Below are 72,089 nucleotides of genomic sequence, written 5' to 3'. Positions count from 1 at the left end.
CGAGCAACCACTGGAGAATGAAATGCTTGCAGTCTGACTCTCAGAGGATGTCCCCAGACCAGGCACCTGCTGAGCCCCATGCAGAAGGCAGGATTCTGTCCTCAGCCATAACTGAGATGGTCAACCTGCTGAGAGAAGTAGGGAATATCATGCAATGTAGCTGCAGACCTTCGACAGACTGGAGTAAAGATGGAGGAGTCTATCCATCTTCTTTCTGCTTTGGTGATTTTGACATTCGACCACTCAGCTCTCTCCGTGGATATGCATGTCCAGTTGACTGCTCAGTGTCTTTTGCATGTACATATAGACCTGCACTTCAACATTCCAAACATGAGCATTCATCATCACTGTCAAGGTGAAAGGGGATTGAGGAACTGGACCTCATTCCATGTGCCCCTTCTTCTCACAGAGATGGGATAGTGCCAGTCAGTAGAGAGCAGATGCGACAGGTAGGCTGCCTGGAAGCCTTCTCCTGCCCTTTCCTGAGGTGTCCTGCTGGTCTACCTCCCCTGTGCCACCTCCCCTCTGCCTGTGGCTCCATTATCAGCTGCTGAGCAGCCTGGAGAGGGACTGTTATCTGAGCAGGAGACTCACACCATCCTGAGCACTGTACACTCTGCATCCACAGAGGATACCTGCCAATGTCTTCACAGCCTGGGCTGCCAGAACATGCAATGCCTGTGATGGCTGTCTTTCAGGGCAGCATCTACATTGCGTCAGCCTTCCTTACTGCATTCCTGAGAGCTCATGAGGTGGAAGTCAGGCATGACTGTACTTTGGATCCATCGATTCATGAGATCTTGCTGGAAACTGGTTATTTGAGCACTGTCAATATATATTTTTAAACAGCCTGCTCATGACATATTATGACAAAACTCAAGGGCAGCTGGGATCTGAACCCAGATCTGCTGCTCCAAAGGAAGGGACACTACACCTGCACCAAGCTCCTCAGTGAGTACTAACTGATATGCTGGCAGTGTGAACATTGATAGCAGCTGAACTTGAATGTGTATCCATTGGACTCCTGTTTAATAGGGAAGTCCACCTCCAATGTTGGCCATTGCCACTTCTGTTTCAAAAGAATGTTACAGTTAGTTTGATACCTTTTCAGTTGAGATTCATTGGGCTGCTTGAGTACCGATTATGCCTGTTCCAGCCTCACCGGTTTGTCGCCCTTGGGATCTTTCATCCATCAATCGTGCCAGCAATCATTGTGACCATTTCTCCCTAACCGTTCCTTATGGTCCTTCAGTACTGAGGACTCACACCTCCCACTTAGCCTTATTACCCCACCTCCAAATAAAACCATCTGCACCCTGACATATGTTCAATCCTCGCTGCAACAAGACTTAAAATCTCCTGACCTGATCTTCCAAATCCCCACCTACAACATTTAAACTGTTTCCCCCCCCAACCATTCCTGAGACCCTTCCTTCTGCTTCACTAGCCCTCCACATGAGTTGGCCTCAGGACGGACAAGACCTTTGAAAGACATTTCAGCAGCTGGACTGACTGAAGGTCAACAAGACCCAAGTACATCAGAGTCCTGCCCCAAACTACCACAGCACACCCTTCACCAAGTTATCATTTCTCTCCCTAACTCCTTCTGTGGCTCCATGCAGATCAGCCAGAAGTAGCTATTGTCATGTGTGCCGAAGTCTGATATTCAGCCATAATCTTCATCTGCTGACCCCTTTCAATCCTGTGCCAGTTGGAATTGGAGGTGACCCATGCAGACAGCCTGCCTGCGTTCACTTGACTTGTACTTGGAAACGTAACAGTGCATGTGACACTGAGCATCATCTCAAGCTGTATCACTTCAAGGAGAAAGAAACAAGTTATTCCCACGAGGTGGATGAAGCAGTGCAACTCACCAGGTACCCTCCTGCATTTTGGTGTTGGATTTCTGAAAGGAAGAGTTTCTCAGTTGGGTGGAAATTAACTGGAAAGGCAAAGTTAATTCCGGCAAGTTGTGGCATTAAGGAGATAGAATTCCCATCTTCTGCTGGTGACATAACACAATGCAGCATCTGAATGAGGATTTGGAAGTGTCAGTGTTGGACTGGGGTGTACAAAGTTAAAAATCACACAACAACAGGTTATAGTCCAACAGGTTTATTTGGAAACATTAACTTTCGGAGCGTCACTCATTCATCAGGTGATAGACAACCACCTGATGAAGGAGTATCGCTCCGAAAGCTATTGCTTCCAAATAAACCTATTGGACTATAACCTGGTGTTGTGTGATTTTTAACTCTGAATGAGGAGACATTAATTGCTGAAGTTTATCTTGACGGCAAGAGTCTAACTGTTTGCCTCTTAGCTGATCAAGTTCATGTACCACCATTCTCTTCACCATGACACAGCCTGGAAAATCCCACCTATTCTCGCCTGTTTCATATTACCAGAATCTGTCTACAGTCACTTCAAGCAGGAATCACAAGACCAGTTAGGAGTTAAGACTCCAAGACAGTTTGTTTCTGCCTTCCCTGTATAACCCAGATGGTGGTTCTGTCAACTCCCACCTGATGTCTGACATCATCACACATGAGATCTTTATGGATCCAAATGACATCAGGAGCTGAATTTAGTAACTGTGCTATTTAGGTTCCCACAATAACAATGTTAGGGCATTGTTAGGAGTATGCAGCCCATGTAATTACATGGGGCCCTGAGTTAGTCAGAGATTAAACAGATTTAGACAGAAGTAACCAACCTAAACTTTTGCTTAGGGCAATACCTGTGATAATAGCATTTTAAAATAGCAGGGGCATTTAGGAGCAATGCTTAGAAAATTAAAATATGTTGTAGCCTAGTATGAAACTTTCCAGAAATTGATTGTATGATAGATGCTGAAGCATTCTAGTAGATTAATGACCCTATTGGTTTGCAATTCATCCTCAGCACAGTTCAGTTTCTAAATAATGACTATTGGTCCATGAATACCTGAAATGTGAGGTAATGATTTCAACTTTAAGCTAGCTCTCCACTTAATAGAAAATAACTTATCTCACACGGAAGTCACAGTGAAAACGCAGATGGTGCAGAATGAGATGTGAATGCACATTTTCTTAGTAACATTATGCAGGGAATTTCTGACAAGTTAAAATCCTAAAGTTACTATCAAAATGATTTTGCTACTCCAGTCTCTAAAACCTCCCACCCTGCCAATTGCTTCACATTGAAGGGCATTCGAATAAGAATTTTTTTATGAGCATGTTTTTCTTTTTGTTTGTTCAAATAGGTTACCTTGAAAAGAATTTATGACAGTGCCCTGCTATCACAGCCAAAGTGTGACAGAATGTATGTGTAAAATGCATTTCCTCAGGTTGAAGCATTTAAAGTTTTGCTGAGCCATGTTTTTGTCACAACCAGTGACCTCTCACCTCATAATAAAGCTTCGGAAATGTAAATCTAACATGCAGCCTAGGATATCACAATTAAACAGCTTAACACAAAATAGCATACGTTGGTGCATTGATTAATTTATAGTTCGCTGGGTGTCATAGGACCTCCTTGGTTGCAGGATGAAGAATATCACAGTCCAGATGTCAAAGAGTTTGTCGCAGGAGAGGAACAAGCCAAAGTTGTGGTCTATGTTGGAACCAACATTTAAGGAAGGAAAAATTTCCACATCAGCATTTCAGGAGCTAGGGAGGAAGTTAAAGAGCAGGACCTCAAAGGTAGTAATCTCTGGATTACTCGGCACTACCATGTGCTAGCAAGTATTGATCAGCAAGATAAGGTAGATAAATGTGTGGCTGGAGTGATGGGATGGGGAGGAGAGTTTCAGATTCCCCAGGCACTGAGTCAGCTCTGAGGCAGAAGTAACCTGTTCAAAAGATGAGGACCCAGAACTGATCCCTTGCCACGCTCCACTGGTTACAGCCCAATGCTTATCTCCCTGGCGGAATTAAAATGAAAGAGAAAAAGGTTTGTGATTATAATTCAGCAGAAAAGATCAAATTGAATCCAAAACAAGGAAGTGATTTAAAAAAAAGAAATGGCTGACATAGAGAATGTAGGAGAATAGACTAGCAGCCAACATAGATGCTATTTTACAAAAAAAAATTAACATGAGAAACAAAAACAGAAATTGCTGGAAAAGCTCAGCAGGTGTGACTAGAGAAGGGGTTGCTGTTGTCATAGCAGGTGGGAGGCAGTACAGTGTACAGAAACCAAATTGGGGTAAAAAAAACTTGAAGAGAACTTGCTGGAAGAATTGGCAGGATTCAAAGCAGAAAAGCACCTTGGATCAGAAGGCGTGCTTAGTTGCTGAGGAAAGTAGGAATGCAGGTAGGGGAGGCCTATGGCCATAGCCTTCCAAATCCTCTTCATACTGCAGTTATGCCAACACACAAGAGGATCGCAAAAATAGGAATCCTGTTCAAAAAAGGGGATGATGCTGAACTAAGCATTATAGGCTATTATAATCATCAGTGAGGGATCACTGGGAGTTTGACCCCAACAAGAGATGAAAAAGAACAGATGGCCTGGTCAGAATACTGTTTCCATCATATTGCAGCTCCTGTCCTTCAAATTAGTAAAAGTTTCAGGATTCTCGTGTACCATGTTGCACCTTAGAATCAAATTACTCGTGAGCTATGGTAACTATCATGTAGCAAAAACAAGATTTCATAAACAGAAATAACACAAACGCATTTTTAATCTATTTGTGATCAAGAGAAGCTCAGAATTCTGCTTTTTCTCTCTGTCATGCTAAGTGACCTTTACCAGGGCCTCAGTTTAAAATTTAATGCAGAAGGGAATATCTCTCACAACACAGCACTCTGACAGTGCTGAGATACCAACCTCAATGATGTTCTTGGTTTCAATAGCTCCCCCTTCTCTGCTAACTGCAAGGCCCCTCTACAAATTGAGTTTGTTTGGATTATAATTAATGTGAGTTCACAGGTCGTACTGCACCAAGATTTCTGCTAAATTCGATCGCACGTGCAGGATGTGGAAAGAAATCAGACCAGGGCTGAAAGCTCACACTTTTTCTCATTATGATGAATGCAAAAAAAAAATCATTTACTAGGGCACAAGGTAAATTTCTTCAAAAGAAAACAGCGTGCTGATGTTAAAAAGTGCTACTTTAGAAATCTTGCTTTCATTAAAATGATGTTTTAAACTGACAATCATGGGAGTGGGTAGAATAGTTTTCAGTCGAATCAGAAAGACAGAAAGGAAACTGGGGTCCACTTAGCCCTGCCCTAGCCACTTTGCCTCAGTTCAACAAATCTAGCACTGGGTAACAAATTAGCTGCTGGGAGGGCAGGCAACCAGTAGATGCCAAGGCAGGGCTCTGCACCCAATCAGGAGCCTAGGCCAGGACATCATGTGACAGAGAGGTGAGGTCATTAACAGGAAGTTGGTCACAGCTACAAACTTAAAGGCCCCTTGCTCTCTCTCAATCTCTTTTTCGTATGACAGGCTTAAAAGAGCGACACAGTGGCTCAGTGGTTAGCACTGCTGCCTCGCGGCACCAGGGACCCGGGTTCGATTCCAGCCTCGAGCGACTGTCTGCGTGGAGTTTGCACATTCTCCCCGTGTTTGCATGGGTTTCCTCCCACAATCCAAAGACGTGCGGGTTAGGTGGATTAGCCCAAGTTAAATTGTCCATAGTGGTCGGGGAATGGGTCTGGGTGGGTTACTCTTCGGAGAGTCAGTGTGGACTTGTTGGGCCGAAGGGCCTGTTTCTGCACTGTAGGGAATCTAATCTAATCTCAAGAAATGAAGTCCAAGGCACTGACACCTTCAGCAACAAAATCTGCTGCTCCTTATTGCCATGGTTCCAAAGGCAATCCTTTTCCTCCACTAGTACCAACTCATGAAAATAGCCGTAAAGCACTCCCAAAGTCTTTCCCATCTCATCCTCGAACAATGCAGAATGAAATGGAAAACTCTGTATGATTGGCTCTTTAACAAGCTGAATTACTGGACAACTGGTCATTTCAAAATGGCGGGTAGGTATTGATTTACACGGCCACCCATTTGGCAAAATATCCGAGACTAGTGTACTGACGTCAAACTGCCGAGCAAACATTGTCCCACCATACATTCAAATTCGCGTGGTGGTGTGATCCACCTGATTTCCAACCCCATCACTCACACATAAAAGTAGTTCATAATCCTACCTTCATGATCCTTTCATAAGCCATGTTGTCAGGAAAGAGTTTAAGATTCCAACAGCTGTCAATTTGATATCCTCACTTGTGAGTTTAAGGGGTTGTTGCTATCTGAGGATTAAACATTACAGTCTCATTTAGCAACCATTTCTGATCTCTTCAAAGCATCAGTGCCAAATGGATATCGGTAAGTTATGTGGTATGCCTGCTTGATTAGTTAAGGAACCGACGACATTTTCAACTTTGCATGCGAAAACCCACTTGTGATTGTACCATTTACTGAGGGAGCTTTGGCTTCAAAAAGTGTCAGACTGACGCCAAGTGGGAGATTGAAGCTTTAAAGATGGGAATTGTGATGGAAATCTGCCTTCACAGTACCTTCTCCAGTTTTAACAGAGGTGGGAAGATAGTCAGGTAGCAATCTGCCCCAAGGAAGCTGTTGACACTATTAATATTGGAATGAAGTTGCAAACATCATTGTTACTAAATATTTAATTATTGATGGTGGGAGTATCTGTCAGTTAAGCCCAGGCAAGGACAGCTAGATCGAAGAGATGAAATAAATAAAGGCATCACTACTGGATCCAATGTGCCTATGTGAGTAACTACACCTCACCCTGCCAGTGCAAGGGTGTTTAAGAGTAGCTATTCCCAAAGCCATGAACTGCCTAACACTCTTATTCACACACACTGGGATGTTCAGCTAATAACACGCACAAACTAGTTTGCAGTCAGTTTTTAACACTTCTTTTAGTGCATTCCTGAGGTTAAAACAAACATGATGGCAAGAAATGGCTTTCTGCTGTAGAGGGGAGGGGTTAGTCAGCCCCTTCATCATCTCTTCCTGTTAAGTTCCTTCCCTGATTCTGTGACATTCCATTGGCTTCACATAGGACTTTGCCAGTCGGTCATTGAATTTACATCCACCGTTATACTTTTTTTCTGCAGCAGTTACAGAACACGGAAACAGACCCTTCAGTCCAACCAGTCCATGGTGACCATAATCTCAAACTAAACTAGTCCCATCTGCCTGCACAAGACCTTTTAACAAATGCAAGTTAAAAAAACATTAAAGTTCTGATCATCATCTTAATAGGGCATACATCAGAGTTAAAACTTCCTGCACCTTATCGCACTCCACTTCATCTCCTGGTGCAGGGAACTAAGCTAAAATCCAGCCAATTGGACATCGCATTTGGGACATTGCTTCACCCTCATTCGCACCAGTATTATCAAGCTTGCTTGTAACCTGGAACAGCTGCAGCAACTAGTTGCCTCAAGTAGTTCAATGTATTATGAAAGTAAATGCCAGAGGTACATTTTAAAAGTGAACTCCAGCAGCTTCCCTGAAAAGGCTGTTAATCTTTGTTGCTGATTTATCAGGTCTTAAAGTCACCTGTTTGCCATCATATTTGTGAGTTGATAACAGGTTTATTAGTGCTATAATATGCAGGTGGAAGTATAAAGGTCTCATTTCTGAGAACATAAATCCTTCATATGGTTTCGGTTGTTTGGAACATAGTGCTTGGTTTGATTTTTACAACAAAAGAGAAGCCTCGTAAGGTTAACCCTTTCTCCATGAAGAAAGGTGAAGTGCACTCATTTCTCATTATTTACTGAGCTTGGATTTTAACATTAAAGTTTAAGCTAAGTGCCAGTCACAGTGGCTAACTGGGACAGTCCGAAGTGAAAATGTATTCCACAGAAATTGAAAATTTTGTAGTTTTATTTCATCACGCCCTTTTCTGTTTTGTTTTGTTGAAGCTTTAATGATTGCTCTGTTGTCAGTGAGACCATGTTCTTCACAACATCCAAAATTCCTGGTATAAAATTACAAATCTTTAGGGATACAGAGATGTGCACCGGATGCTGACTTGGACGTAAGTAATGACATTGACTCTGAAGGAGGAATTGTGACAGAGTAAACTGGATGTAAAATGAACAGGAGCCTTATTAATTAAAAACAAAATTTTATATTACATTTATAACATGTCAAACATGAGAAACTGGGAATTTTTACATGCTAAGTTTTTTGTTGTTGCTAGTCAGTTGAATTTACATGAGAAAATGTCCGATTTCTTGGGCCAGATTCTATTAACATTCAGTATTACACATGACTTTTCACAAACAGGTCAAAGCAGAAAGCTGCCTTGTGCCATGAATAGGGTTGACTGCAGACTCTGTATTTCTCTTTCGATGTTTTCAATACATCTTGAAGAATCTCCCATTCATTCATCACGAGTAGTTTTTGCTTTCAGCTGTGCTATTTGATATGTTATCTGCTTCAGGTCTTTAGAGAATGGTAGGTTGCACACAGCTGAGATAAAATTGACCAGAATGGACTCTGGTGATTCTTCTTTGTTCTAAAATATCTCGATGGCACTTTCACACATGATGGCCCAGCAGAGCCGTTCATTCATGGTTGGTCCATCTCGGACCTTTATACGTCATTTATAACATTAAACAGAACAGTTTGATGTTTCCACTTTGAGAGAGTTGTGTACCTGCTGCATCCCCAACATTTGAACCTTAAAGATCGACTCAGGTAGCAGACTACACGCTGCCAAGGAGTTTAGAGACCTTTGCAGTTCCCTGTCCTCATCTCCAACATCAGAAAGACCCACTCATGTTCAAAGACCAAGAAGCAAGTGCCAGCATGGTGGCTCAGGGATTAGCACTGCTGTCTCACAGCGACAGGGACCCATGTTCAATTCCCTCGCTCTACAGTCTGTATGGAGTTTGCACGTTCTCTCTGTGCCTGCGTAGGTTTCCTCTGATTGCAACAATTTCCTCCTACAATCCAAAGATGATGCGGGTTAGGTGGATTGGCCATGCTAAATTGCCCATGGTGTGCATGCAAGGTGGGTTAGCCATGGGAAATGCAGGGTTACAGAGATAGCATAGGGAGGTGGGTCTGGGTGGAATCCTCTTTGGCGACTTGATATGGATTTGGTGGGCCGAATGGCCTCCTTCAACACTGTAGAGATTCTATGATTCTAAGCAAGTCTCCAGACGTAAGGATGTGCTGCACACCACCCCTCCAAGCAGAGAGAGGAGAAACAATACAAAACCAGTAATATTTGGAAACAAATATTACTTAAAGTGGACCTCTATTTTGAAGTGTAATAAATAAGTTAGATCAGTATGTCTCATTCAGCAGTTTTACTGGCTTTTCCTTCTAGGATGAGCTGTTCAAACAAGAAACATAGACAGAACTGCATTTTTTGAAAAATGCTGTTTGATATGAAATAACAGGCAAAAGTGATGAACATATAATCAAATGTTTATCACCTTTGAAATTTCCCAGAATTTGAATTTTCTAACTCTAGTGCCAAAACTCAAACATAGAAACTAATCAGTCCGTATTTAATTTTTAACAATCCTCTTCCGGGCTTATTTTATGATAGGTTTGACAAGCGCATCCACTTATATTCATGTTATAAGTACCGGTGTGTTTCTCTCAAGTAGAAAATCTGACCTAATAATTCAGCTAAATGTGCATTGTAGTGATTTTTCATGGTTTTTATTTCAACAGCTTTCTCTCAGTAAAACACTATTTCTGTGAACTAGGACAAAATGGTGAACTACTGGAGGGGTAACAATCATCACTTATACCATCAATTTCAAGACCTCTGGCCTTAAATCCCTCCATGGCCTTGTTCCACTCTACCTGCAAAAGATTCCTCAACTCTATCCTCTCACATGCCTCCTCTCTTAATTTGATTGGTCATTACCTATTCTCTGTTCCTGTTACCCTGCCATGGGAGACTGACCCTTCATTCATTGTATTCCAACTGTTGTCATGATGACAGAGGATTTCTAAAAGAACTTACAAATATGCTAAGCCTTTAACAACATCATGTGTTAAAACAGCATACAGCCAAAAAATGACTACTAATGTAAATTCAATGGCTGTGTGACACCTGATCATGTGTTAAGGAATCTTCAAGGGTGTGGATTTAAGAGAGGGGATGCACCGCACATAGAACTGCAATTGCCTCAGAGTTATCGCAGACTGTGAACATGTTGAGATAAAAAGATAGCAATCTAAACAGAAGACCTTTTCTCATCGGTCCCTTACACGAACAAGGGTTAAAAGTCAGTTCAACTTCGGTCTGTGTGCAATAGTGGAAGAAGGTGTGCTAGTGAACGGAGGTGTTTGTGAGTGCCAATGGGCTGAGGGGTTTTTGTGCACCAGGCTGGGTTCGATCACTGGTATGCCATGAAGTTCACAGTCAGAGATCCCCAACTCGTCAGCCATGCATTACAGGTAAAAAGATTCTGCCGCTCTGAGTGCTAGAAGCTAATTGGACAGCAAACCAGAAAACAGAACAAAGTAAGAGTTCTCCTGTTCTTAGTGCTGTCAGCCAACCATGTAAAATTAACATGGAAATGCCAAGAATCCCAAAATCAACTGTTTAACTGTCACTTTTTTACTATCTAATCTTCCCAAATTATCCATCAAGTTTGATTTGCATATATTTTAACTTCTATTATGCTTTTCTTTAAACTCACTTCTTATTCCTAATCTGTTTGTTTGTGTGTTGTATTCCACTCAAGAGAGCCCGGTTAAATTTGGTTCCCTTTGAAACATAAATCCATTTGGGTTGGGAGAAAGATATCCACAAGTAAGAGGATTCATGGCTAAGTTACTTCATCGTGACCAAACAATGCAACAAGTGGACAAAATAAAATGGAGCCAGTTCGTCCATCCTCACCCAGCAACTTGACAAATTTACATATCCAATCTGAAACTAAAATAATTTGGAGAATTTCACCTGGTTTCTAGTCATAACATTGACCCTTAAGAAAGCTCCTAATAGCTTTTGAATTCTGCCTTTGTCTGACACCCTGAGAGTTTTTGATCCCTGCTTTGTGAAATATGCCCTGACATTCAATTGGATGAAAAGTGCCATTGATTGAGGTGCTCTGTATGCAACTTATTTAAAATATAGCCCAAAGACCCCATCCCTAAACTATAACAATTAGAATATTCTATCTGGTTTTGGGCAGTTAAGGGGATAATTGCAAACACAATTGGAGAGGTTGCAGCAGCAATGCATCCAGATTATACTCAAAATGCCAGTTATAATGAAAGACTAAAAAAACTGGGACTCTGCATCAAGATTCAGATCTGATAGAAAGTTCAAAATGATGAGAAATAAGGGAAATAGGGAAAAACAATTTTAACTGGTTAATGAGTTAGTCTCAAGGACATTCAGATGAAACCCACAACAAAATTGCAGGAGGTAGAAACCATTTTCAATCCATTAAATTTTTAGGTTACAGGATGCACCAGCTTAAATTAATGGCAATATAAGAGTATGATACTTCTAGTAGAACCCATTAAAACAATAAAAAAGGGAAAGGAAAAGAAGAGTACGAAAAATTGGTACCTCTTCCAGAGCACTGACATATAATTGATGATCTCTACTTGCATCATAAAACCCTACATTCTACTACATGAGATCTGCCAGAATCTAATACTCCTGATCAATAGCAGACTTCACACAAAATAATAAACTTAATAGGATGCAGCGTACTCTAGTTAATCTAGTATGGCAAATTTGCTTGTTCTTTTATAGAAATTGATTAAAATTAATAATTAGAAAACTGAATAGGAACTTCTTTCATGACAAAGCAGATTTAATGAGGTATGAAATGCTTCAGTGGCCTGGTTAACTGTAAAAATAAACTACCATTGATATTGTAAAGTTTAAAATCTATGGAAAATAAGATGTACTCTAGAAGTGAGTTAGAAGAGTGTTGAACTCTTCACTGTGCAACAGAACATCATATGATTATCATCACTACAACGCTCTTAAAGAAAGGCTGACTTCACAATTTTGGACAGTTGGCACAAAGTCTTCCGATCAGCAATTATATCATATAAACATAATATGATATTCAACGTAATTTTATTTCACAGCACTAGATCACCTTGGGTTTTTGACTCATTCACTTTAATGGCCAAATAGAGTAGTGCTTCTCTTTTGTACACACAGATATACAGATATAGGAACTGTTAAAACTGTTTCTAATGATAGTCTCTTTAAAATGTCTAGCTGTTTCCTATTATTGATACAAACATTCGTACTGAGGAATGGCACCATGAATTTATGGAGCATTGTCATGACAATGGATCAGAATCAGAAAGTACTGTGATCATTGTTAATTTTTAATTCCAGGATGTGTTTTCCTTTTAAAGACTACCAGAGAGAAAAAAAGACTGCAGATATAAACTCAATGTTCTCTGGCAAAGTCCTGGGTGGGACCCATGTGACACCTACAAAGTGTCAAGGAAAGTTCATAATGTGGAGGTGCCAGTGTTGGACTGTTTAAACTCACACAACACCAGGTTATAACCCAACAGGTTTATTTGGAAGCAATAGCTTTCACAGCATCGGTCCTTCATCAGGTAGTTGTGGAACAGGATCATAAGACACAGAATTTATAGCAAAAGATCAGTGTCATGCAACTGAAACAATATATTGAATAAACCCAGATTGTTAAGTCTTTCATCTTTGAGAATGGGTTGCAGGTTTTGATTCATTAATATGTAAATCCCAGAACAATTTATAAGCCACATTCTTGAGATAATTTAAGGTTCCATTTTAAAAAGGTGACATCTAAGCTCATTAATGTATTAAAGGTATGATGTTAGAGTCTGTCGATATCCCAATCTTGAGTCAGACTGATTTTATTTCCAAAGTGGGAATTTACAAAATGTTATATGACTGCCTATGGATTGTATACTTTCTGAGCAAAAATAACATGTATCTGCAAGTACAATTCTGCAAATGCAAATCCATCCCATAGACTTATATGTGGGAGTGTGTGCATATGAGGGAGTGGGAGAGTGAGGATGTGGGTGAGAGTGCAAGTGCGCATGAGTGTGTGTTTGTGTGTATGCATGCTTGGTAAGTGTGTGTGTGCGTGAGTGTGATAGAGTATAAGCCTGTGAGAGGATGTGAGAGTGTGTAGGGTGTATGTGTGTGTCTGAGAGTGAGCTTGTGTATGAGTACAGATCTGTGTCAGTGTAAGAATATTTAAGTGTATGTGTGTGTGTGTGTGTGTGTGTGTGTGTGTGTATTGGGGTCACTTGTAACATGACATGAACCCAAGGTCCTGGTTGAGGCCATCCTCATACATACTCAACTTAGCTATCAGCCTCTGCTCAGCCACTCTGTGTTGTTGCCTGTCCCGAAATCTGCCTTGGAGAATGGTCACCCAAAGATCCAAAGCCGAATGTCCTGACTGCGAAGGGTTCCCCGACTGAGAGAGAGCATCCCTGTATGGTGATTGTTGCCTAGTGTCCATCCATCCATTGTCATAGCATCTGCTCGATCTCGCCAATGTATCTTGGGGCATCCTTGCCTGCAGCGTGTGAGATAGACAATATTGGCCGAGTCAGGAGTACCTGCCACGAACATGGTGGGTGGTGTCCCCATGTGTAACGGTGGTATCTATGTCGACACTCTGGCACATCTTGCAGTGGTTGCCATGACAGGATTATACAGTGTTGTGGTCGATGTTGTCCTGAAAGTTGGGCAGTTTGCTGAGAAAAATGGTCTGTTTAAGATTTGGTGGTTATTTAACGTTGGGAAGTGGAGGTGTAGGGAAGGTCTTGGCGAGGTACTCATCCTCATTGATAATGTGTTGCAGACTGTGAAAAACATGAGTTTCTCTGCTCCCAGGGAGTACTGGGCAATGAAGAGTATCCTATCAGTTGTATCTCGTGTCTGTCTCCTAAGGAGGTTATTACAGTTTCTCGCTGTGGCAATCGATAAGTTGAGCATCGTACCCTGTTCTTATGAGGTTAAAAATCACACAACACCGGGTTATAGTCAACAGGTTTATTTGGAAGCACTAGCTTTCAGAGCAATGCTCCTTCATCAGGAACTAGCTCCAAAAGTTTGTGCTTCCAATTAAACCTGTTGGACTATAACCTGGTGTTGTGTGATTTTTAACTGTACACCCCAGTCCAACAGAGGCACCTCCAAATCATGTTCTTATGTGGGCATCCTTCAGCACCTTCAAGTGTCCATTGCATTCCTTCTCACCTGAACAGATCTGAACAGTACACATAGGGCTTGATGTTGGGGATGGCTTTTTTTATATGTTTAGAGTGGAAGCTGGAGAAGTGCAGCATCGTGAGGAATGCTCAAACAGAGAGATGCAACAGGAAAAGCTAACAAGAGGGTAATTACCTCTCCGCCTGTCAGTGGAAAATAACTTCTTGAAGACATGTTTTAAGCTTTGCCCTTGCAGGAATGTACAATAAAGAGGTTCTGTATGCTAATGGGGGAAGGGGCTCTAATGAAATGTTTTTGTCATACATTTCATCACTCTTTTTGCCAATAATACACTTCTCCTATGTCCATATTTATAAGATGACCTCTCTTGTGCTACCTGGCGTAAGACTGCACCTGAACCTTACATCTCACTGTTACTCTGTCTACCTCACAGAGAAATTTTACACTGTTTCCCAAGTTGACAACATTTCAGCTAACAATTAAAAAATTAAAAATAAACATGTTATACTTAAAAGGTTAGAGCAGAATATTTAATTTTAAAGTGTGAACTGTGGTCATAACATGTCCTGTCAAAATGCCCCTCTAAGTTCTAGTCTTTATTTCCTAACTGCAATTGAACGAAAGTCAACAAAGGTGAAAAATAAATTTCTTGGTGTCACTAAACTAGCACCAGAGTCACCAGCCTACCTTTTACATCATGAATCTGTTCCCAGATTGGACGCTCCATTGCACTGTGATCCTTTACATGTTCACCACCCATGGGACTTTTCCTGTTTCAGCACCTGTCACTGTGTGTGCATTGATAGTAGAAGATTTAGGTAAGAAAACTGCTTTATAGTTGTATAATACGGCACATAATATTACTGACAGAAGAAAATTGGCTTAAGTAATCCATAGGCTTAACTAGTTTGGTACTGCTGAAGATGAGATGTTATGAGCATGGAACCTACTGAGGGTAAAATTGATTACATTTGCTCTCTCTTATCAGTGGGCAACTGATCAATTAAGGCAGGAATGGCAGTGTTACTCCATACTTATAGTTATTTTAATTTTAAAAAGATAGAGTTCATTCTCTTTTCTTTACCTAATGTAAACTTTGAAAATGTTACTACTATGTAAAGGCAAATTATATTATCAGACTGTCATGGGGATCTGACAGGCACAAAAACAACTTACAATTTTACAGGAGGATGTTTTTAGCTTGGTTTTGCTGTATACCACTTGGAGAAAAACAAAAGATTAAAAAGAAAAGATAGACTATGCAGGTTGAGGGAAATGCTGAAAGCCCAGCAGCCCAGTTACAATGTGTGAAGGAGGGAATCAGCAGGTCAACAGTTCGAGTGACGTTCATCAGAAATGAAAACTGAAAAGATAAGAAAGCCCTTAAATACCACTGAACATAAGAAGATAAAATTGGGGCCTTGGAATTACAAAGAGGCTGAATTGCATTGTAAATAAACTGAATCATGGAATTCCTACAGTGTGAAAACTGGCCATTTGGCCCATCAAGTCCACTCCAACCCTTTGAAGACTATCCCATCCAGATCTACCCTATACCTATAACCCTGCACTTCCCATGGCTAATCTACCTAGCTTGCACATCCCTGGACACTATGAGCAATTTAGCATGGCCAATCGACCTAATCTGCACACTTCTGCACAGTGGGAGGAAATCGGAGCACCCAGAGGAAATGCACGCAGACTTGGGGAGGATGTGCAAACTTCATACAGACAACCATCCCAGGGTGCAATCAAACCCAAGTCCCTGGCGCTGTAAGGCAGCCGTGCTAACCACTGAGCCAGGGTGACTATTATAAAAGCAGGAAACTGCTTGGTGACAGATAAGAGCATTTAAGCCAGATATCAAAGGGCCAGGAGGTTCACTCCAACCATCCTGTGGAAATTGAGCACTACTGGACAGACTGCTTTCCATTGATTGTGAAAAATGAATACTATTCCAATTACCATTTCAATTGCACTTGTGGTTTATGAGCCACTTGTTTAACTTGTGTCCTCATCAAAATTCAACTTGTCATTAAAATCATTTTCATTTTGTAAATACCATTTTTCAAAAGATGCAAATCAAATACTGAGGCAGTTTTCAAGGCATGGGAGAAACTCTTATTAAGTGCAAAAGTTAAAACAAAAACTCCAGAAAACCTGAAATTAAAACAGTAAGTGTTTGGAGAAACACAGCAGGCTTGAAAAGAAGCACAGGCTGAAACTCCAGACCCAGGGTAACCTTCACAAGAACAGCACTCCACTGATGTTTGTGAACCCAGACATTACTTGACCTCCGCATCTACATTCCTGGTGGTCCATTCCAAATCTCCTCTACACTGAAATATCCATCCCAACAGCTCCTCAGCGTTCACCCAGATCGAACCAAATCAGTGAGAGTTGTAGGAGTTGGCCGATGCAAGCATCGCATCTGAAGTTGCTTCTGGCCTCAGCCACATGTAGGCTGTTTGTGGGCAGGATGTCAATGAATATTTATGGGGCGTGGAAGCCCTGGCTGCTTTTCCCTTTCTTAGTCCAGGAACACTGCCACTAACTGTACTGTCCTTATCACTGCTGCACCAGTCAAAATAGGAAACCTCCAGGGATGTATCTGACTAAACACACAATGAAGTCCAATCATCAAAGGAGCCATCAAGAAAGTCTCTGCTTTTATTTTGTACACTCTGATATTATTGTGGGATGAGAAATTGCATTTATATACACATTCACCTTTTTATCTGGGTCGAACTTAAAACCTATAACTCAGGAACATAAACACTAACAACATTGTTGTTAAATGTAGATTCAAGTTTTTGCAGCATTTAAAATACTTTTCAAAGTAGCCAAGGGACAACAATCTTGCACAAACACATGACATTTGGAAAAGGCACTGTTGAACACACAGGAGCCAAACAAAGGTAGATGTTTCAGGTGGGAGTCACGACCATTACATCAATAAAATATCATGGTTTTTCTCAGTCAAACACACTTTGCCGTCACAGGTGCCTCTTTTGAGGCCAATATTGGTTTTGTGACACTAGCCAACAGCGATATTGTGTAGAAAATGAAAAGATAACTTTTATCAACACTTGCAGAAAATCCATGTTGGTTCCTCTACAGTAGCACTGCAGATTCTAACACCTTGTTGCACTAGCCAGCTCGAACATGAACGTGTATCAATTTTGTAATTATCAAAGAAAATGTTATCAATGCAAACTGAAAATATTCAGATGTAGCCTAAACCTTCCATCCTATCAGGATTCCTGTCAGGGCTGAGTTTATTTTTAATGCTGCTCAATTTACCTGTGCCTGCCCTTCATCAGCATCTGTAATCTTTCTTAACACAGCTACAAGGCAAAAAAAAAGCTATTGCAGTGAAGAAAATCCTATTAAATTCATTCTAAATGATCACTAAGTATCCTTTGTGTTGGAAATACATTTGGTTCCAGTCTTTGCCTACAGCTAAATTTCACCAAATATTCTCTAATTACGGATGTGGGTCTTCAATGGTGGTCAGTGCCTTAGTCAGGTGATCTCATGATGCTTCCCACTAAATCACCTTAGCCTTGAAGGAATGCAGCTCTTTAAACTGGCTGAGCCGTTTCGAGCATCCAATTCACAAGGACCCAAATGCAGCTCGACAAAGATTCCCTTTGGTGTTGGCCTCTTGTGGATGCTAATTTGAGGCAAACTGAGCTATAGCATAAGTCAGTGATCACACACCAGTCCACCTGTTCACTCCATTAGTTCTCCTTATTGATATAAAATAGATGCTAATGGACACTGTTTCTCTGGCTTTTAGCAGTTTCCTCTAATGACCATGTTCGGATGTTGAATATTAGCTTAGAAGGGTTTTATTTTTGCATTTTGGATGTATTTTCCAGTATTTTCTTGACATTACTTCTTGCCATTTTATTTGTGCTGCTACATTTGTTTTTCTCTAATCTTTTCTACATCCGAAGACTCTGGTCAAAGCATGAGCTTTGTTACATTTATAATCTGCTTCTGCCTGCAGTTGGCATCTGGCAGGCATCTGCTGCCATGGCCTGTTCAGCCAGATGGTCTTCATTACTATTAAAATGAAGGCATCCTGTGAGGCTCTGGGGAAACAGGCATGCTTCTGTGCTGGTACAATGGAAGCTACAGGCCAGAGTGCTGTGAGTCTTTCACATGGATTAGCAAGACCAACTCCATTTTTGAGATCCACAGCTCACCAAATAAGGACAAGAGACAAGAAATAGTTCACCTCATTAGCCTGTAAAGAGTCATATTTTGAATGAAAGCATCTACTCGAAAGGTAGTTGTCTGTACAAGGGGAGAAAATAAGTTTTCACAAAGAACAGCTTGCATTTATACTGCACTTCTCATGACCAAACTCCCAAAGTGCTTTACAGTCAACAAATTACTTTTGAAGTGTTATCTTTTTACAAAGTAAGAAATGTGGCAGGTGATTGGTGCACATTAACTTCCCATAAGCAGCAATATGAGACCAATCAGAGATTCTATTATTTATAATGGTGACGGAGAAATAAGTATGGGCCAGCACAATAAAGATAATTCCCCTGTTTGCTTTGAAATATTGCCACTTGACTTATCAGATCCACCTGAGAGGATAGACAGGCCTCAGTTTAATGAATCATCCAAATGACAACACTTCAGGCAACTTGGCCCATTCTCAATTGTACACTAGAATATCAGCCTTGATTTTAATGTTTAAGTCCTGGAGAGGCACCTCACCCCAAATTCTTCTCAGGACCGCGCCACCAATGGAACCACTTATTTCAGAAGTGTTTTTTAGGCTTATATGGATCAAGTATAGTACACAAAAACAGTTGAACCAGGAAGAGGGAGGAAGAATGGAGGCAGGAAGAGGGTTCTGGGGAAAAGGGACTGAGTAATGCAGAAATCAAACCTCATTTGATAACTGATGGATTGACCTGGAGAAAGGACATTCACTTGAAATTTTAACTCTGCTTCTATCCCCACTGTGTATTTTCATCATTTTCTCTTTTCATGCTGCTAAACATATTAAGTTTTAACAATGATCCTGGTACTTTAGAACATGTTACATGTGTCTCAAGGTTTGACATCCAGAAATTAAAACTGCCTATCCAGAACAGAAAGAGCCCCTTGTCTCTTACCCAGCTGAATAGACTAGCAGACACGCAGGAGGCTGGAAGAACACAGCAAGCCAGGCAGCATCAGGAGGTGGAGAAGTCAACGTTTCGGGTATAACCCTTCTTCAGGACTGGGGTGAGTGTAAGGGGAGCTGCAGAGTAGAGCAGCAGCCCATTCGAAGCGCATCTGCAAGCATCTGGTCTGTAACCTTGCAGATTATAGCACTTCAGGTGCAGATGCAGTTTCCTTTTCAATAAATGGAGGGTTTCTGCCTCTAACAACCAATTGGGCAGTGAATTCCAGATTCAGAGCCAAAAAGTGTGGCACTGGAAAAGCACAGCAGGCCAGGCAGCATCCAAGGAGCAAGAGAGTCAAGATACTCACCACTCACTTAGTGAAGAGATTTGTTCTCATGCCAGCTCTAACCACCCCTAACCCTTCTACAAATCACCTTGTGATTATGGTTGTGCCCAAGTATTGAATTGAATTTATTGTCACGTGTACCAAGGCATAGTGAAAAGCTTTGTCTTGTGAGCAATACAGGCAGATCACAGAGTTAAGTAGCATAGATAGTAAATAATAGGTAAACAGCGGCAAAAACAAAAACACGGGTTCAGGTGAATGTTAAGAGTTTGTGAGCCCATTCAGTATTCTAACAACAGTAAGGTAGAAACTGTTGTGAAACCAGCTGGTGCGTGTTACAGGCTTCTGTATCCTTGGAGAGGGGGCACATGGTGTCCATTAATGCCCTCGATGCCTTTAGAGACACATGGGCACCACAGTGAATACAGTGCTTTATCGCCCCCAATTCCATTTTGATTTTGTGCCTTCCCTCTCTCCTTTGATCGTTTGTATTGACCATAATGGGCTTTGCTTATGAATATCTAATTGGCTACATGGATGATTACTAGTGGTAGTCTGCTCCTAGGCCTGGCCAGGCTGGCAATAAACATGGCCAGGCTGCGAGCTGTGGAGGGGGTTGTCTCTGCCGACTGCCTGTCTCTCTTCCACAGTTATGTTTGTGCTCGGTTGTCACTGGACATGGTGCCCATCAATGCTTTTGATGCCTTGACAGGGAAGTGGGCATCGCAAGGGATTATCTGCCCCAACTCCATTTTGATTTAGTCCTTTCCCTTTCTCCCTAACACTTCACTCTCTGAAGAAGGGTCACTGGACCCAAAACGTCAATTCTGCTTTCCCTCCACAGATGCTGCCAGATCTGCTGAAATTTTCCAGCAAGTTCTGTTTTTGTCCCCACCTCATTTTGATGGCTTGCATGACCCATAACGGGTTTTGCATGTAAACATCCAATTGGCCGCATGCGTGGTTACTGTTGGCAGTTAATAGTAAAAAAAAACTCATTGAATCTGTGGTGAAAAAATAAATTGGTTGTGTGCGATAGCACTTCCGATATAAAAGAAAAGAAGCAAAAATAAAGCTGCCTGAAGTAAGGGATCAGTTACCTTAGTTGGCCAGACAGTTGGTCTCGAATGCAGGGTAATGCTAATAACTGACAGTCTCCAGAACTGTCTGTCCTGAGCTAGGACAAGCATATGTATGCCCCAAGTAGTGGCTCTATTTTGGTGTTCAACAATAAATGATGTTCCTTTCCAATCGGACTTTCCAATTAACCTCGATTAACCGTACTCCTCAATTAAGTCACTGCTCAGATGCCTCTGTTCTAATGAAAATAACAGTAATCCATCCAGTCTCTCCTCATACTTGCAAATTTCAAGCCCAGGTAACTTTCTTGTAAATCTCTTCTGTACATTCTCTGGAGTAAATATGTCCTTCCTGCAACACCATGTCCCAAACTGTAAGTAAATCTTTAGTTGTGGCCTAACCAGTTTCTTATATAGGTTCAGCATTCTTGCCTGCTTTTGTATTCAGTGCCTCCCTCAATGAGAAAAAACATCTCCCAAACCAGCTAATCTACTGGCCCTACCACCTCAGAGACCTGGGGGCATATGTGCTTCAATTTGCCTCACGCCCGCTGCTCCTCTCAATACCTTCCCATTCTCTGTCTTTTTCCTTGGATTGTTTGATGCTCACAGACACATAACCTTGCATTTCTCTGGATTTAAGTGCATTTGACACTTTTCTACCCTCTCAAACGAACCATTGATATCTTCCTGCAGTCAACAGCCATCTTCTTCGCTATCTACCACACAGTAACGAATTTTAGTGTCTGTGGATATTCCAAGCACATTAAGCCTAAATCATTAACAAATTGTTTAAATAGTAAGTGACCCAAACTAAGACCCATACAACACCACTCAAACCACTTTTCATTCACATAAACCATCCATCGAGCAGTAACCTTTGTTTTCCTGTCATTGAGTCAATTTTGGATCCAACTCACCACATTGTGGGTGGCACAGTGGTTAGCACTGCTGCCTCACAGCGCCAGAGACCCGGGTTCAATTCCCACCTCAGGCGACTGACTGTGTGGAGTTTGCACATTCTCCCTGTGTCTGCGTGGGTTTCCTCCGGGTGCACCGGTTTCCTCCGGGTGCACCGGTTTCCTCCCACAGTCCAAAAATGTGCAGGTTAGGTTAACTGGCCATGCTAAATTGCCCATAGTGTTAAATGTAGGGGAAGGGGTATGGGTGGGGGCGGGTCGGTGTGGACTTGTTGGGCCGAAGGACCTGTTTCCACACTGTAAGTAATCTAATCTAATTCCCGTGTGTTCCATGGGCTTTAATTTTTCTGAACAGTATACCATGTGGAACATTGTCAAGTACATTACTAAAATCGATGTCGACAGCATCATTGCATTATCCTTATTGTTCCTCCTTGTTACTTGCTCAAAGCGTCTACTTAAATTGTAGAACACAAGTTCCCCTTTTAAAAATAAATCCTTGCCAACTATACCTGATTTAATTGTCACTAGGTAGCCAGCAATCCTATAATTATTTGACCTATCCTTTGCACCCTTTTTGAAGAATTGAACAATGTTCCTTTCCTTCCAGTCCTTTGGTAACCCACCTATTTCCTGTGAGAATGAGAAAGTCATGCTCATAGCATCTATCATTACTTACCCAGCTTCCTTCAATAATGTAGGCTACTATTTGTCCTTTCCTTTGGATTAATCTATCTTCAAGGTAGTAAGACCTTCCAGTACTTCCCTTCTCATTATAGTTATTTGTTCTACTATTTCAAATATCCCTATTGAATTCAAATGTCTGCATTGAAGTTTTTCACCTTGCACTGGTTAGAAAAAAATGCCAATTTACAACCAATCAGAACAATTTATACAACAGGAGAAAAGGAGTACTGATTGATTGGAAAATCCACCTAATTGGCCATGGTGTTGCTTGGAGAAGGAATTAGAGAATTATAAGCTCTCCAATCTTCTGGATAATTCAAAATAGGTACATGCCTCAAATGAATTCCTTTTGGTCACGGAACATAGTTTCATGCAAGTGAATGCATTTTGCTCTGAATAAGTGTAAATGAGTTGCAGTACAAGCAGGAATGGTTATCATACATTTTAGTCTTAGTGTCAAGATGAACGCACTTAGGATTATTCAGCAGATGTTGCTCAATAACAGAATCGGTAACCTTGCTACTGCCGCAGTGTGACCAACTTCACTCTATAGTACTCAATTTTGATTGATTTTGAATTAGAATATTAACGTGGCATCCTGCCTTGCAATACATCATTAGAGTAACAATGAAATGACATGCAGTGTCATTATTCATGGAGTACTAATACATAGTTCTATCTTAACTTGCCTCATTATGGTTGTCACCCCACTATTGTTTTGCTCTGCTACTGTGATCAAAATTGGCAACTTCCTTGAGGAGTGTAAGCCCTGTAAAACCTGTTACAAGTCATTCAATTGGATTCAAATCCATTAGGTCTGCATAAAATGCCATTGTCAACATCATTGTTGACCCTGACATCATTTTTTTTAATCTTTAATGAATAAACTCAATGTAAGGATTTGCAGTGTGGCATCTGAAAGAAGCAGAGAGATACTCCAGTGGTCAATATGGCAGAGTTTCAACTTTAGTTTCAAAGCAGATTACTTTTGGCTGTTCTAAGAACTCAGTCTGGGCTAAATCCCAAAATGGTGACTTTGGGATTTAAGGGCTCTGAATTTCAGGGCTATTCTGGCCTGCAACCCAAACACAATCTGTATTCAAAAGAGTCTGGCGACAATAACGTTATGAAATATTACCAGTGCCACATTATGCAAGTGTCCAAAAGTTGAAGTTAAAAAAAGGATAAGGTGAAAGGAGAGGAGAGACACTTAAATGCAACTTCTTTCATCTCTTGAATCCCTGGCTATTTTCAGGTAGACAATAAAACTCCTCAGCAGAACACCACTGATAGTTGAACCCTTACCCTGCTGTAAAAACAGGAATTTCATGCTGTTAAGATATGCCAACCTACAAAATTGATAGATATTGATTAACTGTTTCAAAACAAGTTGTCATATCCCCCCAAAAAATGAACTGACCAAAAGGAAAGTTCTAAAAACAAGCCTTTTAACACAGGGAGGTGTATTACACTGAAAGTGCAGCAAAACATTGGCTTGTTGTGAAATAAGCTGTAATGATATTAATGTTCAATCTGTTGTACTGTAGATGAAAAATAAAACCTTAGTTACAAAACTGTTGCTGGCAGTAGTGAAGGATTTATAGCTGAGTGGAAGGAAATGCTCATTCTGACCACATGATATTATGTACCAATGGATCCCAGAGTATTCCTGGGAAATGTTGACCTTGATCTCATTTTTGTTGTGCCTTCTGATATGTTGGTCCCTACTATAATTGTGCATGGCAGGTCTTACACTAAAGGGCAATTTCTGTACCCCAGGGTAAATGCAGTGGGTTTTCACATCATCTTAATAACAATATCTATTATTCCAATGGAACTTGTACGCAATTGTTCTTATGCAATAAATGCATTTTGTTGAAGATAAGACACTGTTCTCATTAGGCTATCCAGTGGTGTTCCTCCATCATATTAGCAGATGCCAGTCTGCCTTACTTCATGGGTCCGCCTGCCTGTTAGCCTTTGACCTGGAGTACCTGCCTCACTGTCTCCTCAAACTGAGACACATATTTGATAGAGGATAAGGAAAATGTAGTTTTTGTGGTGAATTCAACAAAAATTTACAGGGTTCATTAAATCTGCTCTCAGATACAACATCCTCATTTGCAATCTGGAATCTTTCACAAGACGCACATATAGTTATCCCACGCAAATCTACATTTGATGTGTGGAAAACAAAATCACCCACTCATCCAGCTGTCGCTGGCCCTAACCACATGTCAAGCTTGAATCAGGCCTAATATTCAATGTTTTCGGGTCTGTTGGTTTAATCTGTATACAAAAGCAGCATCTAATTTAAAGTGCTTCCAGGAAAGATAGAGTTGATATTATCGAAACAGACCATTGACTCAGGCTCGGATGCAAATTTACATCAAAACATTAAGGGCTTTGATGCAAATCAGCAACATGAGGTCAAACAGTTTTCTGCATTTGAGGCTAGGAATTGCAAGTTGATGATGGAGGAACAGTCATGAGGGAATCAAATAGTCTACTCCTGTTCCTGTTCCTAATTCATACGTTCTATGTTTGTACAGGAATAGTGGATGGATGTTTAGTATACATTTGAGCACAGTGGCTGATATTGTTGCAATAAATAGATTTAAAATGGAAGATCTTATAGATATGTAAATATTCATCAGCTTCATCAGTGTTGCCCCTTCAGGGGTCATTGGTAGTTTTACGTACTCTGGATCTCCAGAAGAAAATGTAACTGGAAATGTCTCTATAGCTCAGATTTGTAATCTGAAGAACTTTCACTGATTGTGAGTTTCACAACATTTTCTGATGTACAATGAGTTCTCTGTTAAAGGTACCTGCCTTATAAATATGTTACCAAACCAAAACCATTGGTTGGGGCCCAACCAGCATGCAACTGAGAGGCCCAAGGATCAATGGAAAATATAGCATTCTCATCCTCAGTGCCTGGCCTTAGTTGTGTTTCCACAGACGGTGTACATAAGCAAATATATCAATAATGTCATGATGGCTGTAGACATCACAAAAACCCAAGAATTAGGGATGGGTGGATAGTCCTAGAGCAGGCCACACACGGGTTGATGAGTTTGGGAGGAATTAGTTGAAGGCAGTAAAGGTCTCGCCTCATCAGAGACCTTCTCTTTCCCTCTTCTCTCTGCCCTTAGTTTCTGGTCCTCATTGTGCTCATCTGTTCCGTTTCTTTCTTTGTGCTCTGTCTTTCTCTTCTCTTCTGTTCTCAATTGTTCTCTGTTCTTCTCTTTTTATTTATTAATGGGCCAGGTTGTCACGTCAGCCAGTGGTCAGTTTGAACTAGGGGCAGGACATATGAGGAGGTCGCTCATTGGTACAGGATCCAATGAGAATGCCAAGTGGTGAAGGGTTCTAATCCATGGCTGTGGGACAGCAGATGGGTGTTGGGTGTTGGGTCAGTGTTGAAAAGGGAACAGGGTGGAAATCTGGCCACAACCATATGCTGGTTTTTAAGTCAAAGCTCCAGAGAAATGACAGACCCAGCTCACAGTCCAGGACTGTGAAGACAGAGTGATAGCGCATTGGGGCAGGGTGGAGCTATTGAGAATTACAACCTTGTATCACATAGCCTCAGGAAGACAGAAAACCAAGTATGACAGGAAGTTGATGTTTATTGGCTCCAATTAAGACCCAGGCATGAAGGACATAGTACAACAGCAACCAAACTGAGCAATAAAACATGAATGTAGCAAATACAAAGTCTCTAATTGTTTAATGTGTCACATGAGCAAATGTGCCAGTGTGCTATGGCTGGTTAAGTGGGGTAAGTATTCAGCATTCAAAGTGACTCTTAGTTTACTGTAAAAATGAGTTCCCTTCACTTCTCACTTGGGAGAACAGAGAGATGTTGCCATGCTGTGTCCTGAACTCATGGTGAATGAAGCTGTAGCTCATGTTTGACTCATTAAATGTTTAGTTAACTATTCATTGTAGGTCAACAATGGGAAACAGAAGCAATTTGACAAGAAGGCCAGAAGAAACAAGCTTTCTTTTTTAATGAGCAAACCCCCCCAGTCCTTCCCTCATTGTTCCCATTTGTCGTAAACCTATTCATCAGCCTTTTTCAGTGAAAAGGATGTACAATTGAGCCAAACTTTCATTTTTAGCTCTGAAACCTCAAGTACAGCATGATGTATGAAGACCTAGAAGAGTAACTACACTGGTGGTTGTAACCACAACCAAGCAAGTGAGGTCACTGGAATTTTTTTTGATTCATCCACCACACAAATACTTTCAGAGAAATTACCACCTGCTTCTTTGTGAAGTGCTGCCCACGCTCAGTGACAGCTGGGCTTGGTGATCTGACAAAGCACAACATGTTCAGGCAAGCGTGGATTTATCGATACCTGTGTTCAGGCCAAAGAGGAAGTCAAACAGAAAGCCAATTACTGAAGAGTTACTAAACAGACACCTGCACAAGTGACTCATCAGGTTGGGACCATTGAAGCAATCAGACTCCTTTCACACAGAGAGCAATTAGTTCACATGGGACGGGAAGGTGTGTTGCTGTTAAACAAATATTTTGTTGACGTCTTGTAACTATCAAGCCCTGTTGTTATCAAAACTGGAATTAAGTGGCACTACTAACACGCATCTTTTCCTTTCCAGAAGCTTCTATCAGCAAGATTGATTGGCAGCTGTATTCTAAGGATCATTCTATGAGTTTAGCTGGCTGACAGTATCGCCAGCTGAGCATGACTGAATTTCAGACCATTTATTTCAGACCAATTGACTGTTTGGAAAACTGAGGACAATAGTTACCTAATGTTTGCTGCTGTCTTTCAGGAGTCCCACTAATGGCAACACCAGAACAGTATCGCTAATGTCTTAACAAGCCATTCAACTCTTAGATGTGTTCATTTTCCTATTCATTTGGAACGTTTCGTTGTCAATGTTCATTTGGTGAGGAAGATGTTCCATTGTAGTCCATCAGCTGTTTTAGTGATGACAGTCTCCACAAACAAATGTATTGTGGTGGCATTTGGTACCCTCCTTCAAACAGCCATTTGTGAAGAAACAAATTTAGCAAAAGAAGCAAAAACAGAAATTGCTAGAAAAGCTCAGTAGGTCTGGCAGCATCTCTGGAGGGAAATCAGAGTTAACATTTCAGGTTAAGTGACCCTTCCTCAGAACGGGATGTTTGCAAATGTCCTAAAGGCTCCGCAGTGAGCATGCAGTTCCTAGCACAGATACTCCCTTGTAGCTGCTCCTGCTGAATCAATATAAATTCATCACGTTTACTAGACCCCTATATAAATAGGATTTCAATGCACCTCTGGCAAGATTATGGCAGGAGATGGGGAACATGGTTGAGGGAATCTCATCTCTCATATCAATAAACTCTGAAAATCAGACACACGCCAACCTCCCCGATTTCTTTCACCTTGCACATTCCACTAGTATGACTCGTATACATAAAACAGACAATACTGGGATTAGTTGCTTTAGTCTTGGGGAGGAGAATGAGTTAATTTAGCTCCTAAGAGATATGTTTGGCAGTTCATTATTTTATCTTGTTTCTCTGCTTTTTGAATATATTTGTCTGTGTTTTTAGTCATGCATCACCTCCTGCCTTTGTCAAGTATCCTTTGTTTAATCTATGCCAGACCGTTTTTCTTCCAACAATCTTTATCCCATGATACTTTTAGACAAATCTGCAATTTCATTTGCTGCAGGGTAATTGCTTAACCTGGCAAATTCTTGGATTTGGAGAAGAATAAGGCTTTTATGGTACAGTAGCAGTATCCCTACTTTTGAGTTGGAAGGTCCAGGTTCAAGTTTCACCTGCTCCAAAGGTGTGTCATTACATGTCTGAACCGGTTGATTAAATATACTGAAGGCATTTGGAGGAAAACAGGTGCAATTCAAGTTGAGACATTTCACTCCTGGTCACCCTGGTCTACTTGCTTTGACCTAGTCACACCTATCTGGATAAACTTATGATTTTTGTCTTCATTATCTTAGCTCCATGAATGAAGTTGCTATTCCAGATGACTTCCATAACAGAAACAACTGTTTTCTGCTATGAATGACATGACCATGCTATTAGCTGTTTCCAAGGCAACAGTAGATCAATCCTGTTTTCAGTGCACCAAGAGTGAGATACAAAATCTACTTTGTCAGGAGGAAACGCTTTCATTGCTTTCCCAGCCAAAAGAGGCAAAACATGGAAGAGGGAAATGCACTTTCACCAAGGGACAGCAGGATTCCCACATATCCAGATTGCTAAACAAGCTTTAAACCACCTAACCCCGTATCTACACACAAAGAAAGGGTTTCCTTTCCAGGTAGTTTCAGTCCACACTGAAGCACACAGGTGAATGAGCAAAATGCGGGCAGCAGATCAAAGCCTCGCACTTTGCACCAAAGCACCACACCACTTTTCAATCAATCACAGAATTGTTTTGGACACCTAAGAGCCCATCCCATCTGCACAGGCTCTCCAACAGGCATTATGACTTAGTGTCGTTCCCTTGTCTGCTCTTTATACCATCATACATTGTTTTTATTCAAATAATCATCTCGTGTCATCTTGAATGCTTCATTTGAATCTGATTCCATCACAATTCCAGGCAGCTCCTTCCAGACTCAAACTACCCTCATGTGAAAAATTACTTTCTTACATCATATTTGCTACATTTGTAAATCACTTTATATCTTGATGCATTTATAAGCAGTAACAGTTTCTCCCTATCTACAGTATACAGCCTCCACATGCTTCTGAAAACTTCAAACAAGATCTTCTCTTAACCTTCGTCTCTCCAAGGAGACCAGCTCCAAACTCTCCAATCTATCCACATTATTGGCATTTCTCATTCCTGGAACCACACTGGTAAATCTCTTCTGCACACTCTCCAATCCTACCTACAGTGTTGTGCCCAGAACTATACACAACATTCTAGCTGAGGTCCAGTGTTCATTCAATATTCTTGCTCATGTTCTGTGCCTCAATTAATAAAGCCCAGAGTACTGTACGCTCTACTAACTGTTCTCTGCATCTCTCCTGCCACATCCAGTGATCAATGTACATACACCTAGGTCCCTCCACTCCTGTACCTCCTTAAGTATGAAACCTCCTATTTCATATCACTGACCATGTTCTTCCTGCTAAAATCCATGACCTCACACATTTTCTGTACTGCAATTCATCTACCACCTACCTGCCCACTCCACCAATTTGATTATATCCTTTTGGAATTCTACATTGTCCTCTTTCCAATTCGTAATGCTTTCAATTTTTATATCATTCCACAAATTTGGAATTGGTTCCTACACACCAAGATCTAGATCATTAATACATAATCAGGAAAAGCAAAGATCCCAGAACTGGCCCCTGAAAATCCACTGTAAGCCTTCTTCCAGTCCATAAAATGTCCACTGACCATTACACTCAGTTAATTTTATATCCATGGTTCTTCTGTCCCTTTTATTCCATGAACTGTAACTTTTCTCACAAGTCTGTTGTATGGCACTGTTTCAAATGCCATTTGAAAATCCATATACACCACATCAACAGTATTGAGCCTCCTGTTACCTGTTTGAAAAACTCCAGTAAATCAGTCAATCACAATTTCTTCCTTAGAGATCTATGCTAGCTTTTTTTTTCTATACAACCTACCTTTTTCCATGTGACTACTAACCCCAAACCAAATAATTGTTTCTCGAAGATCTTCACCACTGACTGGTCTGTGACTGTGAAGATTATTTTTGCAACCTTTCTTGAACAAGTCCCAATTATTTGCAATTCTTCTGCACTCTGTCTTGGGAAGACTGAAAGATTATGGCCAATGCCTCTGCATTTCCACACTCACTGTCTTCAAAATTCTCAGACACATCTCAGCCAGTCAACTTTAAGTATCAACAGTGTACCCCAGGCTTCCTCCTTATTAATTTTCAACTTGTCTAGGGATATAATGTCCTTCACTGTTATCATGACCTGCGCAGTGTCCTTCTTTGAGAAAGGCAGATCAGAGAATTCATCTAAAACCCTCAGGCATGCCTCTTGCCTTCATTTGACAAGTCCCTTCCCTACTTCTCCTTTTACTACACAATTGCTACTGATGTGCTAATAGAGCACTTTTAAGATTCTTCAATGTGAGCTGTTAGGTTTCTCTTATAATCCTCCTTTACCTCTCTAATATATTTTTTTCTCCTCCCCTGCATATTTCTTTTGGTTCTGAACTGTATTTGCTACCTGATACCTGTCATAAACACACTTATTCTTCTTTGTTTTAACTGCTATTTCCTTTTCCATCCAGGCAGTTCTAGATTTACTTACCCTCCTTTGAAAAAATATACCTTGACCGTACCCAAACCATGTCCTCTTTGAAGATGGCCCAGCTACGTTTCTCCTGCCCACTAATCTATCCAGCCCAATTTAATTCTTGCTCCAAGGAAGAACAGGCAGTCTCTACTGGCTACAACTGGAGACCTAAGGAGGTGTGTTGCAGTCTTGATTTCCTGCAGAATCTCCTGATACGATACAGAATGCAAGGACAATCATATTTCCACCCGAGTTATGATGGGGCATTTGGACAGTTCAGGCAGAGATTCTGCTGGTTGGGTAGCAAAGAGGCCCTGTTCACTCATCCTGATAAGGTCTTCAACATTACCTGTGTCTGCTGCACAGTACAAGCCTACTCTTCAGCTATTTGCGAGGAGGAGAAAAGACAAGAAATATTCAAAGAGAGGTTGATTCATTGACAGCACTTTCACCTGAAATCTGTAACTTAACCCCTGCATGAGTGCTATTCATAAAGTTAAAAAAGGATGACCATACGAACAATAAATGGACCATTACAATTATTTGCACCCTAATTACCATATGAACTCATTTCATGTCCCTTAATAATTCCCTTACTTTCCCCCATGTCCCCATGGTAGGGATACAAATATTAGATGTAGTTTCATTAGAAACTATGTTTTGGTTTTCCTTCCCCAGTCAGTCACATTATTGATTGGTGTGATGTGTGATAGATACTCTAAAAGTGGGAGCTGCTTTTAATATTATTGCATCACGTTAAAAAAAATATTTTTTTAATGTATGGGTGACAATTCCAATGGTGGTCTCATAGAATCCCCATTTGGCCTATTCAGTCCACACCGACCCTCCGAAGAGCATCCCACCCAGACCCACCCTGCATTTCCCATGGCCAACCCATGTAGGGGAGGAAACCCACGCAGATACGGGAAGAATGTACAAACTCCACACAGACAGTCACCCGAGGCTGAAATCAAAGCCAGGTCCCTGGTGCTGTGAGGTAGCAGTGCTAACCAGTGAGCCACATGCCACTGGATTCATTTAAATTTGCTGAGGGAGTCGGTGAGAAATTCTCCAGAATATTTCCCATCGTGGCCCTGTTTTCTTTTATTTCTTTGCTTCTCTGAGGCAATTAAACGGAGGTGGGGAGAAAGACCTGCATCATAGCTCTCAGCAAACAAGAGACTGGATCATCTATCCATTTTGACTTCACCCATCTATCCATTTTGACTATCCAAAAATACTAGGGGTGAAACAGCCTTATTTTTTTTAAAAAGTGAGAAACGTCTTGAAACAAATAGAAAGTGACCAGAAAGGAAAAACAATACACAAATATAATATTAAATACAATTAGCCCTCTCACTTGATACAATAAAAATGAATATCATGCTTGAGGTTTTGTTGTCCCAATTAGTTTTCCTTCAAAAGTGCACAGTTTCTTTGCTGATAACGATTAGCGTAAGGTTTGAGGATGCCATGCAAACAAAAGAAACGATCAGACATCCACAAATGAAAACCATAACTAATATTCGAATGATTCATCAGGATGTTTTGATCCAAGTGGACCCTACTACCATCTGTCCCTGTAAAGTGTTTATTTGCTCTTGTGAAAAATATTCCATTCTGTTTTCTATGTATGCAGAAGTTTAAAAATAGGAATTATAGCTGATCACCTGATCCTGGTTTTACAATTAACTTGCAGGGTTTGCCAATAAATCTCCGATCTCAACCATGAAAATTTACCGGAACTATTTCTCAATTATTAAGGCTGGATTGACAGTGCATTGAAAAGAAACTTTTAAGTCGATTCGATCATCCGATTGTAATTACAGTTTGTATTTTTCTTGGCATGTGCCGATTTCAATAACTTTGTGAAGTTTGAAGGACATTTTCATGCTATCACTGTTTACTGCACGGGCTGAGAATTCAGCAGCTTCGGTAGATAGGGGACAGGAAACAGGGTGTTTCACCTGGTTTGTACAGGTTTGCACCAGTCTGACTCCTCTCAGCAAGCACCAAGGTCACAGGCATATTAGAGCATTCACTTGAGGACGTTATTAAAGGCTGTGTCCTTACTAAGCTGGGAATTCTGATGAATAGCAGCCTTGGAGTAAGACAAGCTCTCTGTGCCTTCAAAGCTTTGAGCAATCCCTTTTTCTGCAGCTCTGACAGGCAGTTTTAAATCAACGTAACTAAACCTTGTGGTGTTAATCGGCAGACCGGCTTTGGTGTCATTTTTCTTTTTTTAGAATTGTATTTCCTTGGCTCTTTGTAACTTTTTTGTCCCCTTTGACTGGATCTTTACACCGTTGGCTTTTCTTCACAGTTGAACCTAAGGCTGAGTTACCAACCTTCCATCATTACCCTGGTGTCTCCAAGTGTTAAAGATTAATCTCCAGGACACAGCTGCAAGCAAGCCCAGAAGACAAATTATTGGGTCATTAAACCAAGTCGTGCTTCTTTGAATATGTTCTTCATTTTTGTTACAAACATAATGGAGATTGGGAGGGGGGATTGAATACAAGGTAGTTTCCCTAAGAGTCAAGAATAATCCAACTCGGAAATAAACAGTTCCTTTTCTAATTGGTGTGGGAAGGGAGCTTGGGTCACATTTGGAACATCGTGTGATGAGGGTAAGTGTGGACTTGTTAGGTCGAAGGGTCCGTTTCCGTACTGTAGGGAATCTAATTGAATTTAATCTAATCCCTCCAGGAATGCCCTCAGCTAGCTTGGCATCTTGAATCTGAAGGCAGCACGTTTCTTGACACTTGCTCCAAGTCACCAGGGTTACTTTACAGGGTGGACACCGTAGTCAACACATTCGTGGAATGTGCTTAACTGGTTGGCCCTGGTGAACCCACCCCACTCAAAGGAAGGGCATCATGCCTCAAAATGGTGGAAGCCATGGGCTTCATGTCACACGCAAGGTGGAGTTGAAGAATCCATGATCAGTGAAGGTAACCCACCCCCAACCTCACTGCCTCCCTTCCTCTCTCTCTCTTCCCTACCCGTAACCCCCCAATCACCTGACATTCCTGCTGGGGTCAGGCCCCTGCCTCTGGGTTAAATTCCAGCCCCAGAACACCATCTTCCACCTTGGGACCCTCCGACCACACGGGATCAATGTTGATTTCACCAGTTTCCTCATCTCCCCTCCCCCCATCTTATCCAACCCTCCAACTCGGCACTGCCCTCTTGAACTGTCAATCTTCCTTCCCACCTATCCGCTCCACCCTCCACTCTGACTTATCACCATCACCCCCCACTGCAACTATCTATTGCATTCCCAGCTACCTCCCACCCACCCCCACCCCCTCCCATTTATCTCTCAGCCCCCTTGCCCACCCCACACCCCCAAGGCCTTATACTTGACTCTCCTGCTCCTCAAATGCTGCCTGACTGGCTGTGCTTTTCCAGCACCACACTTTTTGACACTGATCTCCAGCAGGGTGACTCAGTGGTTAGCACTGCAGCCTCACAGTTGCCCACCTCGGGTGACTGTCTGTGTGGAGTTTGCACATTCTCCCCGTGTCTGTGTGGATTTCCTCCGGGTGCTCCGGTTTCCTCCCACAATCCAAAGATGTGCAAGTCAGGTGAGTTGGCCATGCTAAATTGCCCATAGTGTTCGGTGCATTAGTAAATGTAGGGTGGGGAAATGGGTCTGGGTGGGTTACTCTTTGTAGGGTCGGTGTGGATTTGTTGGGCCAAAGGGCCTGTTTCCACACTGTAGGTAATCTAATCTAATCTGCTGCCGTCACTTTCTCCCAGCCAGAACACCAGTTTGATACACTTTTTATTTCTTATGAAGTCTTTCAAGGGTGGAACTGAAGAGGATTAAAGGTAGCCCTCAGACCAATCTGCATGTTCTTTTACTTTTACCTCAACCAGCTCGGTCACTGATTGTACGCCGGGATTACTTCTTCAGTAATTGTCTAATTGAAGGCAAGGCAACCCTATGTTAGAACGGACAGCCTGTACACAGGAGGGACTCGCATTCCATTGGATGAGTTGTGCATGCGAACAGTGGAGTGCCACTCCATCGACTGCAATAATGAAAGGTATATAGCTAAACACCAGCTTCCATCTCAGTTTAGAAAACCTCCCTTCCTCCCTTACATTCCTCCACCCCTCCAGTAGTGCTGATGCTATCCTCAGATTGCTGTCTCCTGTTTCAAGTGAATTGTTTTCGGTGCTAGGAGAATGGAACTTAGGCCTGAACGTTCTCTAGAACTGCTCCTGTTCCACCAGAGTTGCCTCACTTGAAACCTCTCTCACACACACACCTGAATTCTTCCTTTGTGATAGGAAACTGAAAGTGGAACTATTTCCGGTTCCTGAACCTCTCCTGGGTGGGAGCAGTCACTTGTCGGTGTTTAACAGGAGCCCTCTCCTTTAATTGGTCAGTATGCTGATTGTCTGTCCATTTAAGGATGGCAGGTGTACTCAAAGCTACATAGCCAATCCACGGCCTTCCAGCTTCAGAGAGCTGGCTGTGGCTAAGAGTGAGTCATGGAGAAGGTGAACATGGAAATGCTGTCTGACCGGCTTTTTAAGCAATTCACCTGAGAAATAGAGAAACAAATCTATTTGTATTATAATTGTGCAGCTTTTGGGATATAGGAGCAGAACCTGCTTACCTGAACAGGATGTTGAAGGCCTTCCACATCCTACTTTTTCAAGGCTCTGCATCAACTTGCTCAACTCTTCTCTGACTGCAACCTAATAGAAGCAGGGCCTTTTTCTTGCACCCAAAGCATTGTGCTCCCTTGTCTACCTTGTGCATGACGACCTGCAAAGCTCTCTAGCAAAGGCAGCTTTCCTATAATGTTCCTCATGCCCACTATGGATTAGCAGCCCCCTGACTCCACTCAGCAAGATTTAGACAAACTCAAAAGCAGAATTGAACAATTTGCAGTCAAGCAGAAGTGCAGGTGCATTTTAAGGAACTGTACCTGTACGGTTATGTAGTGCTCTGGCCTCAGACTCTCAGAGCTTAATGCAAATGGCAATGGGAGTGTGCAGCCAAATATTTAAATGAGGGATCCGGAAAAAAAAAGTAAGATCCTCTTGGTGTCAGGAACATGAAATATACAACAAAAAAAATCCAGTATGTCCATTGTAAAGCTTCAGGCTGTTTGTAACTCCATGATAAAGAAGTTCAATATATTAATAGATGGTAAGTACATGGTCCATGTAAACTTCTGTACAGCTTGTAATCACCTGAAGAGTTTGAGGCATTTTCCAGGGTGGCTTTCTCTTCCTAGCTCTGGATTTCTCCTGTTTTGTGTTTAACTCTCCCAGGGGATTAAATAGTCTTGGGGAAATGAGGATACCAAAGGCAAAAATTTCCAGTCTTGTTTGGGGTAAGCTGCATAGACCATTTGATCTTTCCCTGCTGATCATTTTAGTACCTTTGCACCTTACACATGAACAAGATGCTGGAGTAGGCTCTTCAGCCCCTCAAGCCCTGCTTCACCATTCAATGCAATTATAGCTGATCTGATTGTAACCTCAAATCCATATTTCCATCTATCCCAATAACCTTTCATCCCCTTCATTAACAAGAATCGATCCACTGCTGCGTTAAAAATATTCAAGGACTCTGCTTTCACCATCTTGGCAGGAAAAGAATGTCAATGAGTTTGAAAGACTCTCAATGCTCAGATAAACATATTTCACCTCATCTGTTTTAAAGGGACGAACTCTACTTTTTAAACAGCTACACCTCGTTCAAACCTTCTCATCAGAAGAAATGTCCTCTCCACACCATCCTGTCAGTACCTCACAGGGTCTTCAATGTTTTCAATCAAACATTAATCACCTCTTATTCAAATAAACGGCAGCAAATACAATCCTTGATTATTAAACCTTTCCTCAGAAGACAAGCTATTCCTTCCCGAATGAGACCTGCTAAGCCTTCTCTGAACTGCTTCCATTGCATTTACATACTGCTTTAAATAAGGTAACTGATACTTCACACAGTACTCGAGATGTAATCTCACCAGCATCCTGTATAACTGAAGTATCACTTTCTTACTTGATTTGGAGATGCCGGTGTTGGACTGGGGTGTACAAAGTTAAAAATCACACAACACCAGGTTATAGTCCAACATGTTTATTTGGAAGCACTAGATTTCTAACTTTCTTACTTAAGTATCCCATTCCCTTCACAATAAATGACATTATTCAATTAATTTTCCTGATTACTTTCTGCACCTGCATAATAATCTTCAATGGCTCATGCTCTCGCATACCCAGATCCTTCTGATTAGGCTAAAATTCAGTTATCATATTCCTCCAAATAAATGAACAGCAAAAGTGCAGGAATTCTGAGCTCTATTGTGGTTTTCCAAAGGAAAGTGTGAAATACCAAATTGATCGTCTTGAGCTCCTACACTGACCAATGAAAGTTTGGTGACCATAATTCCCAAGTAAAAAAAACTTGCATCAATTTCTTCGTGCTGCATTAACTATTGCTGAACCGTGGCTTGCAATAGTTCAAAGAGTGGGAATAGTTTGGGAGAGCAAAAATCAAACAATTTCAAAATCACTGATGTGCTGAAAGCTGGGAAAGGAATGTATTGTTTGCTTCTCATAACTGAGGGCTTTTCTCAATCAGTTGACAAGTGGAGCAGGCATCTTCCAGGTGACCGTGGAGAAAGATTAAGAAGGTGGAGGAATATTTAATGCAACAACCTGGGAGTGTACACCACTGACATTGCTGCTGATGCAACAAGCTGACCATTCTGACTCTGGCTAATCAACACCCCTGACTAATGCAACTAACCTACACATCCCTGAACACTACAGCAATTTAACATGGCCAATTCACCTAACCTGCACATCTTTGGACTGTGGGAGGAAACCAGAGCACCCAGAGGAAACCCATGCAGACACGGGGAGAATGTGCAAACAGCACACAGTCAATCGCCTGAGGCTGGAATCGAACACGGATCCCTGGCGCTGTAAGGCAGCAATGCTAATAGCTCTCATTTAGTGTAAAAGTCAACACCACAACTTGGGTCCAGTGGGCCCACCAGTGCATGCTTACTGCAGTCCAGTGATGGAGGAGGATGGAGACTGGTCATCTCTATGTATTTTTTTTCCCAGTCAGTTTATTCAGGGATGTTATTACAAACTCCCAGAGCATTTGAACCTATGTCTCCACAGCTCAGAGGTAGAGACACCATCACTGTGCCACAAAGGCCCTACTAGTTATCTCCAGATCCTGGCTTGAAACACCAGGTGGGTGAGTAACTGTGTGCTTCATACTGGATTAGTGGTGCTGGAAGAGCACAGCAGTTCAAGCAGCATCCAATGAGCAGCGAAATCGACGTTTCGGGCAAAAGCCCTTCATCAGGAATAAAGGCAGTGAGCCTGAAGCATGGAGAGATAAGTTAGAGGAGGGTGGGGGTGGGGAGGGAGTAGCATAGAGTCAGAGCAGAGGAAATGACCTGGGAGTTGCAGTGGGAAAGGGACTCCCTGAGATTCTTGTAGAGAGAGGAGGAAAACTTTTACCTCAACTGTGTGCTTCAGTCAATTGTAGACCAGTTTGTCCTGAGGGAAGTTTTGTGTCACACTCAAATCATGGAAGGGATTGAATGTGGTAATTTGAGAGAGCTCCAGTCAGCCTTGTACGGGGAATTTGTGCTGTGGGTGTGTGTAAAATTCCAGACAAGTCTTAGAAGGATTTGTACCAGGGTGGAATTTTCAGAGTTCTATGAACAAACAAATTTGAGATTAAGCCATATTCTCTGTTGGATGCATTTTGCTCTTATAATTTCTGAAGTTCAAAACTGTTGTGGAGGGTGGGAGGGGGGAGGTGGTGGTGGGGATGGGAGCAGAACACCTCCACATTCATATACCTTACACCAGACTCCATTCCCAAAGCTATCATGTAGTTTAAACTTAATTGTGGCAAATTACTCCCAGGAGGGCAATTGAAATACTTCAAGGTGTCCTCAAAACATCCTACTAACATCAAATATTCTCAAGGAGTCAAGACATGTGATTAGCAAAAAGAGAGAAGATTTGATTTGAGAGATGTGAAACACATCAGAACACATCTTTGGGGACACACTTGAGGTAAAGTCACAGAGTTAGAGAGAGGCACAACATTGCATTGACCTGACCCTCTAAGCAAAAATTATCTCTCCTCACTTCCCCGCCCCGGTGTCATAGAATCCCCACAATGTGGGAACAGGTCCTTCGGCCCAACAGGTGAACACTGACCCTCCAAAGAGTAGCCCACCCTCACTCATACTAGCCTTTATTTACCCCTGACTAATGCAACTAACCTACACATCCTGAAACACAATGGGCAATTTAACATGGCCAATTCACCCAACCTGCACATGTTTGGACTGTGGGAGGAAACCAGAGCTAACCCACGCAGACACGGGGATAATGTGCAAAGTTCACACAGACAGTTGACCGAGACTGGAATTGAACCCAGGTCTCTGGCGCTGTGAGGCAGCAGTGCTAACCACTGAGCTGCCATCCCACTTGATATGATAGGCTTAATCCTCATTCAGACCCTTCTTCCTTCTGTCCTATCTGCTGCACTACATTGTACAAGATACAGGACAATGCTTTCATTCTCATTACCCAAGGGTTTAGATAAAGATCTAATAAATATTGAAGGGAATAGGAAAAGGATGGGAGTGGAGGAATTGTACTGAAGCAATTAGATCCAAAGTAGCCTCAACACAGGCAAGATATACTGAACAGATTTAGCTCTAGTCATTCTAATATTGAAAGTCGCTATTCTGCCGATCAAGCCAGTGACCAGTTAACTATCTCCTTGTTATTTAGTGTTGAAATGATACAGGAGAATCAAGTACAATCCAAGTGCATATGTTTAATGTGAAGAGGTGACTGTCATTCATTAGCTTGAGGCGATTCAGTGATCATAACTCCAACTGTTTGTGATTGATAATGTAAGATAGCCAGTCTAAGTCAGCAACTCCAATGTGTCAGAAAACCTACCTAGAAATCAGTATTGATGCCGAAAACCAGGGATAAAAGAAAGCGACAGTGGATTGTTTTTTATGTGAAAAATTTACGCATCACTCTCATCTGAGACATGAGATATTAAAATATACAGAACAGATGTTTTTGTTATTTTGTGCTCAAATTCTGAGGCTTATACGCTGTGTTGGCACCTGGGGAGGGGGATGGTAATGGAAGGCAGGAGGCTGATCACTGTGTGTAGGCAAGAGAGAAACTGATCACTATGTCTTAGCGAGCGAGAAGCTGATTACCGTACGAAGATGTGAGAGAGCCTGACTACCATGTAAGAAGGAAAGAGCAGAGGGTGTGTGTGTGCGCAAGTCTCAATTACATTGTGTATGTCAACATGAAAAGAAACTTTCCCTGCACTGAATCTTCTGTCACTGCGGAATATGGAAACGTTGGCTGAAATCTATAGAAACTAATAGCACTTTTGCAAAGTTCTTTGAAAACATATCTTCATATTTACGTGATGTATTATAGACCTGAATTGAACAAGGGTCACATTGAACATAGAACAGTACAGCACAGTATAAGCCCTTTTGGCCCACGATGGTGTGCCGAGCATTTATCTTGGTCTAAGATCAACCTCACTGACACAGCCTTCAATTTATTGTCCATGTGGTTGTCCAGCAATTGCTTAAATGTCCCTATTATCGCTGACTGTACTACCACTGCTGACAATGCATTCTATGCACCCACCACTCTCAGGATAAAGAACCTCTCACTGACATCTCCCCTATAGCTTCCTCCAATCACCTTAAAATTATGACCCCACGTGACATGGTTGGCATGATGGCTCAGTGGTTGGCACTGCTGCCTCACAGTACCAGGGTCCCAGGTTCAATTCCAGCCTTGGGCGACTGTCTGTGTGGAGATTGTATATTCTCCCTGTGTCTGTGTGGGTTTACTCCAGGTGCTCTGGTTTCCTTGTGCAGGCCAGGTGAATTGTTAGGTGCATCATTCAGAGGGAAATGGATGTGGGTGGGTTACTCTTCAGAGGGTTGGTGTGGACTGGTTGGGCTGAAGGGCCTGTTTCCACACTGTAGGAAATCTAATCTAATCATACACAGGCACTGCTGTGACAGCCATTTCTACCCTGGGGAAAGGTCTCTAGCTACCTACTCTATCTGTGCCTCTCATTACCTTGTACACCTCTATCAAGCCACCTCTCTTCCTTCTCTCCAGTGTGAAAAGCCCTAGCTCACTCAACCTCTCTTCATCAGACAAACCCTCCAATTCAGACAGCATCTTGGTAAATCTCCTCTGCACCCTCTCTAAAGCGTCCAGACCCAAACATTTTTAACTCTGCTTTCTCTCCACAGAAGTTTGCCAGACCTGTTGAATTTTTTCAGCAACTTCTGCCTTTTTTTCTATTATAAGCACCCACTGTTCAAACTAATACAAGCAGTAGTTAGAATCCAACATTACTGAAGTCAAATGTTGAAGCCAGAGGCAGTACCCTATGGAAAGGCAGGTTGTTGGTCCTTGAGATTTGGGTGAGGCTGATATTGTATCACTCAAAGATATTTTGTGATTTTTCTGTGAGATGTACTAAGGTGTGGTATAAACATAAGTCTCAGTTTTCCCTTCTCTTTTGCAAAATGATTAAATTTTGTAATTTTTTTGCTACTTTTTTTCATACTTTCCTGTACAGTTGATTCTGCACCTGATAATGCCTGCATGAGGGACATAAACAGTCAACTTACCATCTGCTGCTCGATTCCTCTCCAATTTCATCAATTCCAATTCCAAGTATATGCTGATGAACCTGTTTGAAGCATGCCTCAGGTATGTGAAAAATACAAAATATTGTTGGCAATCGGTCCCGTGGAGGAAACTTAGTAGTTTTATTTCTTCAATGGCAAGCTGAGACTCGATGGGGAAAGGTTGCTGACAAAGGAATAACTTCTTTGAGAATGTATACTCTCTCGTGATGGCCTGTCAAAACTAATGATGTAAATGGTAACATTATATACTGCTAATTCAGTTACAGACTCATAGAGATATACAGCATGGAAACAGACCCTTCGGTCCAAATCATCCATGCTGACCAGATATCCCAACGCAATCTAGTCCCACCTGCCAGCACCCGGTCCATATTCCTCCAAACCTTTCCTATTCAGATATTCATCCAAATTCCTTTTAAATGTAGAAATTGTACTAGCCTCCACCCCCTTCCTCTGACAGCCCAATCCACACACTCACCACCCTCTCCGTGACAAAGTTGCCCCTTTGGTCTCTTTTATATCTTTCCCCTCTCACCCTAAACCTATGTCCTCTAATTCTGGACTCCCCCACCCCAGGGAAAAGACCTTGTCTATTTATCCTTTATAAGGTCACCGTGTTTGTCGCTTTCATCGACCTCACCAAGGTGTTTAACCTGGTCAGCAGAAATGGCTTTTTCAAGGTTCTCTTGAAGATCGGCTGCCCACTGAAACTGCTAAGCATGATCGAATCCTTCCACAGTAACATAAAGAGGACAGTGCAGTTCAACGGCAGCACTTCTGAGCCCTTTGACATCCGCAGCAGTGTCAAACAAGGCTGCATCCTCGCTCCCACACTCTTTGGGATTTTTTTTGCTGTGCTCCTGAAACATGCCTTTGGCACTGCAATGGAGGGGATTTACCTACACACTAGGTCTGATGACAGGCACTTCAACCTGGCCCGCCTCAGAGCCAATCAAACGTATGTGTGGCAATCATCAGGGACATGCTGTTTGCCGATGATGCTGCAGTTGCAACAAACACCCAGCAGGAACTCCAGTCACAGAGGCTCCACCGGTCATCACCATCGATGACTACGTACTCGATGTCATCCATTAGTTTACATACCTTGGTTCTACCATCACTGACAACTTCTCCCTGGATACAGAGATCAATAAGAGGTTCGGGAAAGCAGCCTCAACTCTTGCTCGCCTCACAACTCGAGTATGAACAAATCCCAAGCTGACAGTGAAGACAAAAATGTCAGTCTACAATACCTTTGTCATATAAGCACAATGCTATATGGCAGTGAAACATGGACTACATATGTTAGACAGGAGAGAAGACTGAACACCTTCCACTTGAGGAGGATCTGCCATATCCTGAACATATCCTGGTAAGACAGAGTGTCCAACACAGCGGTCCTATCTCGCACTGGCCTTCCCAGCACGTACACTTTGCTCAGGCAGGAGAGACTGCGCTCACTGTGCCACATCCACAGCATGCAAAGGATATCCTCTATGGAGAGCTTGCATTCGGGAAGAGATCCACTGGGCGCCCCCAGCTGTGCTACAAGGACGTCTGCATGAGGGACATGAAGGTGCTTGATGTTGTTACAGAGTCCTGGGAAAGGCTTGCAGCAAACCGCACGAGTTGAGAAGCACCCTGAACCAACACCTCAAAACAGAGGAAAAGAAGCTGATGAGTGCTGCAGCAGACAAGCGGGCATGCAGGAAGGAGTGCAGCAGCTCGAGCAGATCAATGACCTCATACAGATGTGACCTCAGCGATCAGGACTGTTATTCCAGTATTGGTCTTTTCAGTCACAAGCGATGTTGCTTCACAAAAGCAGAAAGCCAGAAAAACGAGGATGCAACCGATGGTCAGCCATGACCAAAAAGGGCCTCACTGGACAATCCAGCCAAATGTAAACATCTGACTGTCAGGTCAGTTCGAAACCTGCTCCCATTATGAGCCTCATACAGAAGATTGGCCAATATGTGGGAACCTTACTACAGGAATGAGTTACTGTGCTATTACACAGCTATGGACCATGTAGAGCATGAATCTAGGCCTCCTGGTTCAGAGGCAGGGACATTACCAATGTGCCACAAGAGGCCATCTGGAGCAGGCTAGTGTCCTAAGTTCAACAATCTTTAGCTGCTTTGAGAACAACCTTCCATCCATCATAAGGACAGAAGTAGTGATGTTTGCTGATGATTGTACCACATACAGCACCATTCAGAACTGAACAGGTACTGAAGCAGCCCAGATTCAAATGCAACAAGATCTGGACAATATCCAGGCTTGGGCTGAAAAGTGACAAGGAACATTCATGTCACACAAATGCTAGAAATTGAATATCTCCAATAAGAGATGATCGAACCATTGGCCCTTGACATTCAATGGGATCACCATTACTGAATTCCCAACTATCAACATCCTGGGGTTACCATTGACTAGAAACTGAACTGGACTCACCGTATAAATACAATAGATGCAAGATCAGGTCAGAGGCAAGAAATACTGCACTGTTAACTCACCTCCTGGCTCACTAAAGTCTGCCCACCATCTACAAGGCTCAAATCAGGAGTGTGATGGAATGCTCCCCACTTACCTGGATGGGTACAGCTTCGACAACACTCAAGAAACTTGACACCATCCAGGATAAAGCAACCTGCTTGATTGGGACCATGTCCACAAGCATTCACTTCCTCCATCACTGACACTTAGTAGCAGCAGTATGTATTAAGTTCAAGATACAATCCAAAAATTCATCAAAGATCCTCAAAAACACTTTCCATACCCATCACCACTTCCATTCAGAAGATGAGGTGGTGCTGGTGTTGAACTGACGTGTACAAAGCTAAAAATCATACAATACCAGGTTATAGCCCAACAGGTTTATTTGGAAGCACAAGCTTTTGGAGCGCTGCTCCTTCAGCACATAGCTCGTGAGGCAGGATCATAGGACACAGAATTTTAAGCAAAAGGTCATAGTGTCATGCAACTGATGCAATATATTGAACAAACCTAGATTGCTATTAGACTGTAACCTGGTGTTGTTGTTTTTTTTACTTTGTCCATCTAGAAGGACAAGGGCAGCAAATTCCCCCCTTACTCCCCTCCAAGGCCCCAAGGGATACTTCCATATCCACCACAAATTCACCTGCACCTCCACACACATCATCTATTGCATCCGCTGCACCCGATGTGGCCTCCTCTATATTGGGGAGACAGGCCGCCTACTTGCGGAACGTTTCAGAGAACACCTCTGGGACACCCGGACCAACCAACCCAACCACCCCATAGCTCAACACTTCAACTCCCCCTCCAACTCCACCAAGGACATGCAGGTCCTTGGACTCCTCCATCGTCAGACCATAGCAACACGATGGTTGGAGGAAGAGCGCCTCATCTTCCGCCTAGGAACCCTCCAACCACAAGGGATGAACTCAGATTTCTCCAGTTTCCTCATTTCCCCTCCCCGCACCTTGTCTCAGTCAAATCCTTTGAACTCAGTACCGCCTTCCTAACCTGCAATCTTCTTCCTGACCTCTCCGCCTCCACCCCACTCTGGCCTATCACCCTCACCTTGACCTCCTTCCACCTATCGCATTTCCAATGCCCCTCCCCCAAGTTCCTCCTCCCTACCTTTTATCTTAGCATGCTGGACACACTTTCCACATTCCTGAAGACGGGCTTACGCCCAAAACATCGATTCTCTGTTCCTTGGGATGCTTCCTGACCTGCTGCGCTTTTCCAGCAACACATTTTCAGCTCTGATCTCCAGCATCTGCAGTCCTCACATTCTCCTCGAAGGGCAGCAAATACACAGGAACACCACCACTTGCAAGTTCCCCTCCAGGGCACTCACCATCCTGACTTGGAAATATATCATTGTTCCTTCACTGTCGCTAGGTCAAAATCCTGGAACACCCCCACCTCCTTCCCCTCCCCCCCCCCCACCCTTTCCATTTCTCTCTCTATGAAGCTTCTCCAGCTCAGGTATACTACCAATCACTCTGGTCAAATATCCAGCAGTTGTGCACTTGTTCCAGTTCCCTTCCTGGTTCCCTAGCCATCATCAGAAGCTTCTTACTTACACATATTCACATCCTGGTCCTTCTTTCTTCATCCATTGTCCATGGCTTCTGACTCTGCCCTCCCCAACTTGTCAAAGACATTACTCCCTGGAGGAACTAGAAGAATTGATGGGCTCTCCCCCAACATTACCACCTGCAGTTACATATAAGGCAGAGCGATTGTTTTGGATTGGTCTGCCAGGTTCTTGTGAGGCATATGGGTCCACTTGCATAGTATGGGTATCATATGGAAATAGTTTTACCTCCAGGCAATAATATTGTTGTGATCCACTTTGAAATATTAACTCTCTTTCCCTTCTTGCTTCCTTTCTCTTTTGATTCTGTCTCAAATCCACTCTGCTCTTTTATTTTTGAAGGGTCAACGATATGTCACTAAACTCATAATCCAGTGCCCCAGGCTAATATTCTTGGGGTACGGGTTCAAATCCCACCATTTAATCTGGTGAATTTTAAATGCAGCCTTTAAATCTGGGATATAGAGCTAGATTCTGTCAGGGTGACTATGAAATTATCATTGATTTGCAAAAACCAATTGGTTTACTGATGTCTTTTAGGGAGGGAAACAAGCTGTGTTTACCTGGTCTGGCCTACATGTGACTCCTGACCCATAGCAATCCTCTAAAATGGCCTAAAGAGTCAATTGGTTCAAGGGCAGCTAGGAATGGGCAAAATATACCTGGCCAGTGACCCCTCCCAGGTGAAAGGATGTTTCTCTTCTCTTTTCTTATTCTTCCAGTATATCCATATGCATATTTGTGTGTAGTAAGTTGACTTCGGTAGGGGTTGGGGTTAGAGTTATTAAGGTAATTGATAAATGTAGGGAATGATGAAAAGAGATACCAATTACCGTCCAATCTCCCTGTGGATGGGTGTGCACAGTCTTAGGTTGATTGGTCCTTGTAATGTGTAGATTTGTTGTATTCTGAGTTACTCTGGACTGAGCTGCATTCTTCCTGCACCCACTGCTAAGGACTAACTCATGGTTCCTATTCCAATCAGTTCTGTGCTCTATCAGTTGCTTGTTCCTGAAGCAGGGAGAGGAGAGCTTGCTTACATGGGAAGCCCATCTCCAGCCCAACACTCTAATCCTGCAGGAAGCTGAACCAAGCACAGCACTTGCAATTCAGAGAACAGACATGGGATAGAGATGCATGGGAACACCAACATCTACCCATCCACCTCCAAACCACATAGCACCCTGACCTGGAAAGCGTATCGTCATTCCATCACTGTCACCGGGTGACAATCCTGAAGCTCTCCTCGAAACAAAAATGCAGGGACTGCAGAGATTCATGAAGGTAGCTCACCGGGCCAATTCAAGATGATTAATGAATGCTGACCTGGCCAGTAAAGCCCACATCCTATCAATGTTTTTTTTTAATTTCAGAAGGAAGAAGGTTAGTGATTTCACCTGTCATGGGTCATTGCCAAATTCTATCCCTCAACCTTCTCACTGCAGTCCGTACGCCAGCAGACTCTATGGCATAAGCAGAATCACTGCAAGAGGCCCACCAAAAATATTTAAGTTACAATGACCCCAGGAAACCCCCTAGTGCCTATTCTATGTTTATTGGGCAATGAGCTAATGTCCTGGCTCATTGTGATTCTAACACTGTCTTTTTTCCAGAAAAGATTGTGTCAAAAATTTTTCCCAGCAATACTACATTACAAAGGGCAAGTAATTGAATGGTGATTTGTACACAGATAGTGCGCAAAAAAAATGGGGAGACCAAAACTGGACCTAGGCACTAGGAAATAAAATTCGTTTGAACAGCACATATAGGCATGATGGGTCAAATGGCTTCCTTCTGTACCATGGAGAAAGTGAGGACTACAGATGTTGAACAGAATCAAAAAGTGTGGCGCTGGAAAAGCACAGCAGGTCAGGCAGCATCCGAGGAGCAGGAGAGTTGACATTTCAGGGCTTATGCTGTCAGATTTCTCACTCCTTCTGTGCCAAGGCAATTCTGTGATTCTGAATTGATTAAAATATACATTTAGTTTCCTTCAACTTTACATTCATTAGCTAATTTAGACAATCCTTAAGAACTTGCACTTTGTGGTATATAATGTCAGTCTTTCAATATTTGGAAGTCATATAAAAACGGTTGGAAATACTGCAAATTTTGTTGCTTTTTCATGGACAACCTCAAATTTCAAAACCTTGTTTACGTGGGAAATTATCTCCTGCCATTGCTTGTATCTTTCTCGCTCTCTTTCTCAATGCTTCCCCTGGACTTTCATCTTTTTCTTCTACAGTAGACTTTGAAAATATTCACTTGGTATTTCAATGACCTTCTTTCACTGCCACTTTCATACTTTAGCATGTTAACTTCCTCCTTAGCCACCCTAATACTGAAAGAATGTCTCACCCCTTTATCTACACTCATCTCCAAAATTCCCTTTATCCTTCATAATGTCATTTTGTAAAAGCTTATTCAAGCACTTTCCAGTGTCCTAGTGCTGCTTTGGCTGGTCAATTTGTTATGGTTTGATTTGCTTCTTTTTTAATTGTCAGTTTGGTCAATTAATTCATTCATTTCAGAGATTTATTTTTGACATATGTCAATGATCTGGAGACAGAAACTAACATCAGTCGAAAGCAGAATATGTAGACGTCGAACATCTGATAAAAGGAAAAGAGAAAGTACCAGAAATACTCAGCTGGTCTGACAGCATCTGTGGAGACAGAAACAGAGTTAACGTTTTGACTCAACGTATGGCTCTTATAGACCCATAGAAAACAGACTTCAGTCCAACCCATCCATGCTGACCATACAGTCATAGACTCATAGAGATGTACTACATGGAAACAGACTCTTTGGTCCAATTCATCCATGTAGAACAGATATCCCAACCTAATCTAGTACCATTTTCCAGCACTTGACCCATATCCCTCTAAATCCTTCCTGTTCATGTACCCATCCAGATGCCTTTTAAATGTTGTAATTGTATCAGCCTCCACCACTTTCTCTGGCAGCTCATTCCATACACGCACCACCCTCTGCGTGAAAACGTTACCCCTTATGTCTCTTTTAATCTATCTCCCTCACCTTAAATCTATGACTCTAGTTTTGGTCTCCCCTACCCTGGGAAAAAGTCCTTGTGTATTCACCCTATCCAAGCTCCTCATGATTTTATAAATGTCCATAAGGACACTCCATGGAAAATAGCCCCAGCCTATTCAGCCTTTCCCTCTAGCTCAAGTCCTCCAATCCCAGAAACATCCTTGTAAATCTTTTTTGAAGCCTTTCAAGTTTAACTACATCTTTCCTAGAGCAAGGAGACGAGAACTGAACACAGAGTCTTCCTCAGAATAGTTCTGAGTTCTGATTTGATGCAGGTGAAGAAAAGGCAGAATTCAGCAAATGCTGTTGAGACAGACGTAAGTCATTTTGGTCATGGACAGAAAACAGAACTTAAGGTAGAGCAATATAATATTCTGAACAAGCAGCTCTTGAGAGGGGTAGCTCTTGAGAGGTCATTACCTTGTCACATATTAATGTTCCTGGGATCTCACTATGCAAGACTGGCAGCTGCACTAGAGTGATCACACCTCAAAAACGTAGTTCAATGACTGTAAAATACTTTGAAACATTCGGAGTATGTGAAAGGAGCTATATAAATGCAAATGATACAGTTCCTTTTGCAATGTCCAGAGATCCCAAAGTATTTTGCAGTCAATGAACTATTTTTTTGAGATGTGATCGTTATTGAGCAGCAAGGAGAAAGTGAGGCCTGCAGATGCTGGCAATCAAAGTCGAGAGTGTGGTGTTGGAAAGGCACAGCTGGTCAGGCAGCATCCGAACAGCAGGAGTTTCAACGTTTCAACCATAAGCTCTTCATCAGGAATGATGCTTCCTGCTGTGTTTTTCCAGTGTCACACTCTCAGCCTTGAGCAGCAGGTAATCTTGGCATAGTGAGATCCCAGAAACATTGATGTGATCATGACAAGGTAATCTTTTATTGTTGATATTGATTAAGGGATACAATTTGAGCAGGAGTATGGCCATAACACTCCTGGTTCTCCTTCAAATCTTCCCTAATGCAAGAGATACTTAAATAAGCAGTGATGATGGTAATAGCACTAGACCAGAAACTCAGGGTTGTGCTTTGGCAATAGGGGTACAAATTCCACATTGAGCATCTGGTGGAACCTAAATATAATTGGTAAAAAAATCTGGAATTGCATGCTAGCCTCAGGAAATTAAGTGAAGGCTTAATTTAAAATGTTAATAATAGTGACCATGAATCGATCACTTTTGGCATGAAAACATTCTTGATTCATGAATAAGGAAGGAATCCGGTTTCCTCCCACAGTCCAAAGACATGCAGGTTAGGTGAATTGGTTTTGCTAAATTGCCCATTGAGTTAGGTGCATTAGTCAGGGGTAAGTATGGGGAATGGGTCTGGATGGGTTACTCTTCGGTGGGTCGGTGTGGACTAGTTGAGCCGAAGGGCCTGTTTCCACACTGTAGGGTATCTAATCTAATCTAATCTAATCTCCCAATTTTACCCATTCTGAGCTACATGTAACTCAAAACCCTCAGTAATATGACTGATTCTTAAGATCCCCCTGGAATGGGTTGGTGGGGCAATCAGCTCGAAGTCAATTAGGGATGGGAAGAAATAATCCCAGAGATGTGGTTTGAAGGATTTTCTCTTTACAAAGGTTGGGCTCAGTTTAATATCTCACCTGAATTACAAGATCTCCAGATATTGAATTGTCAACAGTAGAGAAACATTTGTTTTCTAAGTAGCAGTGATACTCTGTCACATTTTGCTGTCTGCTTTAATTCCTGTTTCTGGGCAGGACATAATTTCTCTATAAGAACTTTTCTATTTTACAGGATCTCGCCCCAGTTTCAATGGTTGCTATCGCAGTTGAAGCTGAGGCATAAAAAGTGTTGGGGATTCCTTCAGAGAGTCTCTGTTGAAAGTCAGGATGTCTCCAACACAGTGCGGCTCTTTGCAAGCTCTCCACAGAAGACCTCACTCTCACATTTCTTACAATGACGGTCGGTTCGGATAAATAATGCGATAGTTCCGTTCCATGCCATCTTGCGTTATAAGAGAATCGTGCAATAGCTGTGCTATCTAAACTAATGGGGCTTGAATCAGGTTATAGCCAGTACAGATAAGGAAGATTCACGTTCTACAAACAGCAGTCTAAATTCTTCAATCACGTTAAATCTAATTCACGTTGAAGAAACACATGTTATATCAGGATTGACTGTATTCAGCACTTTTAAACCTTAATTCGAAGCCTTTTAAAATTATTCACTTTCTTTGCAGCTGTAACTTTGTATTCCTCGCTGTTCAAACACCCTATGATCTTTGTATGTTATGATCTGCCTGCACTGCACTGCACGCAAAACAAAACTTTTTACTGTACCTAAGTACATGTGACAATAATAAATCAACTCAAATCGAATCCTATTTTATGCTCAGGTTTAAATAACAGAGGTGAATTCACAAGGTGACACTGAATGCAGGTCTGCAGATGACCGAGACATTATTTCCACACCTGTTAGGAACCTAGAACGGGTATTTGTAAAAGTCTGACCCTGGAACTCTGGTATGTTTGAAAAGATGTCTTCAGCTCCTTGACTGGATGGCAATGTATATGGTGGAGATGGAAAATATTGGTGCAAATTCTGGTAGGTATTAACATCTTATCTGTTTTAGTGACATATAAAGACAATAGGGCAGAGGATTGTTGCTGAGGAGATTGTGTGATATATGTCTTCTCTTGTCAGATTGAGAGACCTGGTGTAACAAGGTCTTAAAGATCCTTCCTTCACCTCAGTCTCCACCCACCCACCTGTTTCGATTACATATTCCCAAGGACTCAGAAATGGTAAGCCATCCACACTTTATACCTTCCACCTTCTTTTCTATTTTGATGGCAATTGATCTTATTAACAAACATTGCAGACAAGACAGTATGAGAGAATATCAATGCAAGATAATCGCAAAAAAGAATTAATTGCAAAGTTATTAACAATGGCCTGGATTTGGTTTGATAGCAGCAGGTAGGAATTCTCCCAGCTCCCTGCAGTTGTCTTGGGAGAATCGCCCCTGGGTGGTGGAATTTCCACTGCAATGGTATGTCCAGGAAGAAGGTGGGTCTGCCAACCATTGATAGAGATTGGAGGTGGCCACACGTTCTGCCAAGTGACAAAGCAGGCAGTTTAATAGGCCTACTTCAGGCCTCTGGGTCTTTATCCAGTCTTTTTTGTTCAATACTAGGCATTCTAACACTGACCCCTAACTCCCCTACACCTCCATATCCATTCCCCATTCCTCATCCTTGCCACCCTAAACCAACCTATGCCCTCTACCTACCCCCAATGGCTCCTCACACCCTCAGTGCCAACTCACACTTCTGGCTAGTCCCATGCTAAGACACATACCGTTCTTTTCTTTTGTCTTTCTGCAATAAACATGAGGTTTTTTATAGAATGGAATCCCTATGGCATAGTAACAGGTTATTTGGCCCAACAAGTCCACACTGACCTTCCGAAGAGTATCCCACCCAGACCCACCCCATTAATCTACATTTACCCCTCACCTACACATCCCTGAACACTATGGGCAATTTAACATGGCCAATTCACCTAACCTGAACATCTTTGGACTGTGGGAGGAAACTGGAACACCTGGAGGAAACCCATACAGACATGGGGAGAATGTGCAAACTCCACACACACAGTCACCCAAGGCTGGAATCAAACGCGGGTCTCCAGCACTGTGAGGCAGCAGTGCTAACCACTGAGCTACTGTGCCACCCATGGTTTGGTTAAACACAGCACTGAGGTGCACCCAGTCCATACATTTCAAGAGGTGTTGCTGAGTTTCAATTTCCCCCATATGTGAATCATGCCCCATCCCATTCCCCTGTCAGTGAAAATGGCTTGGCACAAACAAGATTTGCATCCTGCCTACCATCTGAAATGTGTGAAGCATCTCCACCAACTCTGCGGAAATCAGGGACCATTTCTTTTCTCAGAAACCTGCCACAACCTGATATCACAAAGGAGTCCATTGGGAAAAAACTAGGGGTTTGCAGAAGCAGTAATTAGTGCACATGAGGCTGAAATATTTAAATTTACAATGTTTTAAAGAGACTGTATACCTCCATTCTATAGCTTCTTTGATTCTTAACAAACACAAGCAATATTTTTCAACCTGGGAACCATATGTATTGTTTTCACCCCCCACTACAATCTGTACCCGCCCAGGCACTGTCCTCATCCCCTTACACACTGTCCTCACCCGTACTATACTCTGTTCACTCTGGGCACTGTCCTCACCCCCACTAGAGCTGTACTCCTCCTCTCAGGCCTTGTCCTCACCCCCCACTGTAATCTGTACCTCCACCTCCCCAGGCCCTGTCCTCACCCCCCACTATAATCTGTAACCCCCACCTCCCCAGGCCCTGTCCTCACCCCCCACTATAATCTGTAACCCCCACCTCCCCAAACCCTGTCCTCACCCCCCACTATAATCTGTAACCCTCACGTCCCCAAGCCCTGTCCTCACCCCTCACTATAATCTGTACCCTCACCTCCCCAGGCCCTGTCCTCACCCCTCACTATAATCTGTACCCTCACCTCCCCAAGCCCTGTCCTCACCCCCAACTATAATCTGTAACCCCACCTCCCCAGGCCCTGGCCTCACCCCCACTACAGCTGTACTATTACCCCATCCCCAGACATTGTCCTCACTCCCCCAGGCACTGCCCTCACCCCCAGGCACTATCCTAATCTCCCCCCTCCAACCCCAACATGGGCACTGTCCTCACCCCCATTATAATCGGTTCCTCCACCCCGGTCCCCAGGGTCTGTCCTCACTCTCACTATAATCTATCCACCCTTTGTTTCGACGACTGCCAGGTTATGCCCTGACCTGTTGCAGCCTGGTCTGTGGCCGTCTATCCTTGCCCATGAATTAATCCCGTTGCACTTTGGAATCACATACTTCCCAACAGCTGGTCAGTCTTTAATCTTGCCACGTGCAGCTACAAAGTAGTCAATGTTCAAAACAAAAAGTTCCATTCATCAAACTCTTTGAAAACTCAAAGAAAAGTTTCTCCAGCAAATTCACTTTCTAACCACACCCGTCACAGCTGCCCATTGTTTTGGAGCCCAAATATCTAGATTGAGGAGCTGCTTGTGAGTGAACATTAGAGAATATAGAAGGTGAGTAGGAGAGAGATGAGATTGCTTACAGCAAGTGGAGAACAAAGGAGTAGCATGTTTGAGGGCTGAATGGCCTTTTTAATGTCTTTTTCCCCAGCACCCATGTTGTGTGTGTGCAGATGTAGGACACAGTGAAAAACAAATCTTTATTCAGTTTCCACCACCAGGAAGAAAGGAAGCAGTCGAGTGGCCGGTGACAAGCAGTGCCCTTCACATCAAAGGGCAAAGCTGTGTGATCAAACAGTGAAGGGGAGGGCAGGGATTAAATCAAAATAGAGTTGGAGGGGGAAATAAAACACTCCACTCCCTGTAGTGCCCACCTCACCCTGAACAGCTCAAGGGAGTTGGTAGACACCACGTGCTCCTTCTCCAGAGACACCCGGGCTTGTACATAGCTGTGGAAGAGGGGCAGGCAAGCTGGCCTGTTTTTTTTTAATGCTGTAACATTGAAAGCTGACAAAAAGGCTAAAGTTATCAAAATGTTATTAAAGAAATTTAATACCACATACGTTTTGTTCCAAAGACCTTGCTCATATATACTTGTCTTTCAAATCATCACCTCACCTGTTAACAAGACCAATTAATGCTAAGTACCTAATTAAGGTGCTTTGGGAACAGTCTCAACTATTCATGTGAAGACAGTTTGTAATAAACAGCAATGCATTAACACACCAACTGAGCTAAAGGATAGATCTGTTTGCTCAGAACTATTGTGATATTAAAATAATTGTATAAGGAGTTTTTTTTAATGTCTATTAATGTGTGAAGTTGGCATGCCATTCTTATTGGCACACTGTTGCCTGCTACAGGTGATCACCCTTGGGTCTATTGTTCATTCCTTGCTGAGCTGCTTCTCACTGCTGGAATGAAGTCCTGCCTTCAGGGAACCTGTCAAGAGGCCAATGAAAAAGCGTTTCATTTCTCTGCTGGCAGGAGCAGGAAACTGAGCTACAATTAAACTATGCAAAACTGAAGCTGAACAAAAAATAAAATTAATTAATTTGACACCAGATCAAATTTTAAAGAGGGTCGATAGGTCACAAACAAAAGCAGAATTGAATCAAAGATGCTTACCTTTGCGACTACAAGTTGAAAAGCAAGTTGGTATTTTGCACGGGAATGATGAAGGGGTAGTTTAATTTGGTGAAAGCTTTAACATGGAACAATAGTTACCATAGTGAAGATAGTTTCTTGAGCAGACAGTGGAATTTGAAGCTCACACAATACCTTCTGAGGAGGGTAGTTCAGGGGATTCCTATTTGTTTTCAGCTTTAACGATGTGGTTGGTACTTACATGGTGTCATGATTTGTAATGCAGCAGGGTTGAGGGTAGCATTGATTTGTTACCTGAGATAGTGCAACTGGTGGTTTACTTTACATTTGTGGGTGAGTCACTCTGTCGACAATGATGCCAAGACACTGCATGAAGAAGAGCAGACTCCTGTGACAGAAAGACAAAGCAGTGAGTGAAGTGGAAAATGAGAATATACTGGTGAAAAAATTTGATTGAGCCACATCCTTTTTCCAGTAATAAATCAGGCAGTTAGGTGTCCAATATTCATCCCGGAAGTGCATTGCCTCCCCTATTGTGAAAGGCAGTAAAGGGGTGTTGAAGGTCTTAGCCTGAAATAGGTGATAGGTTCTTCACCTAATGCAAAAGTTCCAGGAGCAGATTTGTCCAAGCAGGAGATCCAAAATGTTCTGACAGTGGTAAAGTGGAATATAAAATTTTAATTTCCAACACATGTTTTTTGTATTTGAAGCCTTCTGTGGTTTATAATGATTTGGAGATGCCGGTGTTGGACTGGGGTGTACAAAGTTAAAAATCACACAACACCAGGTTATAGTCCAACAGGTTTAATTGGAAGCACACTAGCTTTCGGAGCGACGGTCCTTCAGCAGGTGACTATCACCTGATGAAGGAGCGTCGCTCCGAAAGCTAGTGTGCTCCCAATTAAACCTGTTGGACTATAACCTGGTGTTGTGTGATTTTTAACATGGTTTATAATGTTATTTTAATGAAGGATGTACACCAATCTAAGATGGTTGCCATGATCACTTGATCACAGATTAAGGCAACTGCAGGAGACCAGTAAAAGTCAGTTCTGCTATAACGCGGTAGTTCCTTTCTCATGCAATCCTGCATTATAAGAAAATCACGAGGGATATGGATGCTGGCAGGTGGGACTAGGTTGGGTTGGGATATCTGGTTGGACTGGCATGGACAGGTTGGTCCGAAGGGTCTGTTTCCATGCTGTACATCTCTATGACTCTATGACGTAATAGCAGCACCATTTAAACTAATGGGGCTCGAATTGTGTTATAGGGGAAAGTGAGGACTGCAGATGCTGGAGATCAGAGCTGAAAATGTGTTGCTGGAAAAGCGCAGCAGGTCAGGCAGCATCCAAGGAGCAGAAGAATCGCGTTTCGGGCATGAGCCCTTCTTCAGGATTCCTTCTTCAGGATTCTCCTGCTCCTTGGATGCTGCCTAACCTGCTGCGCTTTTCCAGCAACACATCTTCAGCTAGAATTGTGTTATAATCAATATATGCTTTAAAACTTGGCACTTCAGAAATCAATTTTTCAATCGTGTTAAAACAAATTCGTGTTAATGAAATGTATGTTAAAGCAGATGACCTGTGTGGACTAAGCAAAACCATCTACAATTTGTTCTTCTATAATGCGATGGTAGCATTCTTGTGCAAACCTGCGTTAAAGAAAAATTGTGCTTTAGAAACAGTGCTTAAAGTGTTGGTGCTGTAATCGTGTTACAGCCAAGACATGTTCCAAAAGTTTGTGCTTAACAAAGAGTGTCCCCAATTTGTCAATCGCATTACAGCGAATTTTTATTGAGCAAACGCGCACAAAAGCAACGCGACCTATGCACCAAAATTAGAATTTTATTGAAAGGCACTAAACCCAGGCAGCTGAGTCGGTATCAAGAAATTCATGTTTCCTGTTTAATTCCCATTTGTAGGATTGTGCACCTGTTGGATATAAGAAGTTGCCTGCCACTTTTCAACTTGGAAAGACAATGGAGCCAGTTTTGGGAATTAACAAACAAACCATGTTTCAGTAGTTATTTTTGAGCAGCAGAGAAAAAAGGAGCAAACAATTGTAACAACTGGAAGTTTTTTCTCTCCCTGTTTTTCTCAATATCAGAAGATAATGCCTAACTGATAACATAAACTGGAAAAACAACTGGTCACCAATAACTCAAGACATAGTGGTCAAATGATATAGAGACAAAGCAAGGACAAGAGCACTGAGTTGGATGATCAGCCGTGAACATATTGAATGGTAAAGCCGGCTTGAAGGGCTGAAAGGCCATATTTTCTGTGTTTCTATGTTTCTTGTACAATGCAGCTTTCATTCTATTGCTGCAGAGGTCAGATGGTGTAAGTTTTATCTGGTGTTACAAGACAGGATATGATGTTAGCTACTCGGATTATTGTTGCTGGTGTCAGAAGGGCTGAACAGAGGGAACTTAACAAAATAAATCTGCTGGTTTGCCACTGAGTTCAAACTGTGTTTGGCTGGATGATGTCAGCGTGAGGGTGGGCAGGGTGATGGGACGAGTCATTCATCTTTAGTAAAATTGATGAATGGGATCAGCATGTCTCTTCTGCCAGGCTGTCTGTCTCTACAAATTCATTGTCTAAAGCAATATGTAGTACATAGTTAAAATGTTGCACTATTTTGCATAGTTAGTCAAACTTTATAGTTCATCACTAACTGACTGAAGTAAGATATATGTTTTTATATAAAGTTTATAATTTGATTTAATAAGCATTTAACTTCTGATGATCAGGAAACTAATCCTTTCTAAATATAAATCCAGTGATTGTGCAACAGGAATAAATTGAAACTTACACTAGAAGTATGCAGTACTCCACAAACCATACAACACTCGATGATATAAGGCTTTTTCACCTCTCCAACCTATTGGCTTGCTATGGCCTGGAAAAGCAGAGTTATTCAATGAGTGCCAACCAGAATGAATCTAATGAAGCTACTGGTTGGCATTCAGATTCCAAGCTTACAAATTCTTTTCTGTTTAGATCAATAACAGCAAATGGACAAAGGGTGTCATTATTTTTTCTAGTGTTCAGGCATTATTCCCAGAAGCAAGATGATTGTACATCCCAACGTCAGTTAATTGAGTCAGAGAGCTCTTTGTAATTGCCATTAGATGTCCTTAAGAGTTTGCTGCTGGTTTGCCAGCTACTCCCTTGAGCTGGTGTAAATGGAATGTAGGTGCTCATATTGTGCTGATGTAACTTGTTTAGCTTAACAAGAACAATAATAATCAGATTTTTTTTAAAAAGCTAAATTGTCTCTGAAGGAATATGTTCATCACATCCATTAATTGATGGAGATATGGTTAGCCTATTTTCTCCCATATTTATCCTGAGTAAGAAGTTAATAGCCCCTCAAATCTCCTGCCAATTGTTCTAGCTTTCCACCATTGATGCTGCCAGTTTTAACAATCACAGATTCCCTTCAGTGCCGATAGAGGCTATTTGGCCCACCAATTCATCATTAACCCTCCAATGTGCATCCCACCAGACCCACTCCGTCTCTGTAATCCCACAATTAAAATAGCTAATCCACCTAGCCCACACATCCCTGGACACTACAAACAATTTAGCATGGCCAATCCACCTAACTTGCACACCTTTGGACTGTGGAAGGAAAGTGGAGCACTTGATAGTAACCCATGTACACATGGGGAGAATATACAAACACCACACAATATCACTTGAGGCTGGAATCAAACCTGAGTCCCTGGCTATGTGAGGCAGCAGTGCTAACCACTGAGCAACTGTGCCACCCTTGTAAAGTTTGGGAATAGCTACATTTGTATCATTTTTGACAAATGATCTTGGTAGATGCTAAAATCAATAGTGTCAGTATTAGATCCATCGATAAAAGTTTAATGAGATGTGCTGATTTTGTAGAATGAAATTCCTGTAATCAATCTGTCTCTTCTGTATTAACAATAGAGAGATCTAGCATTCATTAATCCAGACTTCGTTGCTTCACTTCCAGTTCAATTTGTAAGATATCTTTGAAAACAATAGGCTTTATTCCACTTTCTCATCTGCTTCTTAGCCAAAGTTAACTAAGCAGTAGACAGTTAAGCAATATTCACAATTTGAATGAAAGTAACAGCTCTGCTCTAGTCATATTGACAGCCAGTTCGACTTTGAAAGCCAACGGGAAAGCTGTTGACTCTCTTGTGTTCCCTTTGATCACTGGATTTAGTAACCATTGGATAGAATGCAGTCAGTTGTTTTCCACTGAATGGCTAATCTATGTGATGCACTTCATCAGTTCTTTAATAGTCACTAAATACAAAGTGCTTCTGCTCGTGAGCAAATTGTATATTTCATTTAAGATATTGTTTTGATCCCTTTGTTTAAGACACCTTGAATCCAGTCAACTGCTTACATGAACCTTAACTGATTTTGGAACAGATAGAGTCACAGAGTTATGCAGCATGGAAACAGACCCTTTGTTCCAATTTGTCCATGCCAACCAGATATCCTAAGTAAATCTAGTCCCATCTGCCAGCACTTGGCCCATATCCCTCTAAACCTTTCCTATTCTTATACCCATCCAGATGCCTTTTAAATGTTGTAATTGTACCCACCTTCACCACTTCCTCTGGTAGTTCATTCCAAACAAGCACCGCCCTCTGTGTGAAAACATTGCCACTTAGGTCCCTTTTAAATCTTTCCCCTCTTATCTTAAACCTATGCCCTCCAGTTTTGGATTCCCCTACTCTGGGAAAAAGACCTTGGCTATTCATTTTATCCATGCCTCTCATGATTTTCTAAATCTGGTCTCCTTCCTATCAGAAAGATGTTGTGAAACTTGAAAGGGTTCAGAAAAGATTTACAAGGATGTTGCCAGGGTTGGAGGATTTGAGCTATAGGGAGAGGCTGAACAGGCTGGGGCTGTGTTCCCTGGACCGTTGGAGGCTGAGGGGTGACTTTGTAGAGGTTTACAAGATTATGAGGGGCATGGATAGAGAAATAGGCAAAGTCTTTTCCCTGGGGTCCAGATCTAGAGGGCATAGGGTTAGGGTGAGAGGGGAAAAATATAAAAGAGACCTAAGGGGCAACTTTTTCACACAGAGGGTGGTACAGGTATGGAATGAGCTGCCAGAGGAAGCGGTGGAGACTGGTACAATTGCAACATTTAAGAGGCATTTGGATGGGTATATGAATAGGAAGGGTTTGGAGGGATATGGGCCGGGCGCTGGCAGGTGGGACTAGATTGGGTTGGGATATCTGGTCGGCATGGACGGGTTGGACCGAAGTGTCTTTTCCATGTTGTACATCTCTCTGAGTTTATGAGTCTATGAGTTCCCTCACCACAACCCCCCCGCCCGCCACTCCCCTCCCCCCCACCCCCCACCCCCAGCCTCCAACACTCCAGGGAAAATAAGCCCAGCCTAGTCAGCCTCTCCCTAGTTTAAAACCAAACTGTATTAAAAGTGATGTATCTATTTGTTAGAATTTAGTTTCTACACGCCTTTGGTCCCTTTGATGACTATCAGAGGCTAACGCCAAAGGTTAGTGCCCCAGGTGGACCTCACACACTGTAAATTGTCCTGGTTACAGGCTTAACAGATATATAATTTAAATTTATATCATACTATTAGTTTATCTATCATTATCAGCTCCTGTTGAATTTAAGATCAGATATTCAAAATCTTGACAGTCTCAGTTCCTCCTTTCTGTGAAGAATTAAGATGTTCCCTTGATTACAATGGAGATAGCTGAAAATCCTACAAGGGTGGCTTGAACTCTCAGGAAAGCAAACAGTCAGTTCCATTATTTTAAGACCTCATAATGCAAAGGAAAATGCAAGGGTTGATTTTTGTTTTTGCTGTCCATTTGGTACTCTGATGAGTCACATTGCAAACTGTTTCTGGGAAAGCACAATCAATAAATGATAACCAGCAATGCTCAAGAAATAAAAGCAAGGGAGTAAAAGCAAGCATCAACCCATATGTGTATGTGAGAAATTACTAGCAAAGTATTAACTTCTTAGGGGCACCAATTTATTTATTTAGCTAGTGGAGTTAGGTGGCTGTACAGAAATACATACATGAATGTTACTTATGAACTTGCTTATTTTGCAGAAGTAAATGATCTAAATGTGAGCTGAAATTTGATGTGATAACAAAGAGTGCTGGAAATAATTATTTAACCATGGCAATAACATAGATTAATCTCTGTGGATTTCATCCTGAAAATCTAAGTTTGCAGCATCTGAGAGGACAGAACAGAGTTAGGGACTGAATTTTATAGCCTTCCATTTTCAGCTTGGTGGGGTTTATGTAAAATCCATCAGGTGCTTTAATCCATGACCAAACTAATTCCAGGAGCAGGGGATGGGTAATGCACCCAGTAGATTGCCCACCCTGCTACTGGAATTAGTTTGGTCCATTGTCCCACCTAGGCTTTCATTTCAACTCCACTGCCAAAATACTGGGTAATAGTAGGTGGGCAAGAGTGAGAAAGCTTTTGTTTTTAATAAACATCTGGTTAAAAAACGGAATGACAGGAATCCCCCTGCATATCAGGACCACCCATCCCAAGAGTTCAACTCCACTTTGTGCCTCACCACTTGGCCTCCAAAACCTATGCCCCCCTCACCCCCGTTTCCTAGTGCCCACCCCACCCCCACCCCATACCTTCTTGCCCCAAGAGGCCCTGAGTTTTGTGAGTGCAGTCCCAGCAGTTGCAATTACTAAATCCTGGAGTTGTGGGATCTGCTAGAACTGTGGCCAATCAAATAGGGCACTAGCTCTTGAGGGCATGATCTCCCACCACTAAGGGGCAGAAGTCTGACCCTCACCTCTTTAAGGCTAGCTGGAGGGCTGAATAGCTACAGCATGTCATTGTTCGAAGTCAGTCTGTTCAGGACTGACTTCTCTCCTGGCAGGAGTTGGAGAGCAAGCAGTACATCAACCTGTTGTGAAATTCAGCTCAATGTTTCATACCAATGACCATTCATCAGGGATTGAAAGGATCTGATATAAGGCTCTACTGCCTTCTAGAAGTCAAGGAAAATCTTAAGAAGGTGTTCATCCAGATATTAAGAGCAGTTTTCTTTATTCTTTCATGGAATGTGGGTGTCACTGGCATAGCCCAGCATTTGTTGCTCATCCCTAAGTTACCAGAAAAGAGTTTGTTGTTTGTTTCCCTGGGCATGTTCCCAAAAGCTTACCCAGTACTCGTGACAAAAATAAGCAAAAATAAGATGGGAAGCTCCCAACATAAATCCATAGAGATTTACAGCACTGATCAATCACTGTCGCAAGCTGTGCTAACTCCTTGCCGAAGTAATTTAAAATAAATTCCGGTGTCACTCTCTCTCCCCTTGATCCTACATTTCCCACTGCTTAAAATATTTCTCCAAAGTTTTCTTAAAAGGTGTCGTGTTTGTGGCCTCAGCCATTCCATGTGCCAAAGCCTCCAATTAGCTGCTGCATAAAGAAATGTCTCCTGACTCTTCAGCCATTTAGGAATTCATCTCAATTTATAGTCCATTGTTGGCCCCAAATTAATTGTTCTTTCATGTTCACTGTACCCTAACTCTCCTGTTAGCCTTGCTTTCCAGAATCACAAGTTTCTCCTCACACTAAAATTTCTCAACACCTGGTGAAATTAAAATTACATGAGCCAAGATAATGAAAAGACAACTAAAGGGTTGAAAATGTCTTACAAACCAACAATAGATAATCGTTTAATGATTAGGAAGGATTGATTAGCAAATGATTTAAGAAGGATTGCTCTCATCTAAATGCATGAGACATTCTTAAAGGTAAGTTGAGCCAACAATTTTGCTTCCATTCTTGTCAGGGGCTGATCTGGCTGGTTGAAGCTAAAAACTCTTAGACTGTAGAGCACAGCAAGAAGCAAAGCGCAAGACAAAATGAGGAAGAGGCAAAATCATACAAAAAGGAAAAAGCAAAGAGGTTGTTACCACAAAATTGCATTTTATAGAATGGAAGGAATGGAGATGCACACCTTGATGACCAGGAGATTGAATCAAAAGAAAAAGAGGATAAAAAGAGGATATTGAGAGTCATCAGCCAGGGAAAGCTGAAAGGTTGCAGACCTTCAGCTCAGTGCAAAGAAGAAAACCAGATTCGCTTTAATTTGAACAAAAATAAAATCCTACAGATTCCGTAAATCCGAAACTGAAAATGCCAGGAATACTCAGACATCAGTGGACAGAGAAGCAGAAGTAGTGAGCTGTATTTCTGAGTTGCACTAGTGAAACCTTCAAGTACTGAAATCTGACTTCACCCCCCTCTGTGCATGCCACCATATGACTGGCTGGAGATGGAGGCAAGGTTTGGGTTTTCAAGTCCCAAGGCAGAGTGGCAGGTGTACTTGCCCAGAAGCAGGCTGGTTCCAAGGCCCACAACTGTTGCCTCGGCCATTTATCCAGCTCTCCCAGCTTTTATGACCCCAAGCCCACCCACTTGACATTCACCTACTAAGCTTGAATATACTTACTTCTTATCTCCACTGCATGCCCCCCTTACATCCTCTAGTCCAACCCTGTACCCCCACAGATTCCCCATGAGCCTGCAAGGGTGATTTATCAGAATCCCAAATGTAACAATTAACTCCAAAATGTGTGTTTTGACTGCCATGGCCAAAAAGTGACTATATTAGTAAACTCAGTCGCTATCTGCCAAAGTTCTGAGTTGTTTTTTAAAGCTTCCAAACCCCAAACCAGCCTGCTGAAATAGGATGGGGAAGGAAATTTAAATTTCCTAGGATTCTTACAATGTCAGACATGACCTCGGAAGAGATGCAGGAGGTGTTCAGATTTAAGGCCTTCCCAACTTGCAGAAGAGTAATGCGGGGTCAGGAATTTTTAGTCAAAAGGCTTATTTTATTTCACGATCCCCATTCCAGCCTCTATTACGAGAAACAAATCAGGTGCATTATTTCTGTTGTGACCTTTTAGCAGAACTGACGTACTACAATTTGCACAAGCAAGGGAGTGGGGGCAGGGAGAAGAACAAAAAGGAAGATCTGTGAAAGGGAAAAAAACAAATTACCTTCACCTGTTTAAAGCCTGTTAGGTTTTCAACTTTTCCAAGTTCTGGCAAAAGCCTCACTACCCTTGAATGTGAATTTTGTTTCTGTCTCCACAAACCCTGGCAGACCTTCCACGTAGTTATGTTCTTTTCTGCTTTTATTTTGCCTGATTAAATTGAACAGATCGTCAATGCAGAAAGTGAAGGCCAAAAGTAACAGCAGATTTGAAAGAGAACTGGACAGACTTTTGACACAGCATGTTATTTGAAGCTGAGGTGATTTTTGCACATTATTCCTTTTGAATTTTTGATATGGAAATTTGCACAATAGCCTTTTTAACCTAGTAAGTACAGGATTAAAAAAATGCAGAGGGTATTTTCTGAAATGTGGGTGAGCTATAATGATGTTTCTTTCCTGCATGATTCTTTGCAATGAGTATACGTCCTGTCTTATAACATCTGAAGGACAAATTAAGAGGAAGAGTTTAAGAAACAAGTAACAGATGGAAATAAAAGAGAAGTACACGAGATAAAACAGGATCTAAACTAAAATACATTTGGGGAGAAGAAAAGACAGGAGGGTTTATTTTGACTTTTGGTCAGCCACCTGTTCCAGCAGTGAACAGATCTCTGTGATTTAGAAGCTCTGGTCTTTTTTAAATCTGGCAGGCAAGCTGTGGACTCTGAAAGAGATCCAAGTGGTGCTCATTCGCTTGAGGGCTGAGAAGATAGCAATGCAACCATCAGCAAAGTGAATAATAGAGGTGAGTGACAGGAGGGGCAATGGAGGTGGTTGGGGAATCCAGGCAATACAACCATCATTATTATTGTGGACCCTGGAGGTACATTCCTTTACAATAACCAAAAACACTTGTAAACACTGGCTGTTGCCTCCAACAGGATTTTTTTTTACCTGATGAGGCAATGTTCCCTCATGACCTAAGAAACTGGCATGGATATTGTGACATTGAAGAGCTCTGTATACATTCATTAGAGTTGACTATTGAATGCAAACATTATATTCACAGGCACATAGTGTCTGGGCTAGTATTGACTCTTAATACAAATCAACATTGAGCAGTATGCTTCTGGTAGTGTCTCTTGCCCCAGGTGATATGAGTTAAGACAGAGTCTGTGGTCTTTACACCATTATATAACACAGTAATGGTGTCCGTGTCTCTTAAAGGTATACTGACATACTGTGTCTCTTATAGAGACTGAGTGTGAGACATAACACAACAAACGCCAACTTTCAGTATTATCCACACAAGTAATAACAGCAATTATTTTTATTGGCATGGATGAGTTGGACTGAAGGGTCTGTTTCTGTGCTGTATATCTCTATTACTCTATGATTGTATCTGCTGGTCCATTTAATGGACTTGAGATGCTGCCTAGTAACTATGATGTCAGAATTCCACCAATCAGCATTCATGGAAGAAATTGATAGGAACGGTGACTTCATCCTATTTCTATGACATTTCAGTGTAACTTAAATTTATATCCCATTTTCAGGCAGTCTACATCCATTTGTACATAATCACCAGAAGTATACACCACTCTGAAATGAGATGCTTACTGAGTTAATGGATCTCTGATGAAGAAGTAACCCAGCAAACAGACTCAGAAGTGAAATCTCATGAGCAATGACATGGGAGATAAACCATTGTACAATGTTAGGCCTACACTATGGCACTGAAAAGGGTTGAGGGAGCACTATGGGCTGGATGTTAATCTCTAAACTCAGGTGAGATACTTCCAGTTGAGCGATTGTCCTGCAAAACAAGGGATAAGTTTTGCAATAAATGCATTGAAGATAAGTGTTGCTGGTCATATATGGTTGGGAAAATGTAAATCCTGAAATTTCTCTAGCCCTGAACAATGGGGATATTTTTGGGGAGTCTAATGACAAGGCAACAAAATATCTGGAAGCCATTGTTTTGAAATGCAATTTCAAGAGAAGGTTATTTGCAAAACACCAGAACTTTCCATTCTTTTGTCCTTTGAGTCGATATTCATCCAACGATCTGAATGTGAAGTGTTTACTTCCCCGGCAAGCACTGAGGGTGAACTAACACTGACACAAAGTTGTTTTGGATGACAATGTGAGAGGTCTGCAGGATCCCACTGAAACCTTGTACACTTGGTGGCTGGATTTTGGCTCCACAAATTAACTACTATTTTATTATCCCAAAGAACGGACATCATCCGTTTACCATAATTAACTTGATGATTTCGCCATCAGCAGGAAATCACTGGTGACGGCTGTAGCTGTGTCCAGATTCAGCGGCAGTTAAATCGGAAGCCAAGTTGGGCAACTGGTATCACAGCTGTTCTTGTAAACCCATACATTAACGTTCAGTTAATTCTACTCCTTGATAAGGATCATACTTATCAGCGCCACAACAGACCACTGTAGCTTTTGCTGTAATTTTTAAAAATTGATGTTTTTTTGAGAAAAAAATCTATTTTTAATAAGCAAAAAATAACGAGAATTCATTCCCTCCGTTAGACCTAATCCTTTCCCCTCTCACCCAATGCTACGATTAATTCCGACCTAAAGGATGAAACAAATGGTTTACTCTGAGCTTTCTTACTCAAGGCCTTCTCTGCAAGTGGTCACATTGGTCTAGGCTGACTCATTCTTGTTTCGTTTGGATTCTCTCTGCCTGTGATATCCTTTTTGTTCACTTAGGGGACATGGGTGCCTCTGGCTCATCAGCATTTAGTGCTTCTCCCGAGTATCAATTGGTACAACTGAGTGGCTCGCTAGGCCACTTCAGAGGCAGTTGAGAGTCAACCATGTTGTTGTGGGTCTGGAATCACATGTCGGCCAGCCCAAGTGAGATTGGCAGATTTCCTTCTTTAAAGGACTTAGTGAGCCTGATGGGTTTTTTCTGATAATTGACAATGGTCATTAGTAGATTCTTAATTCTTAATTTGAGATATTTTATACACTAGTTGATAACATGAACCTTGTTTAAGATGAAGAAGGTCAGAAGTCACCTGACAAATGGGCTACGCTCCAAAAGCTTGTGATTTCAAATAAACCTGGACTATAATCTGGTATCGTGTAACATCTGACTTTGTCCACCCCCAGTCCAACACCGGCACCTCCATATCAAAAAGAAGAAGCAATGGGAATGTGGTTAATTTCTCATTCCAGCATGTGACTCATTAAGACTTTTGCAAATTTAGTACATTACTTTAAAGGACTGGTCAGGGCCAATACAGAAAGGAGTTTTCCTTTGGCTGGATGATCTAGAACCAGGAGGCCTACATTTAGAATAAGGAGCAAGCCATTTCAAACTGAGATGAGGAGGAAATTCTTCGCTCAGACGGGGTGCAGCTTTGGAATTCTCTCCCCCAGAGGACTGTGGAAGCCCAGTCATTGAGTCTGCTCAAGGTAGTGATCAATAGATTTTATGCATTGGTAACATCAAGGGTTAAAAGGGATAGTTGAGATAGATGATCAAGCATGGGCTTATGTAATGGCGCATGCTCAAGGGACCAAATAACCTACTCCTCCTCTGGCACTTCTGAGTTCAAGGCACAGGGCTGACCTTGGAACACTAACTGTTAAGCTGTTCCAACAACATCTGTCTTTGACCCAGTATATGGCAGTCATTTCCACATATTTGCTGCCAAGAAAGAAAAGAGAAAGGAAAGGAGAGAGATGACAAATTATACAAAAATCAAGGATATCAGGATTAGTTCATATTTTGCATCAGTATTTACTGTGGAAAAGGATATGGAAGATATAGACTATAGGGAAATAGATGGTGACATCTTGCAAGATGTCCAGATTACAGAGGAGGAAGTGTTGGATGTCTTGAAACGGTTAAAGGTGGATAAATCCCCAGGACCTGATCAGGTGTACCCTAGAACTCTGTGGGAAGCTAGAGAAGTGATTGCTGGGCCTCTTGCTGAAATATTTATATCATCAATAGTCACAGGTGAGGTGCCGGAAGACTGGAGGTTGGCAAACGTGGTGCCACTGTTTAAGAAGGGCAGTAAAGACAAGCCAGGGAACTATAGATTGGTAAGCCTGACCTCAGTGGTGGGCAAGTTGTTGGAGGGAATCCTGAGGGACAGGATGTACATGTATTTGGAAAGGCAAGGACTGATTCGGGATAGTCAACATGGCTTTGTGCGTGGGAAATCATGTCTCACAAACTTGATTGAGTTTTTTGAAGAAGTAACAAAGAAGATTGATGAGGGCAGAGCAGTAGATATGATCTATATGGACTTCAGTAAGGCGCTCGACAAGGTTCCCATGGGAGACTGATTAGCAAGGTTAGATCTCACGGAATACAGGGAGAACTATCCATTTGGATACAGAACTGGCTCAAAGGTAGAACACAGGGGGTGGTGGTGGAGGGTTGTTTTTCCGACTGGAGGCCTGTGACCAGTGGAGTGCCACAAGGATCGGTGCTGGGCCCTCCACTTTTTGTCATTTACATAAATGATTTGGATGCGAGCATAAGAGGTACAGTTAGTAAGTTTGCAGATGACACCAAAATTGGAGCTGTAGTGGACAGCAAAGAGGGTTACCTCCAAATTACAACAGCATCTGGACCAGATGGGCCAATGGGCTGAGAAGTGGCAGATGGAGTTTGATTCAGATAAATGCAAGGTGCTGCATTTTGGAAAAGAAAATCTTAGCAGGACTTATACACTTAATGGTAAGGTCCTAGGGAATGTTGCTGAACAAAGAGACCATGGAGTGCAGGTTCATAGCTCCTTGAAAGTGGAGTCGCAGGTAGATAGGATAGTGAAGAAGGCATTTGGTATGCTTTCCTTTATTGGTCAGAATATTGAGTACAGAAGTTGGGAGGTCATGTTGTGGCTGTACAAGACATTGGTTAGGCCACTGTTGGAATATTGCATGCAATTCTCATCTCCTTCCTATCGGAAAGATGTTGTGAAACGTGAAAGGGTTCAGAAAAGATTTACAAGGATGTTGCCAGGGTTGGAGGATCTGAGCTACAGGGAGAGGCTGAACAGGCTGGGGCTGTTTTCCCTGGAGCGTCAGAGGCTGAGAGGTGACCTTATAGAGGTTTACAAAACTATGAGGGGCATGGATAGGTTAAATAGACAAAGTCTTTTTCCTGGGGTCGGGGAGTCCAGAACTAGAGGGCATAGGTTTAGGGTGAGAGAGGAAAGATATAAAAGAGACCTAAGGGGCAACTTTTTCACGCAGAGAGTGGTACGTGTATGGAATGAGCTGCCAGAGGAAGTGGTGGAGGCTGATACAATTGCAACATTTAAGAGGTGTTTGGATGTGTACATGAATAGGAAGGGTTTGGAGGGATATGGGCCAGGTGCTGGCAGGTTGGACTAGTTTGGGTTGGGATATCTGGTCGGCATGGACGGGTTGGACCGAAGGGTCTGTTTCCATGCTGTACATCTCTATGACTCTGTGTGAATTCGATTCAGTACATCAAGGTCCAATTGAGGTTCATTCAGATGGAAGTGCACAGGAGTCTCTTTTGCAGTCTAATTGTTGGTGTAGTGGTGTAAACTAGGAATTAGGAGAAAGTGAGGACTGCAGATGCTGGAGGTCAGAGCTGAAAATGTGTTGCTGGAAAAGCGCAGCAGGTCCGGCAGCATCCAAGGAGCAGGAGAATTGATGTTTCGGGCATGAGCCCTTCTTCCTGAAGAACGTTGATTCTCCTGCTCCTTGGATGCTGCCTGACCTGCTGCGCTTTTCCAGCAACACATTTTCAGCTCTAAACTAGGAATTAGTTCACTTCACAGGCAAAACACAAAGATGCAGAGATCAGAGGCAAGAGTGTAGCTAATCCACAATTTGCTTACTCTTCTGGTGCTCCAGGCAGCTTCATGCAGAAACAGTTGAAGGTGATTCAAACGAAGTGACAATTTCAGTCATGTATCTGAGGCTTTGGGTGAAATTCTCAGCCAATGAGGTGAATTGTAATATCCCCTCACGAAAAAACAATCTGTTTTGTTGCAGATACGGGGAAGTAATTTGCATCAAACTAAACAGTAATCTTGTCTACCAGTCCTTTGTGTTGGTTTGGCTGAAGAGTTCGCACAATACAAGAAGTATCACATTCCAAATGGTGATGAGTTTGCTTTTGTCCTGGTAATTACTGGAAAGATCTGCAAAGCAGTCAACTTGCTCATCCTCGGTTTGATAGCGGCCATTTCACAACCCTGCAAGAGACAATTTTAAAAAAAAATTCAAACAAGATAAAATATTTTTCTTAAAAGAATAGTGGAGGATTTCTCTTCCTGCACTATGCGTTTTACAAGTGCATAATGCAATCAAAACATGAGTATTGTACATTACAGAATGTGGAAGTGATCATAAATCCACAATCAAGTTGTAACTAAATTATCCCAAATCAGTAATCCTGTACACTTCTCTCTAAAATGGTAACACCAAATCATTTAAACTTTGAAGACATTATACTATACCGTTGAAGGATGTTTATACATTCATAGAGATGAACAACACAAAGACAGACCCTTCAGACCAACTCATTCATGCTGACCAGTTATCCTTAATTAATCTAGTCCCACTTGCCAGCACTTGGCCCATATCCCACTAAACCCTTCCTATTCATATACCCACCCAGGTACCTTTCAAATGCTGTAATTGTACTAGTCTCCAACACTTCCTCTGGCAGCTCATTCCATACACATACCACCCTCTGCATGAGAAAGTTACCTCTTAGGTCCTTTTTCAACCTTTCCCCTCATCCTAAATCTATGCTCTCTAGTTCTGGACTTACTCATCCCAGGGAAAAGACCTTGTCACTTTACCTGATCCATGCCCTTCATGATTCTAGAAACCTCTATAAGTTCACCCCTCAGCCTCATTTGATTCTTGGAATTGTGCCAATTTAGTCAAGGCACTATCGGCAGAATTTTACATTGTCAATGTGAGAAATATTAATCTACAACGTTTCCCAAAATCACACTTGCTTACCTATTCTTGAGAAATGGGGGATATCCAACACAAATCAACATAGGCACCAGTGGAGGAGGTGCAGGAGATCATGCAGAACCCGACAATGCAATTATCAGCCATGAAGGGAAGTCTGTGAGTTCTCCTGCTTTTGCCTTGAGTTATTGGTGGAATTTCTGTCTACATCCCACACCCCTACACTACCATCCTCCCATTCCCCTAATGTACAGCATATTTAACACAGATATATCATTCAAATCCATTCTAAAATGAACTGGTTCTCCACATTTAAATATTTTTTTAAAAAAGAAGATCCTCCTTTACTTTTGCCTCTTGGATCCTTGTATGTTTCATTACAAAGCAATTGTGTGCTTGAGAGTATGGGGACAAGATCGTAATAATTATTTATCCAAAATAATCTAACATAGCAGCAATTTCCATCAAATAAAATTTATTTTCTGAACTGGATTGATGTTAGATTTCTCATGATGTACTGATGCTCAGTAGAATACACTGCAGAAATTCACCAAAGGTCGTTAGACAACACCTCTCCAAACCCAGGAACACTTCCATCTAGATGGGCAAAAGCAGCAGATGCATGAGAATACCACCATTTGCAAGTTCCTCCCCAAGCCACTCACTCCCCTGACTTGGAAATATATCACTGTTCTTTCACTGTTGCTGGTCAAAACCATGGAACTTCCTTCTTGACAGTGTTATGGTCTCCCTCTCGAATGAATGTAATCAGTTGAGGTCAGCAGTTCACCACAGCACTCTCAAAGGCAACTAGGGATAGGCTATTAATGCTGGTCCTGCAAGTATCATCCATATTGTAAGAATGAATTTTAAAAATTGTTGCAATATATATTAAACTTGCGTTGCAACATGTCAATATATTTATCAAAACTTGTTTTGTATAAGGAAGTGGGTATCACTAGTAGAGCCAGTATTTATTACCCATCCCGAGTTCCCTTGAGCTGATTGGCTTTTTAGGCTATTTCAGAGGGCAGTTAAAAGTAAACCACATTGCTGTGGGTCAGGCATCACATGTAGACCAGACTGGAAGAAGGTCAGCAGATCTCCTTCTCAAAGAGAAATTTGTGAACCAGATGGGTTTTCACAACAATTGACAGTGGTTCCACCATTGCCATTAGACTAGTTTTTTTATAATTTCAGATTTCTCGTTGGATTCAAATTTCAACATCTGTCATGGTGAGATTTGAACCAATGTCTCTGGAAAAGATTTGTTGATTTATTTTAACAGAATAGCAAAAATGACTCAGACAACTGGGGGCAAATCATAAAAATGGAATTCCCTACACAGTAGAAATATCGATATTTGGACCCACTGTATTCAACCTCCTCCTTCATAATGGTGACTCAGGTTTTAAAGGTGAAAGCATAGATTTTAGATTACTTACAGTGAGG

The sequence above is a fragment of the Chiloscyllium punctatum genome, chromosome 3 (assembly GCF_047496795.1).
Source record: "Chiloscyllium punctatum isolate Juve2018m chromosome 3, sChiPun1.3, whole genome shotgun sequence".
Lineage (NCBI taxonomy): Eukaryota > Metazoa > Chordata > Chondrichthyes > Orectolobiformes > Hemiscylliidae > Chiloscyllium > Chiloscyllium punctatum.
This window is presented reverse-complemented; position numbering follows the sequence as displayed.